Here is a 52,521-nt window from a genome sequence, read left to right on the forward strand (position 1 = left end):
GGCTCTCTCCTGCCCTGCCCCTCGCCTCACCTTTAGGCTGCCCCTAGCTCCCGAGATACTCTACCTTCTTTGCAAAGTGTGGTTATCTTGTGTGGTAAAGGAGCAGCACCGGCCTTATCAGCAAGCGTGCTGCAAAGGCAGAGTCTCTCCCACCCACGTCTCCAGACTCAGATACGGTGTAGTTCTTGTACACGGTCAGGTTCAAGGAGCCCTGCTCTGCGGCATCGGACCAGCCAGGCCCGCCTGATACTCTGCAGTGGCTTTTCCTCTTCCCTCCTCCTTGTCCCAAACGCTGGGAGGGCCCGAGCAACAGAGTTTCACTAATATCCTTTCTCCTGAAACTTCCCCACACACAGTCAATAACTTAAGGCCTCAGAAGAACTCCTCAGGCCAGCTCACTCCCCCTCATTTTCCCTTAAGGCCTTGACCTTGGGGTCCTGGCTCACTCTAGCAGGGAGTTCACTCAAGGAAGTTTCTTTACCAAAGGGCCCAAAGAACCCCTGGCCAAGGTGAGCTCTCTGGGAAGGCAAGAGCAGACCCCATTGCTACAAGCGGGGCCAAGAGAGTCAAATCTTTTTGGTATAATCAGAGAACCAATCTGACTTTTTTTCTTCGGCAGAAATAACAAAAGATACCTGGCAGCAAAGGGAGGGGGTGAGAGATGAAGAGAGGTGTCATCAACCCCCAGGCCAGAAGAGCCCAACCCATCAATTGGGATTTAGTTTTGTGAGAGGAAAAGAGAGAAGATAAATAACTCAGACAAAGTATTCTTTCACTTTCATGCTTTCTGTCTGTCTTCCCCACTCCCTAAAACTTTAAGAAACTTCTTTTTTTCAAGAGCACAAATCATCTCAGGGTCACCGATCCAGGAGCATTATAAGTTTAAAAATAAACAATGATTAAAAAAAAAAAAAGCTGACACAAAAGAATACTTGAAGGCTGCCTGATGAAATCAGTGAAAACAGAAACAAGTAAAACACCACGGTTCAGGTTTTAGGCTCAGCAAAGTCACGTTTTAGGTTTCAAAGGCCCAGCACTGTTCCTAGGGAGGGGAGGGACACCGTGGAGGGGGATGAGACTTTTCTCCTGTTCCTTTTAGCAGGAAACCCAGCTAAGGCACCAGGGAGGTGAGAGTACATCTTGCTCTTTGGAGTAAACCAGAAGGCCAACACGCTCAAACCAGCCACGATTTATGGTAAACCAGTTGGAAAGAATGTGGTATTTGTTGATTTCTAGCTCTATAGCCAGGATGGTGTCTCTGGAAGGAGGAACTCAAGTTCACATAACCAGAAAGCATGAATGTCAACTGGAAATCTATTTATGGTTTCCTGTGAGGCTGATAAAGCTTGAAAAATCTGCCCCATGTATAAACAAATTGGGGGTGAGGAGGGTGCATGCCTAGGTTTTCTTCTCGAAGAGTTCCTTTTAGTCTGACCCACGTGGCTCCTTGTCAGATCTTGGCAAGGTGGACCATAGAGGTTTCTCTTTAGCCGTCGCAAAAATTGAATTTAACCTCCCTGCTGGGTCACTGTGTCGGAGCTTGGGCAGAAAGAGCTAGAATCCCGCAGGAAGGAAGTCTCAGGATTTAGAATGCCAGTGTTTTGTGTTTTCCGGGCCAGTGTGTCTAATTTTAAGAAGAAAGTGTTTTCCTTAACATCAGAACCAATTTGTAGATTTGACTGAGTCTCAGCTCCTGGAAACGTCGTCACAATCTGCAGACGGTTGCACTTCAAGTTAAGAGTCCGTGCCACGGGTGGTGGCCACAGTGCGGGAATGCTGGTGTTTTCCACTGCTGTGGGCTTTGCTGTAGGCCCACTGCTCCTTGCTCTTCCTTCCTCCCCCAGGACACACGGGAAGAGTAAATACAGCTGCGTAGCCCCAGGCGTGGTCCCGAGCTTCGGGGGGAGGGCCAGGGCTCTGACCATGCCTTCCGTGTCACGCTCCAGTGTGTATGCTGAGTTCCGTCCCTGTGACGGGGTGGGGGTGAGAGGGAAGAATGTCGTTCAGAACCTTCAGCCCTACAGCTGCAAAAACTTCAGAAAGGGTTCTCCTCCTCACTCCCTGTTCCCTGCAGAACAGAGCAGTGGCTAGAAATGCGGGGTTGGGGGCTGGAGGGAGGAAGGCATCTGCCAAGGCTCACCTTCCACCTACGAGGGAGAGAAGGGCTGGCTACCTACACCTGATCCCCTCTAGTGCTTTAAACTGTCCCATGAGAGACTATGGACCTGAGAAACAAACAGGGTTCTAGAGGGGAGAGGGGTGGGGGGATGGGTTAGCCCGGTGATGGGTATTAAGGAGGGCACGTACTGCATGGAGCACTGGGTGTTATACGAAAACAATGGATCGTGGATCAGCACATCAAAAACTAATGATGTATTGTATGGTGACTAACATAACATAATAAAATTTAAAAAAAAATAAAAATAAACTGTTCCCTAACTCAAGAGATAAGAACCCCACGCGTAACCTGATTCTCACTCGGGGAAATATTTTATCTTTAGCAGGGATGTCCTTGAAGGCCTAGAGGCCAGGCTTCAGAGGTTCCCAACGGACAGCCTGCGGGTGGGGTCCAGGGCGTGCACCTGTTTGGCTTGGCGCACGCATTGGTCTTCTCTTTTCAAATTACTTTCCAAAATTAACAGAGCAGAAGGTATCACATAAATATCTGAACTGCTGCCATTTCTTGAAAAATTAGAAGATCTGGCTCCTCTGAGCCCCAAATTCCACACCACAGTGGTTGCTGTGACTGATTTTAGGTGGGGCTCGGGGTTGCAATTCACCACAGTCCCTACCATTCCCAACAGCCCTGATCTGATCTGTTCTATTTTTACTAAATCTGCCCATATCAGGAAATGGTTTGTCAGTGCTCCGTCACCCCCAATAAATCACAACCACCTGGCTGACACAATAGCACATTTGAATAACCAAGGTCTATCTGTCCCTTGGGTTTTAATCTCCGAATCTCTCCCATTGGGCTCCCAGCCTTGCAGGGCTCCCTTAAAGAGCTGCCTTACCTCCCGCTGGGATATTTGGGTGCCTCCTTATGGCAACAAAAATTAGAACCATGGAAGAATCTGGAAGAAAGTGGTTTTAAAAACCTGAGGCTATGAATGAAACTCTTTCCTTTGCCTTCTGTAAAGAATCAGCATCTCTGACAAAGATCTGTTGGTTGATTTCCTTTTAAAAAACTAAGAGCAGAAATCCTAATTTGAGTTGCTTAGAAGAGACTACTGCAACCTTTATTCTGTCACATTTTATAACAACAGCGGTGGGGTAGCCAATCACTTCACCGTCACTCTGAACCTGGGCAGGCATCTGCCTGTGGCGTGGAGAACTCTCTTTAAATCCTACTTACTGTAGTCCTCTGTGAATAATTTATAGCGAATCACATTTTAAAGTACTGTTCTTGAGGTGACATTCACATCATATACGATTAACCATTTTAGAAGTGGGCGGCTTGGGGGCATTGAGCCCATTCACAATATTGTGCAAGCCACCAGCTCCATCTGGCTCCGAAACATCTTCATCAGCCCAAAAGGAAACCCCCTACCGGTGGGTGAAGCGATTGATCCCATTCTCCCCTCCTCCCTGTCCCTGGTGGTCACCAGTCTTCGTTCTGTCTGTGTGGATTTCCCCATTGTGGGTATTTTATGTGCGCGGAATCAGACAGTGTGTGGCCTTTTGGGACTGGCTCCGTTCACTCAGCAGACTGTCTTTGATGTGTATCCACAGTGTACCCTGTAACAGCTCTTCATTCCTTTTTTTTCTGTGGCGGATTACTGTGAATACGTTCCCATTACTTAAAAAAAAACAATAGAGTACCTGTTTTTGATCCTGGTTTTTTGCTCATTGATTACTTGCATCCCAAGGGTGACCGAGACTTGAGATGCGAGAGGAAAGCAGGTGTTTTCAGCAGAGAAGGTAGGAAGGCACCGGAAGGCAGGGGCATGAATGCACACATCTCCAGGGGTGGAGCGAGAACGGAGCGATAGCAAACACTTAGCGAACTGTTGCCCTTTAAGTGAAGATAGAAGTCAAGTTTCCCTCGGGCTTGTGTCACAAATGGCCTTTCACAACTTTACTTTAGGTTTCTGTAAGAGAGTTTGGCCAAGAAGTCACCAATTGCCTTTCGGGTACCTGCAGAGGAGTGGTGGGAGGATTTGGAAACTGAGTCAAAGATGCAGAGATGTTATCTCCCCCGCTCCCCTGTGTCCTGCTACTAAGGTCCAGCCCACGGAATGGGCACAGCCGTGGGCACATCTGGAGCTCTTACTGGGTCTCCTGCTCTGGGATCTCAAAACAGCCCTCTTTGCCCTACTGCTCAGATGGGGAAGCTGAGGCACAGCAAGGTTAACTAATTCACTGGAGGCGACATGGCAGGTGGTAGGGCAGCCCATACGGAAGGGGTTGGATGCAGTAGGTGGGTAGGACACAGGAAGGTGATGTATTTGCAGGTCCCCAGGCAATTCTTACGTTATGTGGTCCTCAGACCACACTTTGAGAGATATCTGTCATCCTCACCCAAGATCCTTCACTGTCCCTTTTCTCCTTTGGGCATGTTGGAAAAGCAGCGGGTTGCGGAGGCTATTTTCGGCCGGTAAGCACCCGATGAAGGTCACGGGCTCGCAGGCCAAGTGAAACCAGTCCAGGACGGAACCTGCAAAGGGTCTCAGGGGACTGCAGGAGGAGACAGCCACTCAGGAAGGGTCTCCGTAGGGGATGGGGGCTCTGGGTTTGCCGTCCTAGAGGGGCCGAGCCCCGGCAGTGCATGCGCTCATTAATTTTTTAGTAGTCCAAACAACCAGCTTCAGCGTGGAGTCAGCTTCCCCCCCAAAACTGCTGAGTCACACCCCTCTGTCCTGTCTCTCACCTGCCCTGCAGCCCAGGGGTAAATGCAGACAAAGCCCTGGATATGTGCTGCTTAGATAAATCCCAGGAGCCTTGAAGATTCCTGGCTTCTCTTCCAGTAATACTAGGAATGTGCTATGAAGGAGGGAGAAGAAAATTCAAAATCCAAAGCCATTGAAATGCACACCCATCTGTTCTCCTCCCGTGTCACAGGCTAAATGTAAAGAATGATACAGTAAGCGAAAGATTCCCTCAAAAATGGTTTTATTGGGTTAGCAACTCATTAATTTCCGGATCTTTACCTTAAACTTTTTAGTCTAGAAATGTGCTTGAGGAGCATGGGCCAGAGATGGGGTTCTGACATTAAGTTCCTGTTGGATCGTGACCATGCTGGAATCAATTTATTGACTACCTTCCAAAGGGTGACAGTGTGGCAGATTCCAGGTGTCTTTCCAGGCTCAGGGCTGAGGGCCCCGAGCTCCCTGTCTGAGGCTCTTACAGGAACACCCAGCCCAGGCTAGACAGAGACACAAATGGATACAAAAGAAAAATACCACTCATGGGTGACTGGTGATGTTGCTGTGGGGTGTCTCCTTCCACACATTTAATATCCATTCAATATATTCTTTATTCATTTTGTATCTTTATTTCTTTTCTCTTTATATATTTTTCTCTTAATAATACGAGCACTTCTCCCACCTTGTTGAATAGACTTTGGTGACGTTGCCTTTAATGCTACGTGACGTCCCGCACTCTGGATGCGCTGGAATTTATTGGACTTTTCCTTTATTTTTTTTATGCTGAAGTAGTTTCCACAAATTTGATTTTTACAGATGGGCGTCCTTTTGCAATTTTTGAAAATTACATCTTTAGTGGATTACTACATCTGAAAATAGTGCATCAAAAGTTGTGAATTCTTTTAGGACTCTTGGCACATCTTGCCAAGTTGCTTTCTGGAAGGGCATTCTGGGGTGTCCCACCTGCATCATTTGCAGGTGCTCATCAATTAATCTTCTGTGAGCAATGCATATTTTAATTAAAACCAAGACAAAAAACTTTTTCAACTTGGTGAGTTGAAAATGGTTCCCATTTTTATATATGTTCTTTTGATACAAAGGATGAATGATTTACATATTTTTCTATTGAGGCATTGGTGTTTTTCTTACTGATTTTAATATATATGATTAAATAGATCTATTAAATTATAAGTTATATATATGTAATAGATTTAATTTTATATTTATATGTTATCAAGGCAGAATGAGTAGAAGTATATTAGTCCCTTGTTTTTAGAATTTGTTGAAAATAATGTTTCAGGTTTGTCATTTGACTTTTCATGTTTTTGGTGATTTTTTTTTAAAGAATTTATTTATTTGAGAGGGAGAGAGCACGAGCAGGGGCTAAGGGCAGAGGGAGACGGAGAAACAGACTCCCCGCTGAGCAGGGAGCCCAGTGCCAGGCTCTGGGATCATGACCTGAGCCAAAGGCAGAAGCTTAACCAACTGAGTCACCCAGGTGCCCAGTGATTGTTTTTGATATGAAGTTTTCAGTTTTGTGTAGTTAAATGGGATTTTTCCCTCTATGATTGCTTCTACTTTTTTTTTTTTTTTTTGGTTAAAGCGTCCTTGTCCATTTGGAGTCTTAATTCTTTAATCATGTTTACCTTCTCTCTTTTTCTTTTTAAGATTCATTTATTGGAGGGCCGAGGGACAGAGGGAGAGAGAGAGAAAGAATCCCAAGCAGACTCTGCTGAGTGGGGAGCCTGACATGGGGCTTGATCTCAGGACCTGAGCAGAAACCAAGAGTCAGACGCTGAACCGGCTGAGCCACTCAGGCGCCCCCTACCTTATTTCTTATCAGTTAAAAAATTTGTTTGATTCTGAATTTTACTTTATTTTTCTTTTTGGGTACGTAATATGGTGTGAGATTCCAATTTGATTTTTTTTTTTTTTTGTCCCCAAAAGAGCCAATTTTCTCAGCCCGTTTGTCTTCTGCAGCTGGTGTGGATTCTCTTCTCACCTCTTGGCTCAGGCCGTCCCCTGATTTTACTGTCACTGTAACATGAGGTCAAAGCCCTCCTCTCCCGGCCTCAGTCCTGGAGAACTTCCACCGGGTGCCCCCAGTAACGCCCCTTCCGAAGAAGGAGGCACATGGGCTACAGGGGGACCTCGGCGGGGGATAGGGACGGGCGTTTCCCCCGAATCCTGACAGCCCGCACGCCCTCTCACTCACTTGGCCGGCGTACTAGAAAATACCAAGAGGTAGCAAAACAGAAGGGACTTGGGACATCTCGGTGCCTGTAGGCTGGTCAGACTCTCACTCTGTCACTTGTCTGCCAGGCGGGATGAAGTGGGTCAACCTGTCATCCGTAGGTCAGCAGACAGAGCCTCCGGAGCCTTGCCCGTCTCGTCCCACCCCCGTCAGCAATTTGATCCGTGGGAACTGGAGTATGTATTGCGTGCACTGTGGCCTACTACCCACACAGATCAGTGGCTGCAAACACTTCAAAGGCCAGACACTAGCCAAGTCTCTGTTAGCCTCCCTGATCTAGGTGTGGTCAGGGTGTTGCTCTGCCTGGCACTGGGACTCTGAGCAGTATTACAACACAGAACTTAGCGCACGGCCGCCTCACGGCTCACAACCACCCCCGAGTCCTTGCTGTGACTCAGGAGGCCCTCCCCGCGCTCGCCCCTGCCTGCTTCTCCGACCTCCCCTCCATCACCGCCCCTCTTGCTCAGTCTGCTTTCAGCCACATGCCCTACTCAGCGTTGCTTCTGAACACCCCCCCGATTCATTTCCCTCTGCCTGGAACATTCTCTCCTCAGGCTCTTAAGGCCCCGTTCCTCACTTCATTCAGGTTACATGTCCTCTCAGAGAGATCTTCCTTGATCACCCAACTTTAAAAAACAACAACAACAAAAAAAAAACAGCCTGGATCACTCTCAATTCTCTGCTTTATTTTTCTTTATAGCACTTTGTGTGACATTTTACACACCCATAAATACACACCCTCTTGTTTATTGTCTCTCCCAACTAGAATGTATGCTCTGCAAAGGCAGAAACATTGAATTGTTCTTCTCTACGTTTCCTCACCTGGGTCGGTATCTGACAGAGTAGATATCCAATGGTTGGTAGCTTGAAAATTTCAAATGTGAATACCATAGTTGACATAAGTCCAGAGAAAAGCTGTCATCCAAGCACCCAGCTGTAATAATGTACGTTATCTAGGGCCCTATGATGATCACAATGGGAAAATGGCCTTTATTCCAATCTGCAAAAGACTGTATAAGAATGAACATTCCAGAAAATATTACTTAATGAGACTTATGCGTGAGGATCTTGCATAAGTATTAGCTGATTAATCCTCACTAAAGCCCTTTAAGGCAGACATTATCTCCATTATCACAGATAAGGATCCTGAGACTGTAACTTGCATGATGACATATTTATCGAAGGGATGCAATTCAAGATCTCGTATCTGACTCCAACAGCCAGGCTCTTTTCTGCTCTGGTGCACGCCTTCCACGGAATATCATCAGAGATGCTTAACATACATTATCCATTCGGAAAAAGAGCGCTCAGATGATGTAACCACTAGCACAGCTCCTGAGGGGTACAGCTTACCCCAGGTTTTCTGATACCCACCCAGCCCAGAAAGTGACAGCATAAAATACATAAAGCTTAAAAGACCATGGGACATGCATGCCCTTCCCCTAAGAATGAGTGAGCTCCACATCTTGTTACACTACAGTGGACAGAGTTGTTTCTGAGGTCTTATCTTCCAAAGGTGGTAAAGTTTTTGGAAAGAGAATAGCAAGAAAGCTGGTTCTTAGACAATATATATTCATTTGCTCATTCAATAAATATGTATGGAGTGCCAACCATGTGCTAGGCACAGAGATGAGCACTGGGGACACAGTGATGAATAAACAAGGGAGACACTGTCTTTGGTCTCACGGATCTCATAGGCCAAAAAGGATCTTTGTTAAAATGATGCTGCCACAAATTTCATTTTTAGGACTCAAGAAATATTTATGGACTACTTACCGCGTTTCATGGTTTAAGAGGAGGGCATAAAATAGTGAGCGAAGCCAGACACAATTCCTGCTTTCATGGAGCTTACAGTCTCATGAGAAAGATATTAAATAATAATGTGCACATGGTGATGTGAAATCCTACAAATAGTGGAAACTGGCTTCCTTAGATTAGGAGATTTCTGCTTGAGGAAGTGCCACTGGAGCTGAGATCTGGAGGACACATAGAGGGTAACTAGGCAATGAGTGGGGGTGGGGGGGGAAGAGAACCCTCCTGGCAACTTGAACAGCAGGTGAGAGGATCCTGCTGCAGAAGGAACGATGGCGAGCAGGAGGGACAGTGAGAGAGGACTGAGTGTCCGGAGAGCTGGGAATAAGGAGCGCCCTGGTTTCAGGTGGGCCTGAGCCTGGGCCAGGAGCAGCCCCGGGGGGAGGGGGAGGCTGGCGTATCTCCCCAGCCGGCCTCTGGGTTCACGGTCTTGGAACTGCAGCTCCTCCATGCCCGAGACACGGAGCCTGGAGGCAGGGAGGCTCAGGGCATCAGCAGGCAGGGGGAAACTAGATGATCCCTAGCGTCTGCAGTAAAACCAATGCTACGCGTCCAGGGACAGCTTCCCCGAACTCTCCAGAGTGCCCAGACTCAGCAGTGGACCAGAATGCTGTTTTTGGGGTCCCACTGAACTGGATTTAAGTTCTTCATCTGTTACCAGTTAAGTTTCTCAGTCGGTAGGAATAAAAATATTTCCTTTTCCGAGTTCTTGTGAGAATCAAATGAGATAAAGCATTAAAGCCCTGAGCACGGGGCCTGGCTCGGGGCGATATTCGGTGAGTAAGAGCTGCTGTTGTTCTTCATCTGTCGAACGGAGACAACGGGAGTGCTGGTTGCCGCACACGGTTCTGCAGATGCCCGTCTGGATTGCGTGGTGGGAACGTCAGGCCGGGCCTCCTCTGCGCAGTCCCGGTGCTCATTTTAAGAGCCAGGAGCCTACTTCTCCCGCTGTCGCCCGTAGGAAAGCGGGGCCATCGTGCTCAGAATCTGCCCGGTGCACCACGTGCATTCCTTTACAAAAGCGCCCTCTCCCTTTTCTCACGTTTCCAGTGTCTGGGGCCCCTGGCGTTTGGAAACCCCTGCCCACGCCGGGCCGGGCAGCCCCGCCGCAGCAGGCGCAGCCGTCACGCCCACCCCGGGGCCGGCCCTGCCGCGGTGCCCGCCGGCTCTGCCCGGGAGGCCGGGTGGCGGCGGGCCGGGCCAATCAGAAGAAGTTTGGCCCTCTGCAGGCGCCGTCCGCTCACTAGGAGGCGCTGCGGCCGCCGCGGCTGCTCCCGGGGCCGGCGCGGGCCGGAGCGCTGGGGCTGGCGGCCGAGGCTCGCGGCCATGGAGTGGGCTTCCGAGTCGGCGGCCGTGCGGCGGCACCGCGTCGGAGGGGAGCGCCGGGACGGCCCGGCGGCCGCGCCGCAGCCGGGGAGCGAGGCCCCGGCGCAGGAGCCCCCGGAGGACGCGTGCGGCGGCGGCGGCGGCGGCGCGAGGACGCGGAAGCGGAGCGCGGGGGGCGGCGGCGCGAGCCGGGGCGCGGGGACCGGGCTGTCCGAGGCGCGCGCCGCGCTGGGGCTGGCGCTCTACCTGCTCGCGCTGCGGGCGCTCGTGCAGCTCTCGCTGCAGCAGCTGGTGCTGCGCGGGCCCGCCGGCCGCCACGGGGAGTTCGACGCCCGCCAAGCCAGGTACCCGCCGCTCCCGCCCGGCCCGCGCGTCCGTCTGCGGCCGGGGCCCGGGGCTGCGGCACCTGCGGGCGCCCGCCCCCCTCCTCCCCCCGGGATCGCCCGGGCTCGCCGGCGCCCGCGGCCGCACGTGGGGCGGGGCGGCCCCGCGCGTCCCTGCCCCGGAGTCCCCGTTTACGGCTGGCGGAGCTTGCCTTGCCCCCCTGCGAAGCCGGGAGCGCAGCTGGGGTGGGGCGGGGGTGCCCGGGTCGGGGCGGGGGTCCGGGTTGCGCTGGCTGGGCCGCCTCCGTTCTGCCCCGCTTGCCCTTGGAGGGTTGGTAGTCGTCCCCCGTCTTCTGGAGCGACTTCCACTTTTTACTAGCCTCCCTGCTTTGGAAATGAACTGGGAAGCGGCATCTGTGCGCCTAGGCCGTTTTGTAAATCCGCTTTGGGGGGTAACGCAGTACTCGACTTCCTGAGGGTCACAGCCCCCACACCTGTAAGCCGTGGAGGCTTTTTCTGAAAGACGGCACGTTCAAAACCTTACACTTTCAGAGGTTCTGAGATGCCTGGAGTTTGTCCTTGGGCCCCTGGTGTGTGAGATTGGTTGTTTCTTTTGTGTTTTGTTTTAAAGAAGAAGAGAGACTTTTGAGCATGCTAGGGAAGGTGATCAAGGTCAAAGGTATCGAAACGCTAAGATATCAAAGCTCCTAAGGTCATAAGCTAGCAGAGTTTCCAACAGCCGCTGTGTTTTAAAAAACTTTTGACTACAAAGTGCTGGAAGCTTATTTTCTTAAGGACTTTCTGGAACACTCCTCCCCCACTCCCTTTTTGCCTGCTTGGAATGCAGTGAAAACACAACACGTTTTTTGTTGTTTGTTTTACGGGTAGGGTTGGCTTTGGCCTGAATTGAAGTTATTAGGCCTAGTGTGCATTGAGACGGCTGAGTCCATTCTCAGCGATCAAAAGTTTTCTTTTCTTATTCAACCTCTTGCCTTAATTGTCTCTGCTCATTGGCTTCTGCTACTTAGAATCAGTAACCCTCCAGAGTGTGGCACAATGAAGCTGGATTCTTCCCGTCCAGCCTTCAAGCAGCTGCATGTTTAGAATAGAATCCCTGGTCTTTGTGTTGATTTGATATGGGGATAGGGAGAATTTGGGAGTGGGGTGGGTGGAGAAAACTCTGCAGGGAGGAACTCCCGGGAGGCAAAATAAAATGATGGAACCTTACAAGTGATTTTCACAGGGTACCTGAAATAATAAAAGTCAGCCCCCCCCCTTTTTTTTGTAAGAAGTCGGAGAACCTGTTTGTGCAGTGGGGTTGGGAGGGCATGCAGGAAAAATCTGCCCTGTGTCAATGCCAGTTCTCTGCCTAGCGCTCCTTGTCACCGTCATCCTTTCGGTTGCTTCCAGGGATTATCTTGAACACATAACATCCATTGGCCCCAGGACCACAGGAAGTCCAGAAAATGAAATCGTGACGGTCCATTACCTTTTGGAACAGATTAAACTGATTGAGGATCAGAGGAACAGCCTTCACAGGATTTCAGTCGACGTGCAGCGACCCACGGGCTCCTTCAGCATTGACTTCCTGGGGGGTTTTACGAGCTACTACGACAACATCACCAACGTCGTGGTGAAGCTGGAGCCCAGGGACGGAGCCCAGCACGCGGTCCTGGCCAACTGTCATTTTGACTCTGTGGCAAACTCACCAGGTACGGACCTGGTCTTTAGTCCTGTCAGAGTTGCGCATCAGTAAGCCCAGAAAGCTTGTTAACTCCAAGCTGCTTGGGCAGTTGTTCAAGATAAAGATCCAGACCCTCACCATTCGCTCAAGTGCTTTCTTGCTCTATTTTTTGAATATCCGTGCCAGTAGCCCAGGGGCAGGACGTGGAATGTTTCTGGTAGGTCGCAGCTGCTTTATCAGCATTGCCAGTCCTGTGTCCCTGAGTCCCAGGGCTAGGTTCCGCCAGCACCCCTGGGCGGATTCACGAGGGAGATGTTTTCAGTAGCTAGATTTTAAGTAGGGACGAATAGAAAACAGTAGCTTTTTATAGTGGAATCCTAGCATCTTAGACTAGAAGAGCTGAGATGGCATCTGTTCAACCCTATCTTTTGTCACAGGAGTAAACTTAGCTGATCGCCACTGATCAGAGACAGGGGTGGCACCAGATGCTGGGGCTTCTAGCCCATCAGTTCTTTGAGCTACATTTGAAAGGAAGGAGAGTATTAGCGTGTAGTTAACGTTCTTTTTGGCCAACTACCTAATCTCTTCTTTGCTCAGTTCCTGGTCTGTAAAATGGAGATAGTAGTACTCTCATGGCATGGAAAATCTTTTTTTTTTTTCCCCCATTGTTATTTGATAATAATTCTGAGTTGCTTGAACTTACAGCACGCTCATATGAACATCTAGAGTTGTACAAAAGATTAAAAAAATTGCTTGATAAAGTGATTCGTACTAGGATGTCTTTAATCAGAAAGCTTGCCAATTGCATTTAGAATGTGGCATGCTTTTTCAAGTATCCGTGTACAAACATCTGTTTTATAAAGTCAGAAATACCTTTGTGCGTGCTTAGGGAAACCAGTAGTCTTTTATGCCTATTTCAACGAAGCTGTAAATTAAGTGTCTCCCTGGGCCCACTATTACAGTGCTTAAATTCTTGGATGGGACAGATTAACACCATGGTTATTTAAGAGCATTATAAAAGAAAGGTGTGTATGCAAGTATCAGAAACATAGTGCTGGTTATTACAAATCGCATACATGGCGTCCAGGAAGGAAACGATGGCGATTTTGTGGGTCATTGGAACCCATTTTTCATTAAAATTTTATAAGAATACCTAGCCAACAATTTCAAGGAAATTTCTGTCAATTATAAATTGTTCAAGTAGTTGAAAATAAATAAAAATAGCTAAAAAACACAGTATATCCTTTTAGTGGATGAACTAAGTGAAACACGGAGATACACATTTTTTTTTTAGTTCTTTTCAGCAGCGTATCTGGAACTTTAGGAACTGATATACCAGTTTGGAGTAATGTTACCCACAGAAAGGCCTTAAATGTCTTCTTGGGTTTGCTGCATGAGTCCAGGGTGTTGGTAGAAGAGAGTGAGTTATTTCAGTGGTGGTTTCAATTTCAGGGTTAATTCTGACTGGAAAGCGATGTTGGCATATCACCAGCCCTTAAAGATGCTGTCCTCTAACTTCCCTTTCTGAAAGGTATTTAATCCGGGGCCCCTGGGTGGCTCAGTCCGTTAAGCATCTGACTCTCGATTTCAACTCAGGTCATGATCTCAAGGTCGTGAGATCAAGCCCCATGTCAGGCTCAGCCCTGGGCGTGGAACTTACTTGGGATTCTCTCTCTTCCTCTTCCTCTGTCCCTCCCCACCTCTCTCGCTCCAAAAAAAAGGTATTTAATCTTCTCTAGTCCTGTTCTCAGTTGCCAGAACCATTAAAATAAAGGAAGATAAGTAGACAGATTAATTTTTTAAGCAACCCTAGATATATTTCTTTCAGTTTTCCTTTTTCTCACTTTGAATAAACATTTTATTGTTTGCTGTTTACATTAAAGTAACTCAGAGTCTCAAAGTTAAAAAAAAAAAAAAGTCATTTCCTTTGGTTGCCAGAAGGTGTTACTTTTTACTGATAACTGGGTAGACTTTCTGCTTGATAATAATTAGTTAATGATTACTTTGTTCACTTTGATTAAAATACAATTTAGTGATCACTACCAAGACAGGGATGGCTAAATAATTTCTTCTTGAGTAGGAAGGGGGTCTGGAATGTAACAGTGCCCAAGCTAGCATTTTAGCTGGTTGCAGAGCCTTTCTTAAATTTGTAAAGAGAAGGAACAATTTAACACTGGACGCGGACCACATTTTCTTGTAATCCTCATAACACACCCATGAGATAACTATCATTGGCCTTGCCCTCCAAACCAGGAAATTGTAGGGTAAATAACAGCTAGAATTTACTTCCAGGTCTTTCTTGCCCTGAAACCCACGCTAAATTCTGCAGCACCCTCCCTCCCAGTGCGTAAACGCAGAAATGCTCTTGCCTGGATTATTGCTGTGTCTTGTTTACCCACACTTGAAACTTTTTAGTATGTTAGATTTCAAATTGTACAAAAACAGAATTGGTTGACCTCAGCGTACCCATCACCCAACTTCAGAGACCCGATCTTGTTTCTTTTCCCCCACTCCTGCACCTCTTGGTTATGTTCAAGCAGATCTCAGCTGTACTGGTTTCTCTGTATTTCAGTCGGTATCATTGAAAGATAAGGAGTCTTTTTGGACATGCTCAAAATACCATGAATTACCTCACTAAAAAAACTTAATAATTCCTTAATATCATCAAATGTCCAGTTAGTTCCTTTACCTTTTATAGTGCCTTAAAAAAAATCAAGGTATTAAAGTCATCATTATAATCACCTTTAATAAATCTGTGAAGTTTCTGAATCAAGAAGTGAAGAGGTCTGCTGAGGGCCTCTGCTTTCTCGCTGCTGGGAGCGGGGATGCTGTTTAGGTCATTGGTCTCCGTCCTGTGTCTTATTAGATATGATGTCTTCTTTGTATTTGTTCATCACATAATCCCTTTCATCACATGAGCTTTAAAAAATGCGACACCACCCCATTGCCCCCCCCCCCGCCCAACCCTGTCAATGTGGAGGGATGTGCAGCTTTAGGACTGTGGCAGGAAAGGCCCGGTGGCGGCTGGAGATGATGGAGGAAGGCAGAGCACCAGACAGGAGACTATTACTGTGGACGTGGCATGAGGAGAGAACGGAGCACCTTGCCTCGGGGTGATGAGAATGCCGCTTGTCAGTATTAATTGAGGTCCCACCTGGCTGCTGATTCAACAGATGTGAGTTGAGTGACGGCTCAGGGCTAGGCACGGTTCCGCACCAGTCCGCAGGCGAACCAGGCCGAGGGTCCCAGCCCTCCTGGAGGGAGGCGGGGCCGGCGGCTGCCGTGGTCAACCATGGTGGCAGAACGGAGCTGTGCTTCTGGTCTTGCAGCCACGGTGGTGCTTTTTTTTAAAGTAGGCTCCACGCCCAACATGGAACCCAACGTGGGGCTAGAACTCCTGACCCCGAGATCAAGACCTGAGCCGAGATCAAGAGTTGGACGCTTAACCAACTGAGCCACACTGTGGTGCTTTCTTGATGAGAAAACCCTGTTCCTAGCCATGACAGTTCATCCTGTAAAAGGGTTTTTTTGTTTTTTTTAATTTCAAAGATTTTATTTACTTATTTGAGAGAGAGAATACCAGCGGCGGGGAGGAGCAGACTCCTCGCTGAGTGTGGAGCCCACCACGGGGCTCGATCCCAGGACCCCGGGATCATGACTTGAGCTGAAGGCAGACGCTTAACGACTGAGCCCCCCAGGCCCGCCCCTTCATCCTGTAAAAGTTTTAAAATCTGAGGAGCAATCTCTTTCTGATTTAAAGGTGCCAGTGACGATGCAGTTAGCTGTTCAGTGATGCTGGAAGTCCTTCGTGTCTTGTCAGCATCTTCAGACGCCTTACATCACGCTGTCATATTTCTCTTTAACGGTGCTGAGGAAAATGTCCTACAGGTGAGATTTTACCCTTTGAAATACTAATATTTGAGTAATAATAACGAGAATAGTAGTAATAGCTAACACGCATTTCGATTATTCATTTGTGTAGTACCCTACAACGACAGTATTGTACCTGGCAATACTGCAGAAACCCCCAGCCACGTGGACCCACGTGCAGTATTTGAGAACTCACAACAGGCCATCTTGTCAGCGTTTGATTCATAAAAGGGCTTCGTGAGGCCATGATTAACCACCTCGGGTTTTCTGGGACGCTGGAGTTTCAGAGACGTTTTGGGGCAGCATGAATACCCGAGCCCGAGGCTTGTCCTCTCTCTGTTCGCTGGCCGGGCCTCGCACTCACTGAGGATGCTGTTCGGCACCGCTCGGGGAATCAGGCTGCCGTCTGTGACGGTGACTTGCCACTCAGCGGACTGCACGCGGCCGTTGTGCGTGGAGAAACAGATACACGTCTTGAGATACTGCCTTTGAAAAAAATGAGAGTTGTCCCATTCTTCCCCTTATCAACACAGACCCTCTGTCTTTAAAATAAGCAAAATAGACTTGGATGATTTAAGGTTGTCTAACCTCTATTTGTTTCATTTCCTTCTCATTCAGGCCAGTCATGGTTTCATAACTCAGCACCCCTGGGCCGGCTTGATTCGTGCATTTATTAACCTGGAGGCAGCGGGCGTGGGAGGGAAAGAGCTTGTGTTCCAAACAGGTATGTGAGGCTGTATTTTACATTTTAATGCAGTTGCATCGTATACTTGAATGCGATTCTTATTTTTATAAAAATGGAAGCTTTTCGGACTTAAATAATCTCTCCGATGAAACGAACGTTCTTTGTAACGCATGCGATAGTTTTACTTCGTCGTTGTTGGCGTTTTTAACGAGATGGCAGTAACAGCACCTAACGTTTGCATAGCGCTTATTACGCGCTAGGTGTTGTTCAAAGCATCGTATATGTATTAAGTCGCTTAGTCCTCAGAGCAGCCTGAGGGCTGAGTGCTGTCACGACCGTCCTTTCGCACATGAGAAAACCGAGCCAGGAGAGTACAGCGTCCGTGAGTTTGCACAGTTGGTAAAAGGCACAGTGGGGTGGAACCTGGGCGGCCCAGGCTCGCAGCCCTCGTTCGTGACCGCAAACCAGATCGTCACGTAGGTGTGGACTTTGTTTTATCCGTTATGGGTGATCGTGATGTAAATATACTAAATGACAACCATTTCATGAATTAAAATGAGAAAATATGCCTCTGGTTAAAGGGCTTTAAATTGATCATTGAATTAATTTGAATGGTCATAGAATTCAGTAATACTTCATCAGCCAGAGGAATATTTTTAATTTTATGAGTAAGCCTTCCTAAGAATAACAAGATGATGGGGCATAAGGATAGCACCCATTAAGTTAGTGAGGATCGTTTGTCGCGTTTCTTAACAGAATTCGAGGTTCCGTGCTTCCTAAACTCTGACGTGGAGAGTCGCACACCATTTTCCCCAGGGTATTAGACATTTGGATAGCGCCTTTTTGCCAGACACACAGCGTTTGGTAGAAGTTCTGTAATGGGGGACCTGAGATGGGCCAGGAGGAGTGAGTAAGCTGATAGGGGAACTTTTTAGTGCCCTTTCCAGACTCGGTATTGGTGAAGATGTGCTAAGCATGCCATTATATATAACCTAAACAGTACCGTGTTTTAATATTCTCCATCCAACTTATTTTAGACGCTTACCCTTCAAAAATGGATGTATGTTTTATGTCAGCTGACCTCTGAGAACCTCAAGGTCATGACATGGGAGGGAGGTGCTGCTTTCCTTCCCACTCTCCAACCTTTCTGTTTGCTCTGACGCCTCACCTAACTAGCGGGCAGCCGGCGCTGACGTCTGTGGGGCTCAGGAGAGGCTGCGCTGTGCTCCGTGCCCCTCCTGCTCTGGGGTTCAATCAGGATAGGGGGCTTACGTGGTGGAACAACCTCCAGATCAAAAAGCAGCAAGAGGAGATTCTGTAAGCAAAGCTGACGTCTGTCCTCCGGTGAAAATGTCAGGGCTCCGCTCGGGCGGGAGTCTCTGTGGGCCTTCCCTCCTGGGAGCGTACTCTGTGTGCAGTGCTCGGCCGTTCGCGCTGTACGTCCGGACCCCTGGGGCCCAGATCAAAACCAGACCTGCGTGCAGTCGGTACCTCTCCTGAATTTATTCGGTGCGTATGTAGTAATATATTTTACACGTACGTAGTCCAGAGAAGTTAAAACACACTTCCCTAGGGCTAGTTAGATCCAGATCCAAGTTCATTTCATTGACAGTTACCGGGTACCCCCTCATGCTAGGTGTGACTAGCCTACGGCCTGTGCTCTTTTTACTAAATGTAGATAGTTTTCCATAAACATTGTACACTTGCACACATTTTAGATGTAATTGTATTATCTGGAAAGATTTAAACAAACTACAGTAACGGTCACTGCTGGCTGGTGCGTGTCACCGGGTGGAGTGGGGGTGGGTGTCCCTGGGGTGGAGGATGGGGCTAAATGTGAAAAGCCAGTGTGACTCTCCATCGCTTCATGAATTTAAAACCAGAATTGTCATTACTGCTTTACTTACACTCTTTATAGTTTTCTGTATTGTTTACATTTTTGCATTGCATTTGATTACTTTAATAATAAAAGCAAAGAATAGACTTGTTACTAATTAGCAATATATAGTTGGCCCTTGGACAATGCAGGGGTCAGGGGCACTGGTCCCCTGAATGGTTGAAGATCTGTGTGTAAGTCTGGACTCCCTAGAAACCTAACTGCTGGTCTGCCATACGCCGGAAGCCTGACTGGTAACGAGCAGTCGATCAACACACATTTTGTATCCTGTGTGTACTGTATATTGTAATCTTATAATAGAGTGAGCTAGAGAAAAAATATTATTAGGAAAATCATAAGAGAAAATACACTTCCCGTATTATACATATTTATTGAAAAAAATCCACATGTAAGTGGACCAGCACAGTTCAAACTCATGTTGTTCAAGGGTTAACTGTATATACAATTTAAATGTTTCACTCATTTGAAAATAAAATCCTCACACTTCAGAATTAATTTTTTTCTGGAGGGGTATCCTACAGAAGATTTGGAGGGAATGTTTCCCCCCCTTTCCGAGTTTTTACTCCATGTTTTCCCTGTAGGTTTTGGTAGCTTATTCTTGTGGCTGAGCCACGTACGGAACAGCCTCCCAGGCGCGTTCTGACATTCCAGCACCTTTCTCAGGCTCTCCCTTCCCCCTGCCACTGCCCGCCAAAGCCTGGCGTCCTTGCAGGGATGACTTTCCGAGGGCAAGTCAGCGTGGCTTCCACGTGTGACTAAGAGGATACAGCCTCCAGGATGTGGAGTCCTGCTAGGTTGCCCCGTCCTCAGCTTCGTAAACAGGCACTTGCCCTGTCCTGGAAACACCTTGGTTAAAACAGTTTGTAGTCGCGAGTGTGCGTTGTCCCTTCAGAGAGAGACATTCACTCGGGGAGTTTTTAGTGACTGGAGTAATCATTACCACCGAATTCTGAAAAGGGCCAGGGTCCATGAAAGAATGACTTACTTTATCAGACTAATGATAAGTAAGGCTGTTTGAATCATTTGAAGGTGTTATAAAATCCATTATTTTAAAATTTAATCAGATTAAACCAGTAATAAATGTCCCCTGTGAAAAATTCAGATACTACCAACCTCGAGTAGAAGCCCCAAAGCAAAGGGGTCACGGAATCCTTTTTTTCTCCTGTGAAAAATATTGTGCCCCATGTCCTGCCCCAGAGCAAACCAGTGTGATGGTTTAGTCCCTACTCTTCTGGACTTTTTTTCTACACACACATAGAAAGAGTAAGTTAATATAGATTACAAAAATGAAATCCTGCTCTATTTACTGTTTTATAACCTGCTTGAGATCGCATTCGTTTAAAACAGAATGGAGCTTTATTGAGGTGTAAGCCACATACCTTGTAATTCACCCATTTAAAGTAAAACTCAGTGGTTTTTAGATCTCTTCACAGAGTTGAGCGGCCATCACTGCAGTCAATTCTAGAATCTTCTCATCACCCCAGAGAGAAGCCGCACACTCACTAGTCTGGCTTTTTTCAATACATAGCATGTTTTCTAAGGTTTATGCATGTTGTAACACGTGTGAGTACTTCCTTGTCTTTATGACTGAATTATGTTCCATTGTATGGATAGAGTGCGTTTTGTTGATCCATTCGTCAGTCGATGGACATTTGGATTGATTGCGCTTTCAGGCTCTCAGGAATAATGCTGCTGTGAGCATTCGTGTGCAAGTGTGTTTTCCTTTCTTTTGGGTGGTTGCCTAGGTCATATGGTAAATTTATGTTTAACTTTTTAAGAAACTGCCAAACTAAGTAGTCAAGCTTAATTTCAGAAGAAATGTAAATTCAGATAACAGTAAATTTTTAAACTTTTATTTTTTTAATGAATTTTTTAAGCTTTAGGTTTGCAGAAAGTCAGCAGGATGGTAATGCCCGGCGCCGCTGGAGTAGGCCGTGTCGTACGGTGTTGGGGGAAGTGTAGATTGAGGCTTTTTGGGGGTGGTCTGGCAACAGGTCCACTTTAAAACACGTGCAGACCCTCCTGCCCAGCAAGGCCACTTGTAGGAATTTATCCCGTAGAAATAACTGCCCATGGACACGTCGATCCAAGTACTGCATAGTCGTCTCGGCTTTTTTATAAGACTGAAAAACTGAGAATGCCTTCTAGGTCCATGCACAGGAGACGGGTTATATTCAGGGAGACCTAAACATTTTTCCCCTCTTCCGACCACGGCTCATTTCTCTGTTCCCAGCGATTGCAACATTCTTCAGGAGTGGAATTCCTTGTCTAACTTGGTTCTCGGAGCACCCAGCACAGGCTCCAGCCAGACGCCCCAAGGTCAGATCCCAGATCACACACCCTCGGCGAGCAACCTTGAACCAGTCCCACGGCTGCTCGTGCTTTAGTTCCTCATCCATAACGTTGCACAGTGTTAGTACCCACCCCTTGAGATTAGTAACCACTGAGGAAAACCCTCAGTTCTGTAATTTCTGATCTAAGGGCTCCCTTCGCCTTGTTTGTATTATGGGGCATAGCTCACTCAGGAGCTGACTAACGTGCCCGTCCCAGTCTCCCCAGACTTCCTTTTTGTACCAGAACTTGACCTGTAGGCCTCAGTGGGCAATTAGGGAGAGGCTGGAGCCGGGCTGGAGCGCTGACACGCAGTAGTTGGATCTCCAAGGGCTTAAAGGCCAGTTAGCGGACATTTAAAACTGGACATTTCTTTCCTGCTGATGGGGGTCTTACCTTTTTCACAAGTATTAACACTTTAAGTGTCTTTATTTTATCTTTTATTGTAAAAGAAAAGCACGCAGCTCTGCGTCTTCAGCCTGATGAATTTTTACAAACAATATAATCGTGTAACCAGAACTCAGATCAAGATTGAGAGTATTGCCCGCACTCCAGGATCCTCCCCTGTGACCTTTCCCAGCCTTCCTCCCGCAAATGGTTACTGCTCTCCGGACTTGTGTCCTGACAGATTTAATTTTGCTTGTATTTAAACTTTCTATAACTTGACTCCCAGACTATATTTTCTTTTGTTTATGGCTGCTTTTTTACTCAGCGTCACGTCTGTAAGATTCATCTGTCTTGTGTTTAGCAGGACTTCATTCTTTTTCTTGCCGAATACTATTCCATTGACAAGAACAGCCATTCTACTGGTGATGTTAGACTGTTTGTAGGTGTTGGCTCTTATGAGGGGTGCTGTTAGGAACATTTGTTTTCTTTTATGTTTCACGTATAAGTGAGATCATATGGTATTTCCTTTTCTCTGTATGACTTATGTAGCATAATGCCCTCAAGGTCTATCCATGCTGTTGCAAATGGCAAGATTTCCTTCTTTTTTAATGGCTGAATGATAGTCCATTGTGTACATATGTACCACGTTGTCTTTATCCATTCACCTGTCAATGGACACTTCGGTTGTTTCCATATCCTGGCTATTGTGGGTAATGCTGCAGTGTGCGTGGGGGTGCGGCGTGCGTGGGGCCGCGGCGTGCGTGGGGCCGCGGCGTGCGTGGGGGTGCGGCGTGCGTGGGGCCGCGGCGTGCGTGGGGGTGCGGCGTGCGTGGGGCCGCGGCGTGCGTGGGGGTGCGGCGTGCGTGGGGGTGCGGCGTGCGTGCGTGGGGCCGCGGCGTGCGTGGGGGCCGCGGCGTGCGTGGGGCCGCGGCGTGCGTGGGGGCCGCGGCGTGCGTGGGGCCGCGGCGTGCGTGGGGGTGCGGCGTGCGTGGGGGCCGCGGCGTGCGTGGGGGTGCGGCGTGCGTGGGGCCGCGGCGTGCGTGGGGGTGCGGCGTGCGTGGGGGCCGCGGCGTGCGTGGGGGTGCGGCGTGCGTGGGGGTGCGGCGTGCGTGGGGCCGCGGCGTGCGTGGGGGTGCGGCGTGCGTGGGGGTGCGGCGTGCGTGGGGGCCGCGGCGTGCGTGGGGCCGCGGCGTGCGTGGGGGTGCGGCGTGCGTGGGGGCCGCGGCGTGCGTGGGGGTGCGGCGTGCGTGGGGGTGCGGCGTGCGTGGGGCCGCGGCGTGCGTGGGGGCCGCGGCGTGCGTGGGGGTGCGGCGTGCGTGGGGCCGCGGCGTGCGTGGGGGTGCATACCGTTTTCCACAGTGGCTGCTCCAGTTCACGTTCCCACCAGCAGTGCACGAGGGTTCCCTTTTACCCACATCTTCACCAACACTTTATTTCTTGTCTTTTTGGTAAAAGCTGCTCTAACAGGTGTGTGATGATACCTCCCTGTGGTTTTGATGTGCATTCCCCTGGAGATGAGTGAGGCTCAGCACCTTTTTGTGTACTCAGGGGCTATTTGAAGGTCTTATTTGGAAATACGTCTATTCAAATCTTCCATCCATTTTTTTAAACTTGGATTTTTTTTTTTTTTTTTTGCTATTGAGTCGTATGAGTTCTTTATATATTTTGAATATCAACCTTTTGTCATATACATGATTTGCAAATATTTTCTCCCATTCTGCAGGTTGCCTTTTCATTTTCTTGGTGGTTTCCTTTGCTGTGAAGAAGCTTTTTTAGCTTGATGTATTCCCACTTACTTGTTTTAACTTTTGTTGCCTTTGCTTTTGGCGTGAGGTCCAAAAAATCATTGTCAAGACTGATGTCAAGGAGCTTATTACTACCCACGTTTTCTTCTAGGAGTTTTATAGTTTCAGGTTTTATGTTTTCAGATCTTTAATCTATTTTGAGTTAACTTGTGTGTAATGTAAGAGCGTGGGCCAGTTTCATTCTTGTGCACGTGACTGTCCAGTGTTCCCAACACCATTTATTGAAGAGATTGTCCTTTCCCACTGTATATTCTCGGCTTCACATAAATTAACTGAACATGTATGTGTGGGTTTATTTCTGAGCTCTCTGTTCTGTTCCATTGATGTGTGTCTGTGTTTATGCTAGTACCGTACTATTGATTACAATAGCTTCGTAATGTGGCCTGAAATCAGGAAGTGTGGCGCCCCCCAGCTGTGTTCTTCTTTCTCAGGATTGCTTTGGCTGTTCCTGATCTTGTGTGCTTCCATACACATTTTAGAATTGTTTGTTCCGTTTCATGAAAAATGCCGTTGGAATTTTGATAGGGATTGCAATGAATCTGTATATTGTTCTGGGTAGTATGTACATTTTAACAATATTGGTTCTTCTAGTCCATGAACATGGAATATCTTTCCATGTATTTGTGTCTTCACTTTGTCTCATCAGTGTCTTGCAGTTTTCCAAGTAACAGGTCTTTGACGTCGTTGGTTGGTTGTTCCTAGGTATCTTAATTTCTCTTTCTGACAGTTCATTATTAATGTACAGAAATGTAACTGATTTTTTTTTATTAAAGTTTTATTTATTTATTTGACAGAGAGACACAAAGCGAGAGAGGGAACACAAGCAGGGGGAGTGGGAGAGGGAGAAGCAAGCTTCCCGCCGAGCAGGGAGCCCGATGCGGGGCTCGATCCCAGGACCCTGGGATCATGACCTGAGCTGAAGGCAGAAGCTTAATGACTGAGCCACCCAGGCGCCTCTGTAACTGATTTTTGTGTATGGATTTTATATCCTGTAACTTTATGAATGGTTAGATGAAGATGGTTTAATATTTGAAAATCAATCTATGTATTTTGCCACATTACCATAATAAAGGAGGAAAACCATTTCAGTTGATAATCTCAACATAATCATCTAAGTAGATGAAAAACAAGGATATGTTCCTTCATAACACTACATATATGGTGCTGTTATATATAATATATAATATTAATATGATTTTATTTTTTTATTTATTTTTTTTTTTTTAAAGATTTTATTTATTTATTTGAGAGAGAGAGAATGAGAGACAGAGAGCATGAGAGGGAGGAGGGTCAGAGGGAGAAGCAGACTCCCTGCCGAGCAGGGAGCCTGATGCGGGACTCGATCCCGGGACTCCAGGATCATGACCTGAGCCGAAGGCAGTCGCTTAACCAACTGAGCCACCCAGGCGTCCCAAATATGATTTTAATATAAAACTATTATCTAATAAATGTTTTTTGATTTTCCAGTTGTTCCAATAATGACATAGCTGTTTTTGTTTTTAATCAGAGTTCCAATCCGGGAACAAAGAGCACTTGATTGTCATGTTTTATTAGGCCGGTCACAGTGATTATATAACACACACATAAAAAGTGTAAGAGTGAAAAGCTTAATCATCGTAAGGTGAATACGTCTGCATCCCTGCGGATGGAAGGAGCTAGACGCAGGTCCCACCTCCCGCGGGCTCTCGCCGCCCCTTCTCAGATATAGCTCCCTCCCTCCCCAGAGTGGCCGTAATCATCCTGCTGTTTATGATGCTCTCCTTTCTAGTTTAGCTTTACCCATTTTTCAGTATGGTTTTCATAATATTTTAATAGGATAATTTTGGTTATTAATATCTAGTTGTCATAGTATTTTAATACTAGCATCTTGACATGATTCGGCTTGATAATCACCACCGTTCTCTCACATCTGTGTTCTCAGTGCGCATGTCGGGAGTCTCGGCCTATGTCTAAGCACCAGTGGTGATGGTAGCTTCTGGTCATTTGATGATGGTATTTGCCAGGTTTTTCTGCTTTGTGAAGTTACTCTTTTCCCTTTGTAATACGTACTCTGTCACTGAGTACACACACTGTTTCTCCTGAGACTTTGATCCTGGTTTTGGCAGATGTGGATGATACTGGATGCAAAGCATTTTTACTGTGACGTTAGCTAGCCCAGTGTTGAGTGTTCTGACTCCATCATTCTGTCCATAGCTAATAGCTGGAATTCTGCTCAGAGGAAAGCTTTCCATTCTCCCTTGTTCGTGTATTTCTTTCCACGTGTCGTGTTTTCTATACCGTGTTGCTGCCATGTTGATGCAGGATTGTCCGCAGTTAGGCCAGTGGCAGCCCCTTCACCTGGTGCTTGCATCCTGTGGATGTGTTTCTCCGCTCCCGGCCTGAGACGTTGCGAGTACGCTCGTACTGCCCTCGCCCCGGGTCTGGGATCAGCCATTCCCTAAGGAGACCTGGTCCTCCTAGTGGATGATGCGATTCCGAAGCAAGTTCTTAGTGCTAGGTATGTGTTCTCCTTTGTATTTATCCTCTTTGGGATTTGTAGAGCTTTTTGAATTCATAGCTCTATGTTTTCTGTGACTTTTGGAAAATTATTGGATGTTCTTTCTTCGAAACATTGCTTCTACTCCATTCCGTGTCCCCTTTCTCTGGGGCTACTGAGCCCCATACGTCTCTGACATGCATTTCTATATTTAACATCGCTTTTTCTTTCTGTGCTCCAATCTAGTTGCTCTATAATCTTTTCTTCTGCTGTGTTAAACCTTGGGGTAAACCATCCATTAAAGTTCTTACCCTCAGTTTTAAAAGGTTTCCATTGGACTCTCTGGTAAAATTCTTACTGTGTTCTTAAAATCCGTGTCTGGTGACTCTCATCTCTGGGTCACCTGGGTGTTTGGTTTTGTGGTGTCTCTCTGTCCCTTTTGCATCTTTTATGGTCATCGTTTCAGTAGGAAAGCAATTTGATTATTTGTTTATAAAGTTATGAAAATGTTAATATTCTTAGATTCCCTGAAATACAGTGACACGATCTGCCCACATCAGTCAACGTTTGGTGAAATTTTGTTGTAAGAAACAATCTCCGAATCTCAGTGGATTACACAGCAAAGGCTTATTTCTCACTCATGACATTTATGTTCCTGACTTGCCGCAGTTCGGTTCCATGGTGGTTTTGTTCTGTGTGTGTCATTCGTTCTGGGACCCAGGCTGAAGGAGAAGCCGCCGGTCAGAGATGGGGCGACGTCACGGCCAGAGTTAGCAGGACAGAGTCCGTCCGCCGAAGCAGTTCCCAGGCCACACCTGCAGTGAATGGGACGAGGCAGTGGACGTGCTCCTTCCACAGGGATGCACGACAAGTGAATAACTGGGGGCAGTTACACAGTTTATCTCACTGTCCCAAAGAAAGATCTCCCGCATTTGACAGGGCCATATGTGCATAAAGATGTTAGTGCAGAATTATTAATAATGATAAAAAATATATAAACAGTAATACAGAACTTCTGTATTATTTTCGGTGAAAAGTTTTACAGTTATTAAAATGATTATTGTAATATCTGGCGCCTTAGGAGGAAGGGGTTAATATGTTAAAGCACGATGTGGAGTCTGTATGCCCCATGGGTCCAGCCGTGTACACACAGCCGTGTGTTTATAGGACGACTGAAGACGTAAGGATGAAAATAGTTGTCTTAGGATGATCGACTTCTGGGTAGTTCTTCATCTTTAAACTTTTTATAGTGCTGTTATTTTGTAATTAAAAATAATATTGTTTTCTGTGATTTCTCATTCTTCAAGTTTTAATACACACTTATCAGGGAAATGTTAGAAAGAACAGAAAAAAAGATGAAAAAAACCGAACTTTGGACCTGCGTCCCCAGACCACCGCAGTGAGTGTTCCGTGTGTGTTAAGAACAGCGCCACGTTACCTTGTGCCGTGTGCTCGTGTTCCTTCTAGGTCCTGAGAACCCGTGGCTGGTCCAAGCATATGTTTCCGCCGCTAAACACCCGTTTGCTTCTGTGGTGGCTCAGGAGGTTTTTCAGAGTGGAATCATTCCTTCAGATACTGACTTCCGCATCTACAGGGATTTTGGGAACATTCCAGGTATTTTGTGGGTTATTGTGGGCCGTGGTGTGATAGTGATTAAGCAGAAGCAAGTTCTACTTGTTGGCAAGACTGTGAGCAAACAGCGGATCCTGAGAGCACGTTCTGTACGTGAGAGCTGTATATTCTGAGCCACTGAAACGGATTTCCGGATGTTTTCCTTTTCTTGTAAACTCTGGTCTAATTTTTTTTTTTTTAAAGATTTTATTTATTTATTTGAGAGAGAGAATGAGAAAGAGAGAGCACGAGAGGGGGGAAGGTCAGAGGGAGAAGCAGACTCCCCGCCGAGCAGGGAGCCCGATGTGGGACTTGATCCCGGGACTCCAGGATCATGACCTGAGCCGAAGGCAGTCGCTTAACCAACTGAGCCACCCAGGCGCCCCTAAACTCTGGTCTGATTTAAACGCTTGCCTTTCCTAGAACATGTCGTCTTGCCCCACACGGCAGCACAGGGACAGCTGGTTAGCACTTCATTCCCCCCCGCCGAAGGTGGCCGTAGACCCTGGAGGGGTCTTTGGCTTTGTTGTCGTCTTGCTTTGCCAGCTGCTGGGCGGCTTGTAGAGCTGACGAAGTTAGAGTTCGGCTCTGGCCCAGCAAGGGCGTAGACGGCGAAGTTCCCACGGCCTCCTAAGCTCTGTACGCCTGCCCCTTGCTGAGTGACTTGTGAGGGCTCCCTGATGTGTGGACTTCCTCATTCTGTACCACGGCTCTGGGTTCTGTTAGACATTCATAAACGTGACTAAGCAATCACGCCACCGCTTTGACGTTTTGTCTCTTAGGAATTTAATGTTAGACAAATAGGCTTGAAGAAAGGTGGTTCTTCAGAGCAGAATGACGTTTTGTTTTTTTCTGTGTTTCTAGGAATTGACTTAGCTTTTATTGAGAATGGATACATTTATCACACCAAGTATGACACAGCGGACAGAATTCTGACAGATTCCATTCAGAGAGCAGGTTGGTATTCAAATGTAGACCCTTGATCTATGTTAAGATGGAACATCAGGGCTGACCTACAGACCCGTAACTATCCTGTGGACGGCGCATTAGGGCCGCAGTGTGTGGTGTGCGCGAGCTGGGTGGGGCTTTGGAGTGAGAGAGATGAGGGGCTCGAATTTTAGCCTTGAAGTCCAGGTTGGCCATCAGGAATGTAAGACTCTTCATTGTGAGGCACTGGAAGGAGAGAGCAGGCCCAGGGTGCATGCGAGGGGGGGTGAGCGATGAGCACGTACCAGAATGGAAGCCAGGCTTGGAGGGGGCATCGGCGCGTGATAGGACAGCTTGCCCGGGTATAGAAAGTCACATCAGTCCAAGTTGGGTGGTGAGGGCAGGTGGGGGCGTTAGAGAACAGGGGTCAGGACAACACAGGGGCCAGAGGGTTAATGTGCTTTCCAGAGAAATCTGGAGTGGTCAGGGGAGGGGAGTCTGATGGGGAACCTTAACGAAAGAGTTGATAGGATTTGGCACCGTGCAGAAGAGAAGGATGCTCCAGGCAAAAGCAGAGTGTGGGTAGGGTGTGTGTGTGTGTGTGTGTGTGTGGACTGTTGGTGAGTAGTGTCAGACTACAATCTGGGTGGAACTTGTACAAGAGCTGACCAGTTGGAAGGAAGGGACAAACCAGGCGGCAGGGACGGCTGTGGAGTCTGAGGCCCAGCTGGCTGGGGAAAGATGGTGCCCTTGACCCTGATGGGGATGTGGGAAGGTGACCTCACCCAGAACAGTCGTGGAGAGGGGAAGGAGGCTGTCAGCTCTGTCACACATCGACGGAGGGGTCGCTGAACCGGCCGGATGGAAGTACCCACATGGTGTTAGAGCTCTTGGCAGAACTGGGAATACAGGTTTGGGAATCAGAGGCATCGAGAAAACCACAGAAGCCTGGGGGCTGGGAATGGGCTGGGGAAGAGTGAAGCAAAGGTAGAGGACTCAGCCGGAGCTTTTGGGGAAAACACATTTGCAGGCAGACGGAGAAGCCAGTGACCGAAACGGCACAGTAAGACACGTGGTGTCTCAGGGGAAGTGGCGCGAGTCCGGGCTGGGACGAGCGCGGGAGAACCGCCCCAGTCACTGACGGCTTCTTCCCGCTCCTGCGTGAGAGTTCCGTGGGCTCTGGTGTGCCCGGCTCCGTGGCTGGGGACTCCAGGGTCACACTTGTGTTGTGTTTGGAAAGTCCCCTCCGAGCTTTCACCTCCCGGCTCTGGTGGTGCGGCTCCCCTTCCTCGGCCCTGAGCAGCAAGCACACAGGTGCTTTTCTAGGAGCGTCTAGATAGAAATGCCTCCCCAACTTCTCAGACTCCATCGGCCGCCCGTGATGTGGCCCCGGGGGCCTCTCCTACCTGTCTGTATTCGTGTTTTAAATGAAATATAATTGACATTCCTCATTCCGAACACACGCGTAACCGCGTGTTTGGTGTGTGTGAGCTTCCTGAGGGGCTCGTGTCCCTTGGCTCGGCACTGGAATTCTGGCGTCTAGAGCAGTATTTACGGTAGATGTTAAATGAATAGACTAAGAAACAGTCTTTGGGTTTGTCAGCAGTGAGGAAAGAGTGGGTCAGAGAACGATTCTCATGGAAGGGAGAGGATGAAGGCAGCTGGCTGAGCGTCTCTGAGGAGACGAGACAGAGCGGGTGCCCGGGCCTCTCTGAGACGTCCTGGGAGAACGGTGGGGGGACGGGGGGGGCTCTCCCTGTCTGCACTCTGTCAGTTGTGTCCTTACTCAGGCTGCGTTTATGCACCTTCGTTCTCTTTCTCTTCTTTACTAATAGGCGACAACATTTTAGCGGTTCTTAAATACCTCGCTACGTCCGACATGTTGGCTGCTTCTTCTCAATATCGACACGGAAACATGGTCTTCTTTGACGTGCTCGGCCTGTTTGTGGTCGCCTACCCCTCCCGCGTCGGCTCGATAATTAACTCCGTGGTGGCCGTGGCTGGCGTGTTGTACCTGGGCAAGAAGCTGCTGCAGCCCAAACACAAGAGTAAGTACTTTCCTCTCAAACCGCAGTGCTGGCCTGGGTATAAGAATTTGCCGGAGGTTTTTCTAGTCTGTTTGCCTCTTTTCAAGAAGTCCCAAATCCTCAAGAAACCTAACTTCGGATGTATATTGTGAGACGTTCCGAAGCGTGCATCAGGTGGATGTGCTCATTACACTTGTGGTCTCGGTGAAGGGCTCTCTGTGCTTACGCCCGAGAAACGGTTTGTACAGATGACCGTTAGCGGACATGCCCATGAAAAGCTCGGTCCGCACCACAGACCAGCGGTCAGGGCTCTGTCCTGACGTCTGACCCAGTTGGTTTCCTTCTGCTCGGAACGTCTCATGGTCCGGGCTGGTGTGTGTGGTTCCCAGCCCGAAGGGGCAGGGGCAGACCACCCCGGTTACCTTGCCGCACTCTCTCTCCTCCTCCTGCGTCAGCTTCCCGGCTGGATGCCGGGTGGAGCGTGGCCTTCCGTTCTTGCCGGTGTTTCAATACACAGAACATCCGAAGGTGCTGAAGATTAAAGCTGAACTGCAGGACTTAGGTCCCTGAGTCTTTAGTGCCCACACTCTCAGCAGCTGTTACTTGAATGGTTTTCGTTGTTCAAGTTTTTGACAAACCTGACCCCTGGTACATTTCAGTACTTTTCAGTGACAATGGTGAATTTTTTGTTTTACCGTTTGCCCCTTTACTTCCACCGACTGTGGTTGATTTGGTAAAGTTGGTGACGTCTGCTTTGTGCTTTGTCTGCATTAGCTGATAACTACATGAAGGACTTCTTCTGCGCACTTGGCATCACTCTGATAAGCTGGTTCACGAGCCTGGTCACCGTGCTCATCCTGGCGGTGTTCGTCTCCCTGGTTGGACAGTCCCTGTCATGGTACAACCACTTCTATGTCTCCGTCTGTCTGTACGGAACTGCAGCTGTGGCCAAAATCGTACTCATACATACCCTCGCAAAAAAACTGTACTATGTGGTAAGTGTGAGGCATGTTTATTGATTTCTTTTTGCTGCCTTCAAGGATCGAAGACAGACTCAAGTGGGACTCGTCGTATGTGGCTTTCCAAGCGAGCAAACACGGTCTGGCACGATTGTAGGAAACTGGCTCCCAGAACCGTCTTCGGAGGGTTTTGGGGGGGGTTCCGGTGCCGCTGTAAAGCTGTCAGCGTTTGGGGGGTTTTCTCCTCCTCTGCCGAGTCTGCTGCGCTCCGTCACCCCCGGGGGCAGGGCTGGGGCACCCGCTGTCCCCCTGCGCTCCGTCCCCCGTGCTCGGGCAGCTGGGGCGCGGGGCACGGACACACAGGAGGCGTTTGCTGCCCTTTGAGCCTCACCTAGACTCTTCTCTCCAGTTCCCTGCCCTTTCTTTAGCCCGTGTGGTGGTGATGCAGAGGCTGACCGCATCAGCCGTGGCTTGGGGTGGAAGCACGGGGGGGGAGGGGAGAGAGGGTTCTGGAGTGATTGCTGCTGACGTAGGGTTTCCATTGTATACGTTTGTTTGGTAAACAGAAAAGTAGAAATTAGGGCAAACTACAGTGAGAGTGACCCGTGGCTTCCAAAGATTTTCTGTGAGTTAAAGGGAAACTCTTAGTTCCGTTACTTATTTTCAAGACCGCCAACGCACCTGTTTTTTGTTTGCCCTGCTAGGGGTTAGCATGGACACAGGGGATGGTGATCCAGATCTTTCCACGGGGATCTCTGGTGCCTGAATCTTGGTCTCCGTTTCAGTTCATGTCTGGATGTGCTCTGTGGAGTGCGTCCTGTTACCAGGCCCAGTGAAGGGAGGCTTTTGAAGTTAGCCGTCGGTTTATGGATGAGCTAATACTTGTACCTTAGTGGCTTCAGCTTCTAAAAAGAGGATGCGTAGGGCTCAGGTTCACATGCTTATTCGTAGGGCAGCGTGTGTTAGAGCGTGGGGGGGTGAGTGTGGCAGGGGCAGGAGACAGAAAGGCCATTAGTAAAGTTCCAGTTACTTTGACTGATTTGTCTGATCATAAAATTTGGGGCTGGACGCAGCACAGGAAGGATAATGTGTTTCATTTCACAACTACTCGGGGTGCCGGGTGGGCCAGGCACGGTGCTGAGGCTGCTGGCACGGAGATGCGTCAGCGCGTGGTCTCTTTCTTTGAGGGGCTCACAGCTTCATCTGGGGATGAGTGGGAAGAGCGGCGTGTTCCCAGCGCTGCGGGACCACGGGGTGTGGGAGTTGGGAAAGCTTTGTGAAGGAGGCGGGGACGCTGGAACTGGGTTTGTGAAGCGTGAGTGCGAGGGTGGCAGATAGAGAGCAGGATGATGGGCGGTCAGCGGTGGGAGAGCACAAGATGCAGTTAGTTGGGTCACAGCCAAGAAGAAGGTCCGTGTGGTGAAGACAAGGTTGATAACCGGACAGGTAGGCCAGCAGGAGGCTGCAGGGGGACTCAGAATCAGGGAGGCTGCCGTTAACCTGTTCCGAGCAGGACGGGGACTCCGGGGGGCGGTGTGGGGAATGGCCGTGCGCAGGCCTGGCGGGAGGCGGGGGGAGGGGAACCGGGTTCCAGGGGCATCTGTGCGACCTTGGGCCACAGTTTGGGGGTTTAAGGTATGGTCGGCACTGCTGAGACCTGTGTCTTTAAACATCTGCGTGGTACGTGGCTTCATATAGAGTCCTAAGAATTATTTTCCATTATTTTTAAAGACCGCGCATCCTCACGCTGTGATGAACATCGAGAGGTGTCACAGCGCTGGCCCTTCATGTCTGAGGGGGTTTGTCCGAGGAGCCTGGACGGGTTTTGGAAACACGCCACTGAAACTGTTTTGAGCTCTCGAAGTACCCCCCGGGGCCTGGGCTCTTCCGCTGTGGGGTCCCTGCGCTGAAATGATCACTTCGTGTTTGCGTGAACAGAGCCCCCACGCGGCGGTGTTGGGACGCGTCAGGTTCTTAGGCAGCTCTCCTCTGAAGGACTCCAGGGGTCTGCCGGAGCCCGCAGACCCCAAAGCCCAAAGTAGGGATCAGATTTATGAATGCGCAAGCCGCAGGAATCCGGGGCGGGGGCAGGGCTGCACCGCGGGGCCAGGGAGAGGTGGAGAAGCCTCGGAATCCGGCCGGACGCCGTGGCCGGGGCTCCAGAGGGGCTGCGGGTGGCTTCACAGCACCCGGGCCGCTCCGAGCAGGACCTTTCCCTCCTTGGCTTGAGGTTCTTTGGAAGTTGCGTAAACAGAAAAGCTCACAGGGGTGAATGTTTTTAGGAGATTTGAGAGAATTTCCAAAGGTTACCATGAGCCCGGCGGACGGGGAGCACATACTGCACACGAGTCGGGATGTTCTCCCTCCGTCTCACTAAATGCCCCTTCCCGGGGCAGCCGTCCTGACAGCAGGTAGCTTCGTGAGCGTTTCCTTGACGTTTAAGACCACGTGTAGCTCTTCTGAGCAGTGGAAGTGGTACTGCGACAGATCATGAGTGGCCCACGTGTGAGACTACGGCTGTGTTTTTCTGTCTTTCAGAACGCCAGTGACCAGTATCTGGGAGAAGTATTCTTTGACACCTCGCTGTGTGTGCACTGCGTCTCCCTCCTGGCTCTCACGTACCGGGGACTGTGCTCGGCGTTTATCAGTGCCGTCTGGGTGGCCTTTCCCTTGCTCACAAAGCTCTGCGTGCACAAAGACTTGAAGCAGCATGGTACGGTATTTCGGGTTTTGATGCAAATGGGAAAATACCTTAAAATGCTTACAACAAGACCTGCAGGGACTGTTTCCTTTTTTCTTTCCCTTTGGTCTTTGGGGGTAGGCTTTCAAGATCATTGCTGTTTGTTTTTTTAAATGTTTAGATCACAGAGATTTTCATCCTGTACCTCATGCCCCATGCCATGCTCGCGTTTACGAACACATTAGCTAATGATGTATTACGTTCTCTGTTGCATTATTATCTGTGTTTTCTTGTCCCTGAATGAAAGCATTCTGTCTCATGTACACTGGTATATAAAATCTGGATCTCACTGTAGAATTTCAGAGATGTGTGTTTTCTTTCTCGTTTTCCCTAGGTGCCCAAGGAAAATTTATTGCCTTTTATCTTTTGGGGATGTTTATTCCTTATCTTTATGCATTGTACCTCATCTGGGCAGTATTCGAGATGTTTACCCCCATCCTCGGGAGGAGTGGTTCGGAAATACCACCTGACGTCGTGTTGGCCTCCATTTTGGCTGGTTGTACCATGATCCTCTCTTCCTATTTTGTAAGGAAAAAACATTTAAATTTTTTTTCTTCTTCATTTTTTATATGTGTGTGACGAGTTTAGCTACAGTAGATTCTGTGAAATAGCGTTGCTTATACTTTATTGAGAAACACCTACACAAGAGAAATGGGGAATGTGTGTGTAGAATGTGGGTTTGGTGGTTAAAAAGATGTGAAATCGGGTGGTTTTGTTTTCTTTTGTTTTTAACCTCCTTGTCCTCCCAAGTCCTCTGGTTATATCTCTTCACAGCTCTCAAACTACCTGAATGTGAATTTGTAGAGTGCATACCAAGTAAGATCTGGTAGAAACTGCTTAGTAGTAGATTTTTATTTATTTTTGTTTGTTTATTTTAAGGATTTTATTTATTTGGGAGAGAGACAGCGAGTGAGCATGAGCTGGGGTGAAGGGGGCAGAGGGAGAAGCAGAGTCCCCGCTGAGCAGGGAGCCCAATGTGGGGCTCGATCCCAGGACCCTGAGATCATGAGCCAAAGGCAGACGCTTAACCGGCTGAGCCACCCAGGCGTGCCAGGTGGTGGATTTTTAGAATGACTCCTAATAGTGTGTTTTCAACTTCCCAATGAGAGGCAAATGTTAATAAATACACGGTAGTTTCATTAGTGCTCTTAGAGCTGGTGGAGGGAGGCTGAATCTGATGAGGCCTTTTCCGTTATCACTTAACTGACTTCCCGGCTGCTAACACTGCAGAGTTCACTGATGGGTCCTGTCTCCTTGGGTGACGGACACTTAGGATGCAGAGTGTCACAGGCCCTGTCATTCTGCTCTGTTGGTGCTCTGCCCTGGTAGGCAGAGTCCTACCTTTGCCATCCCTGTTTCTCCTCCCCGGGATTCTGCAAAGGGAAGACCAGCTCCAATGTTTGAGCACGTTCCAGGCAGAGTTCTGCCCTGGGCATGGTGTCCTCAGACCTGGCCCCTCTCGTGGAGGCCGGTCTCTGTGGTGTGGCTCTTTTCGTTGGAATTCCCGAGAATAAGAAGTGATTACTGCATACCCATAGGTACCAAGATTTGCAGTTAGGGGACTAGATAGAAAAGGCAATTGTGGGTTTACTCTAGTTCTTTCCTCCACAGAGATGATGCTGAGCCTTTCCACAGTGATACGGTGAAGGGCAGGTCATACGGGGTTGGGATTTAGAGACGGCACGTGAGGGTACCACGTGCGTGCTCAGCAGCACCATGCGAGTCCCTTAAACAGGCAGTGAGCGGCCGTGTGCCCTGGAGAGCAGTTCTTCTGCAGCTCTTGTTTGCGATCGTCTGAGCATTCCAGCCATCTGGCCTTTAATATAATGATTCAGTCCTTACTGCTATTTGCAGCGGTGGGTAGAGAATTCTGAAATGTTCTCTGATGCCTCCAGGGTTTACCTCTTTGGATTTTAATGTTAAGCCTTTAAATTCTCTGTGCAGGTCGCTAAAGGGTTTGGCTGCTGTGAGGGCTGAAGGGGTCCGGGGTTCATCACATGTATTTTAGGTTGTGATCCAGAGTCGGTGGAGTCATGAACTGAGTTCCCCCCCCCGTCGGTGGGTGAAAGCTGTTAGTGCTCAGCAGCGACGATCCAAATGTGGGGCTTTCAGTTCCGTCCCATGTGCAGCAGCACAAGTTAAACCCTGACAACTTCACCGTGAAGACGCAAAATGACCCCCGAGGAGGGGAATCCCGGAAACCATGGAGAGCGGATTGAGGCGTAGTGCCTTCTGAATTGTATTTTAGCAGGAAAGCTTCTGGAGAGGGCCTCTTGGAAGACTTCGGCAGCTCGTTTACTTTCCACCAGAAGCCGACGTGGCCGCTCCGTGCCTCGCCTCCGCGGGCGGCCTTGGGGCGGCGGCTGAGCAGAGGCAGCGGGTCTCCGCCGCTGGGGGAGCGGAGCCGAGCCGCCCGGCTCCAGAGTGGTTCTTCCAGTGCATGGGGACTGACTGAGTCGCTTGCTGGGAAGCAGTTAAGGGCCCGTCTGGTGGCGGGGCAGCCGGTGTCCTGGGGTTGTCCCGATGAAATGAGACTGCTGCTGATGACTGCGGGACACTCGGGAACAAGACCGCCAGCACCCAAGGACGCTGCAGAGACCCTTCTCGTGCTCTCTTCGTTTCATTTCACACGCATTTGGGAACCCAGTGATGGTGATGTCACACTTAGGGCAGAAAGGAGTGGAATCGAAGGTAGAAGCATCCAGACGCATCGTCACTCGGGCCTCCCCCTCCCCCTGTGCCGTGATTGCATCTCGTTCGCCCCGTTACCAGGCCTCCAGGAGACGCGCGGGAGGGGCGGCAGACGAGCCCCAGGGTTTGAGGAGGGAAAGGGGATGTGGGAGCGTGGCTTAACGCTGAGGCTTTAGGACCGCGTAACGGCCGGGCGTGGGTGGAAGGAACCACGGCCTAGGACAGGCGGGTCTTCTTTTGATATGAGAGACTCCACACTGAGCTGGGCAAGTACCGTTTTGCTGGAGCTGAGCCCGGCTCGGATGCTGGTGCACGGCCGCCTACGGTCCTTCAGTTCCGAGAGCGCAGCGTGTGGTGGGTTCTGAATGTTTGCCCGATTTCTCTTTTTCATCTCCATTAAAGTCTTCCACGTTCATGCTCTGCTTACCGACCCTGGAGGGTGGGTGATAAGGGGGAGGCGGCACCGGGGAGCTGGTCGTTGGGTCAGTGTGGCTCCTTCCGAAGCCCTGAGGGATCTGTGGGCGCACCCCGTGAGTCACGTGTGTCCCCCACAACTTTGATTTCTGTGATTTCATGGCCACTAAAAAGCTAGTAGAAGCAGGTCTAGGATGTGCTAGATGCCCCTGCCCGAGGGCACATGTGCTGATAGGCTGTGCTGGCCCTGGTTACTCAGCCCCGAGGGGCCGGCCCACACGTGGCGTCCTGACGGCGCATCCAAGTGCAAGTTCAGGGAAGCCAGCCCCGCGGCACGGTGCCAGAGCGTCAGGAGCGGAACCTGAGGCTCCTCGGGACCGGCTTGCTTACGCTTACACTCTGACCTCCGCTTCCTTAACAGAAGCCTCATGTCATGATGTTTGGCGGATAGATGGCGTCTACCGTACCGTGGTTAACGCGGGGCGTTGGCAGAATTGGAAGTAAAATAAGGTCATGGTTTGACTGGTGCTGGGTCTCCATCCTGGTGTCTCTGCCGACGGAACCGAGAGCCCGTCTCTGTGTCCTTTCCTGTCTCGCCGGCCGGCTGCCTGGCACCAGCAGGGCTCCCGCCCGGGCTGCCAAGACCCGAGGCGGCGCCGGTCCGCTGGGTGCGGTGTGTTCACACCTGCCGGCAGGCGCTCCTCTCCATTGCTCGGTGACGCCCGGTACAGAGCCCGCGGTCACTGGCCTGTTTCTGTGTTCTGTGCTTTAGATTAACTTCATCTACCTTGCCAAGAGCACAAAGAAAACCCTGCTGACTCTAACCTCGGTGTGCGCAGTCACGTTCCTTCTGGTCTGCGGTGGCGCGTTTTTCCCGTACAGCTCTCATCCCGCCAGCCCGAAGCCGAAGAGGGTGTTTCTTCAGGTAAGAGCAGCTTCGTGGGAGGGTCTGGAGGGCAGCGCCTCGTGCGTGCGAGCTTCCCCAGGCGCCAGGAAGGCCAGCGGGCCCGACCTGTCTATTCCCCTGTGCTCAGCTCTCGTGCGTGGGGCAGCGAGGAAAGGCCTGACCACCACGAGGCTTGCTGATCCGCGAGACACGCTTCTCCCAAGGGACTGAACTAGACACGTCAGCTTGTTTTGTCAACTGTTCAAGTTATAAAAATGCCCCTACCTAGAAAAACAAGAGCAAGTATGTGCTGTGGAGTAAAGAGCTTTTAGAAGGACAGACCGTAAAAACGTCTGCAGGCTGAGAAAAAATCTGAATTCCACTGGTAAAATAAAACCGATATTTTAAAATGCTAATAAAAGTGATCTTAGGTAGGGGCACCTGGGTGGCTCAGTCGGTTAAGCGTCTGCCTTCGGCTCGGGTCATGATCCTGGAGTCCTGGGGTCAAGCCCTGAGTCGGGCTCCCTGCTCGGTGGGAAGCCTGCTTCTCCCTCTGCCGCTCCCCCTGCTTGTGCTCTTTCTCTGTCAAATAAATGCAAAAAATCTTAAAAAAAAAGGGGGGGGGGATCTTAGGTAGCCTTTGAGGTAGGATGTCATAATGAAAATAATAGTAACTTAGGGACGAGTAACACAGGATTTAGAACTTCCGTGGATTTTAGGTTTTCAGCAAACTTTCTGAAGTTGGCGATATAACGCAGGAGAAAGAACTAAGCTGCCTTATTTCCAGTCATTCTCTTAGAGGCTGCGAAACAGAAAAGCCAACTTCATACGGGGGCGTCTGGTCAGCTCGATCAGTAGGGCACACGACTGTGCGTCTCGGGGTCGTGAGTTTGAGCCCCACACTGGGCGTGGAGCCTACTTTACAAAAAATCTTAAAGGAAAAGGAAGAAAAGCCAAGAGTCATAACTCAGGTAATTATTCGTGGACTTGAATAGTAGGAACACTGGGATGTAAGTTATCAGGGAGGAGATACTGACAAAGGGCCAACTATTCCTTGTTTATAGTCCTGGAGGACACAGCGATAGGCCTTATGTGACAAACTGGACAATTTACAAAACCTTGAGTGAAGAACAGCTCATTTTTAGGAGAGTCAATGTGTTTTCAGTGACTTACTAAATTTTTATAAATTACATTAGTAGTAATTATAAAAAAAGGAAAAACGACATTTTATTTTTAAAAACTCCTGTTCTGATTTGTTTGCGGTTCTCTTCTTCCCCAGTGCCGGGAGTTGGCACACTTTTCCTGAAAAGGGTCAGGTAATAAATATGTGGGGCTCTGCCAGCCACACGGCCTCTGTCACCGCCGTTTTGTGGAGCACGAGCGGCCGCAGCCGGCGTCTCCACAGGTGAGTGTGGCCTGTGCAAGCAGGGTGGTGGCCGTGTGGCCTGCGGGCCCCAGATCCCCGGCCCCTGCCCTGCGCAGTCCTCTCTTCCTGCTGCGCTGGCTGGAGCGTGGTGCCCACGTCTGTCGGCTGGGGGCGAGCGGGGCTGTCTGCCTGCTCGGGGCAGCTTCAGGCCGCCCTGAAAGGGAACAGTGTGTGTGTGTCTCTGTCGTAGATGTATTTGTTTTCAGCCTTCATCTAAACGGAGTTCTAATGTTTGTCTTTTAAATCTGAAATAGGTTTTCAGAAAAGTTTTAATAAAATATAAATACATATATTTGTAAGAAATAATAACACTTTGTGTATCCATCGTCGACTTTAAAGAACCTCAGCAGCGCCCGCTAAGAACCAGCGCCCCCTTCTTGGTCCCCCTTCTTCCCCCGCCCCTGCCCCCCCCCCCCCCGGGAAATACAGTCTGGAAGTTTAACTATTACCTTCTCTGGGCCGCGTACGTATGGATCCCTGAACAGGAAGATACGGTTTGCCTCTCTCTAAGCGTGTTACAAAGCCACACCTAACAGATACTCCTTTGTGACTGGCTGCGTGGGGCCCGCCAGCGTGGGAGAGGCCCCCACGTTGCCTCGCGTCACGGTGTTCAGTGATGGGGTTCACTTGAAGCCCCTCGTCCTGCTGGTGGACATTTGGGTTGTTTGCACCGTTTGCTACCACGGACGGAGCTGAGCCAGCGCTCCCGAACCTTGCCCACGTTTCTCTAAGGTCTCCCTGCAGGAGCGGGATGGCGGGCTTGACGGGTCTGTGCATGTGTAGGTGATGCTAAGCGGCTCCCTGAGGTGGCTGTGCCCGCCCCGCCCCTGCCAGCAGCGTGAGCGGTTCTCTTGCTCCGTAGCCACATCGGTTCCTGGTTTCGTCACATTTACCCACTTCTGTTAATCCGCAGTGGGGATGCAGCTGAAGGGATTCAAGCCGTAGCTTTCTCCTCGGTCTGTTCTTCGCAGCATATGACTAGAACATTTCATGACCTGCACGGACACGTGATGAAACGGGACTCCGGGATATGGATCAATGGGTTTGATTACACGGGCATGTCTCACGTAACGCCTCACATCCCCGAGATCAACGATACCATCCGAGCTCACTGTGAGGAGGACGCACCCCTGTGTGGCTTCCCGTGGTACCTCCCGGTGCACTTCCTGATCAGGTTGGTCCCCTCGTGAGCTGCTGTCGCCGGGGGTGCGTCTGTCTCGAGTCCTGTCACTGTGTGCCTGCCTCACTATTGACGCGGGTAACCCAGACGTCACGTGCCATGCGTGCTGTGTTCTCCATCACTGCCCGAGTGGGATAAAGCACTCAGAAGCTTACTGTTGCTTTTTCAAATTTAGGAAGTCTGTCCTCTAGAAGCCCGAGCAGTTAGAAGGGCTGGCCCGAGAGAGAGCAGCGAAGCTTTCGCTGCAGACCGTTTCATTTCTGGGACAATTTCGTGGTTTGGTGGGAAAGGGCTGGATAAGAAGGAATAGGATGGGTAGCGGAATCAAGATCACCTAGAATGTTCTTACTTTGGGCAAGGTTTTATTACACATTAACGGGCTTTTAGAGTCATTAGCATGGTTTATTCTGCCCAGCAGAGATTGTTTTCATACCCAGAATGTGAGTCGTATATTCGGACCACTTCCATGAGTCAGAGATAGCTGTCAACTAAAATTAAGCATCCTATATATTGAAGCTACCTTTCCAAATAGGAAAAATTGGTATCTTCCTGCCCCAGAAGTTTCTCCAGGAGATCCTGCTCATTTCAGACTCGTGTCCAAAGAACAGACACCCTGGGATTCTGTGAAGCTGACGTTTGAAGCCGCAGGTAAGTGACAGGACAGGGTTTTCTTCTTTCACTTCCTAACATTCTTAAGTATGTGTTGTTTTCCTTAAATGATAGTGACTAGCGACTTAGGAGGAACTTAGTGTTTCTAAGAGCACTTGAAGCTCATTAAGACTTTTTTAGAGTGGTTTTAGGTTTACAGAAAAATTGAACAGAAAGCAGAGCTCCCCCCCGCCCCACGCTTGCCTTATTATCATCTTGTCTTGGAGTGTGGTGTATTTCCTAAAACGGATGAGCCAGTGCTGATACATTATTAGTAATTGAAGTCCCTGGTTTACATTAAGGCTCAGTTCACTCTTGTGTTGCATAGTTTTGGGGGGTTTTTGGACAAATGTGTGATGTCGTGTCCCCACCGTATCACACACAGTAGATTCTCGGCCCTGAGCCTTCCCTGTGCTCCCCCAATTCATCCCTCCTTCCCACTCCCTCTGGCCAATGCTGACTTTGTTACTGTTTCTACTTTTCCAGAGTATCCTGTAGCTGCAATCATATGATTTGTAGCCCTTCCCACTTAGCATATGCATTTCAGAGCCTTCATGTCTTAGGGGCTCGAGAGCTCTCTTCTTTTTACTGCTCAGCAGCAATATGGACGTGCCTTCGGCCGTTCCCCTGCTGAAGGACAGGCTGCTTGGTTGCTTTTGGCAAAGCTGCTGGAAACATTTGTTTCCAGGTTTTTGTCTAGGCATGTTTTTAACTCACCTGGATAAAAACCTAGGCATACGGTTCTAGATTGTGTGGCTGGCCTGTATTTACCTTTGTCCGAAGCCGCCAGGCTCTGCGAGGGCGTCTGCCCCCTGTGCACTCCCGGCTGCACTTGGCGACTCCGGCCCTTCTGACAGCGGTAGGGGTGTCTCCCTTTCCGTGTGCGGTTCCCTCCTGACCCACAGTGTGCAGCATCTTCTCACGGGCTCCTGCCGTGTGTGTCACCCCCGGGGACGTGTCTGTGTATTAACTGGGTGGTGTGATTTCTGTTGTTGAAACTGAAGAGTTCTCTGTGCATGTGGATAGAAGTCCTTTCTATCAGATAAGTGATTTGCAAATATTTTCTCCCAATCTGGTGGTCTTTTCATTCTCTCAAGAGTGTTTTTAGATTTAATGAAGTCCAGTGTAATCAGTTTGTCTTCCATGAGTCATGATTTTGCTGTCGTGTCTAAAAGTCACTGCCAGACCCAGGGTCTCTGGATTTGCTCTGCTGTTACCTTCTACAGTGTAGTGTTTTCTGTTTAGGTCCACGAGAGATCCATTCTGAGTTAATTTTTGTGAAAGGTGTAAAGTCTGAGGGTTGGATTTTTTTTTTTTTGCATGTGGATTTCCAGTTGTCCCACTATCATTTGTTGAAGACTGTCCCGCCTCTGCTGAACAGCTCTGTTGCGTTGTCAGACATCAGTTGGCTGTATTTGTGAGGGTCTATTTCTGGGCTGTCTGTTCCGTTTACTTATTATCTGTTTCTCTGTTTTGTCATTACGGTGCACTCTTGATCGAGTCTTGAAGGTGGGCAGTATCTGTCCTCTCCAACTTTATTCTTCTTCAGAATATTGCGTGTCTTTTTCTTTCCATATATCAATTTGTCACGATCCACAGTAGAACTTCCTGGGATTCTGATTGGAATTTCATTGAAATCTACAGATCACATTGGGTAAATGACATCTTAATATTTTTTCCTATCCATGACATGGAATGTCTCTCCATTTATTTGTATCTTGTTTTCTTTCATCAGAACTATATTTTGTAGTTTTCCTCGTATAGATTCTGTACAACTTTTGTTAGATTTGTACCTAAGTATTTCATTTTGGGGGATGCTAATGTAAATAGTATTTTTCATTGATGGTATATAGGAAAACAACTGATTTTGTTTATTAACTTGATATCCTGCAACCTTGCCATAATGGTTTATTAGTTCCAGGAGGGTTTTTTTTGTTGATTCTTTGGGATTTCCTACATAGGTGATCATGTCACCTGCAAACAAAGACTTTATTTCTTCCTTCCCAATCTTTTTTATCTTTTATTATCTTTTCTTGTCTTACTGCATTACCTAGGACTTCCAGTACTGTGAAAAAGAGTGCTACAAGGAGTAATAAGAGTGGGGATCGTTGTCTTGTTCTTGGTCTTAGTGGGAAAGCGTCTACATTTTTACCGAGTATCACGTCAGCTGTAGGTTTTCTGTAGATGCTCTTTCTCAGGTTGAGGAAACTCCCCTCTATTTTTAGTTTGCTGAGCTTTGCCTCTGGATGTTGGATTTTGCTTTTCTCTTTCCTGATGTGACCAGGTGATCTTTCTTCATTAGCCTGTTGGTGTGATGGATTACATTAACTGATGTTCAAAGGCTGACCCAATCTTGCATACATGGAATAAATCCCCCCTGGTTGTAGTATATAATTCTTTTTACAGTGTTGGATTTGATTTGCTATGCTAATATTATGTTGAGGATTGGTTCTCTTTCTCTGGAGAACTCAACACAGGAAGTTCATTTTTAAGAAGTCCCTGCTACTGTTCACTTTGTACCATTCTTGAGCTTCATGTAAGTAGTCTTCCAGTACGTAATATTCTGGGTCATTAAGCATGTTGTTGGTTCCCCACAAGGAGTCCATGAGAATTCCAGCTTTTCCACATTCTCGCCACTGTTTGCTGTTCTTTTCCATTGAACCATTGCTGTGGGGCATTTAGCAGGAGCTCTTGCTGTTCTCTGGTAGCTAATGATGTGGAGCACTCTTCCAAGTGCTTATTGGAAGATACTCAGTTACCTTGCTTTGTTTCCTTTTCCCTTTTAAAAATTGGACTTACTGACTTGCAGGAGTGCGTATGTTCCAGATCACAGTCCTCTATCAGATATGTATGTATCAGATTCCGAGATTTTCTTGTCCATTCATTTCCTTAATGGGGTCATTTGATGTGCGTAAGTTTTAAATTTTTATGAATTCCAATTTATCAGGTTTTTCTTTAGAATTAGTACTTTGTGTGTCCTCTCTAAAAAAAAAACCTTGTCTACCCAGAGGTCACAAAGACAGACTCATGTTTCCTTCTAGAAGCTTCATAGCTTTAGCTGTTATGTTTAGGCCTATAATATACCTTGAATTAATTTTTGTGTATGGTGTGAGGTAGAGTCACGGTTCTTTTTTTTCTTTATGGATATCTGGTTGTTCTAGCATCATCTCTTGAAGAGATTTACCTTACCCTATTGAACTGCTTTGGCATCTTTGTCAAAATTATTTGATTGTATATACCTCAGCTTTGCGCACTTTTTTACCGAACTTTCTCTTTCACAAGTAGCTTGCTTGGTTTTTGTATTTTTTGGTGACTGTAGCCATCGTCATATTTACTGTAAAAAGTAAATAATTATATTTATTGTGCTAAGGCATAGCTCATTCAGTTGAACACAGAAGGGACTTCAAAATCTAGTATGGAAAACTGGAGGAGGACACAAGATGGTGGTAGTGAGATCATAAAATTTGGTAGTTAACCAAGGGAATGAAGCACTTACAGGGAATTAAGTGCCTCAGCTGATGCTTTCAAAGGCGGATACTTTTGTTTTCTCTAGGCTTTTAAAATTTAATTGGAAATAAATTTATTTTGCACCAGCCACTTTTCTTGTTCATGCCAATAATTATTTCTGATTTTTATTTAATCACCAGCTTATAAAAAGGGAGCACAGGAAAAGCCAAACCTTTCTCTATCCTTTATGCACAATTTGGAGAATTCCAGTAAAATTCAGGTTCCTGGCAGGCAAGTTACACATCTACTGCCCTGTGTTTTGTGATTATAAATGTCATGAAATCAGAAAAAAAAAATATTTGACCGTATACATGTGGGTCTGTTTGTGTACCTGTGCACCTGTTACCACATTTTATAATTTTTTTCAGGATTTTCCTTGCTATTTTTGCATCTTTGTTTTTCCATATGAACTTTAGTATTATAACTCTGACATAAAACTTATTTCTTGGTATTTTGGGGAGTGTCACAATTTATAAATTAAGGAGAGCTGACATAATATTGTCACCCTATCCAAGAACTGGGAATGTCGGCTTTTCATGTGTTCACATCTACTTTTGTGTCTTTCAGGAGTGTTAATAAGATTTTCCTAATCTAGTTTTTGTTGTTATTATAATTGGGGTTTTCTCTACTGTTACGTTTTCTTAACTGGTTATATTTTGTATGTGTACATTTTGTATGTCAATTTTGTATCTTGCTACCTCACTGAATCTTTTACTTTGTGAGTGAATCATTGCTTCTCTAGAGTTCCCCAGGTATACTAGGAATTGCCAATCCTTAAATGGCCAGAGATAGTAAATACTTTGGGCTTTGCTGTATGTCCCTATTGTGGATTTTTTATTAACTGCTTTTTTTTTTAAGATTTTATTTATTTGAGAGAGAATGAATGAGCAAGCACGACTGGGGGGAGGGGCAGAAGCGGACACAGGGCTCGATCCCAGGACCCTGGGATCATGACCTGAGCTGAAGGCAGACGCTTAACCAACTGAGTCACCCAGGCGCCCCTTAACTGCTTTTTAAACACGTAAAAACCATTCTTAGCCTGAGAGCCTTACAAAAACAGACCTCAAGTCTAGCTTGTTGACTATTGTGTATCGTCTGCAAATACAGTCTTTCTTCTTTACCCGTCCTTAGGCCTGTAATTGGTGTGTTAGTGGTTGGTGTTGCTCGTATGGTGTGGACGTGGTGAGTGGGCGTCCTTGCTTTACATAGAGCACAGATGTCTAGTGTTTCCAGCGTGTGAGAGGCGAGCCTTAGGCAAGCATTTATCAGCAGTCATGTCTTGAATGTTTTTATAAGGAATGGGTTTTAATTTTGGGAAAGTCTACTTTCAGCATCTGTAAAGATAATCCTAGGATTTTTCTTCCTTGGGTCTTTTGATACAGTGTTTTCCACTAGGCCATGGCTTGTTATTTTCTTTGCGTGATGTTGGATTTAATACTCACGAGTAATATTGGTCCATGTTTATTTTTTTTGGTACTCTTTAATCAGATTTAGGTATGTGTTACACATTATAAATGGATAAACATCATGAAAATGGTTAACTTGTCCTTCGTTTCGAATGCCTTGGAACAGTTTTGGAAGGATTTAATGATCTGGTTGAAAAGTTGGCTTACATTGCTCTCTGAAACCATCTGGTCATGGTCCTTTTTTTGCAGGGGTAGTTTAACTTGTTCTTGGGAAATTGGTCTGCTTAAGATTTGTATCTCTGTTTACAGTTTGAGTAATCTATTTTCCTTAAAAAGTATCCATTTCATCTGGTTTCCAAATTTAATAGTATAGAGGTCTGCAGAGTAGTCACGTGATTTTAAACATTTCTTCTGTTTACTTTTCTTATTCTTTTTGTATACTTGTGTTTTCTTTACTCCACTCCCCTTCCCCTGCCTCTTTCTTAGCCAGGTTAGCCAGTAGTTGTTAATTTTAAAAAAGAACAGATTTTTTCACTAAGTTACAGCAGTTTAGTTCTATTCTCATTCTTTTGTTGATTTCTGCTTTTTGCTTTATCTGTAACATTTCCTTGTTTTTTGTTCTCTTTGTTGTACTTCTTAAATTTTGATTTAAATTTCATTTAAATAGATGAAAAAACATTTATTACAATGGATTTTCCTCTTATCGCTGCTTTTACATGTACCCGATAGTTTAATATGTAATATTTTCATTGTTTACAAAAAATTTTTGTAATTTTTGTTCAGATTTCTTCTTTAACCCAAGTCTTTTATAAATTTATTTTTAAGGATTTATTTATTTGAGAGAGTATGCCCCAGGGGCGGGAGGGAGAGGCATAGAGAGAATCCCAAGCACACACCCTGCTGAGCAGGAAGCTCGAAACAGACTTGGTCCCACGACCCATGAGAGCACGACCTGAGCGGAAGCCAACAGTCAGACGCTGAACCGACTGAGCCACCCTGAGTCTTTTAAGTAGATTTTTAAATTTCTAGGTAGGAGGCCATTTTGTTTTATTGATAATTTTAAGTTTTACCAAATTACGATCAGTGTTACTTATATTTCAATTTTATAGAACCGGTATTTCCTTTAAAAGCTCATATTTTATGAATGTTTTGTGCCCACTGTACATGCCTGATAATGCAGAATTTGTCTTCTAAAGTTGGATATATATATCCATATGATCTACTTCACGGATCATTTGTTTTGGTCTTTTTATATCCTTTTTGTTCAACTGATGTTTTGTAGGACAGTGGACTGTCACAGTCTCCTACCTGTGTCTGGCTGCATGTGTATCTTTTTGCATCTCCCGTGGTTTTGCTTCATCAAGCACTTGCTGTCAGTCACCTGATGCAGAGAATTCACAATTTCATATCACTGTCAAAGCTTTTAGTATTAAAAAGTGTCTTTTTACATGTAATGCTTTTGTCTTGAATCCTGGGTTTTTTTTCCTGAGATCAAAGAGGTCTTTTTTTCTACAAGATTTTATTTGAGAGCAAGCATGTGCAGTGGGGAGGGGTAGAGAGAGGAGCAGGGAGCCCGATGTGGGACTCGATCCCAGGACCCTGGGATCATGACCTGAGCCGAAGGCAGACGCTTAACCCACTGAGCCACCCAGGTGCCCCAAAAGAGATCTTTTTAAAAACTGTGTCCACTTCATTCATACGGTTATTTTTACCCTTTCTGAATCTCTCTTAAGTATATTTCTTGAATACAGTAGATGATTGGATCTGGCTTTTTAAGCCAAGTTGAAATTTTTTCTCTTTCTAGTTGATTAGGTCTATTCACATTTATTTTTATTTTGGTCTCCACTTTGTGCTTTATTTGCTATATTCCTTTGTTAAAGAACAGGTTCTCTTTGCTCTTTAAACTAAAAAGAATATTTTCTGGCATTTAGGAAAGTTTTTTTGTTTTGACCACATTTCATGTAACCCTTTACTGTCTGTTTTTAGTGGCCTTAACCCTGTGAGTCTCTACAGCTCTCTTCCTCGCTGCCTCTCCGTGTTGACTGCATTATATCTTGGGCTTCCACCCTTACTGGACCACTGCCCTGGTAACGTGTTTGGGTCTATTAAAATCCTATCTATTCTTTTGCTACAGTTCTTGGAGTTACCCCTTGGCTAGATGAAGCTTATTCCCTAGATTTCTGAAGGATTCACGTGCGCTAGGTCCTTGTAGGTTTCAACGACAGGTTTCCTCATTGTAAATTCTGTGCCTTTTCTGCTGGAGCTCGTTACGTCCCCCGGCTGATGCCACGGGGTGGAGGTGCAAACCAGACCCTCTGGTAGGTCTGTAGTGAGTATGTGGAAGGCGACATGAGGCATGTCCTTCAGAGGCTGGTTTGGTGGCGCATTAACTGCTTAAAAGATGAGCTCCTCCTCTTACCTTACAGGACCGAGCCACATGTCCTTCTACGTTCGAGCCCACAAGGGGTCAACGCTCTCTCAGTGGTCTCTCGGCAGTGGCAGCCCGGTGACAAGTAAAGGAGGGGACTACTTCGTATTTTACTCCCGTGGGCTCCAGGCCTCTGCATGGCGGTTCTGGATAGAAGTGCAGGTGGGAATTGCCCCGCATTGCTGCTGTCACTGATCAGGCTCCCAGGTGGCGTTTGGGATCATCATTCTGCCTTCCTAGATCCGGAGAACTAAACTGATTTTCTCTGCCAGGTCTTGGAAGAACGGCCTGAAGGAATGGTCACTGTGGCCATTGCTGCCCACTACCTTTCTGGGGAAGATAAGAAATCCTCCCAGCTGGATGCTCTGAGAGAGAAGTTCCCAGCCTGGACGTTTCCTTCTGCCTGGGTGTGCACCTACAGTGTCTTTGTGTTTTAGTCTTCTGGAGGAGCGCAGAGTACATGCCCAGCGGGACACCCCCGTGACGCAGTTTCTCCCCACGTTACATGGATGTTTGTAAGTCAGTGATTTTGAATGAGCACCTGTTCAGAGAGCTTCGTGGGCTGACGCTCTTCAGGGTCCAGCATGATGATGGGGACGTGTGGCCTGACACTTGAAAGTGCCGGTTTCCTGGCCCCGAAGCACCGTGGGCACCACGACACCCGTCAGTCATTCTCTGGGACCTTAAGGATAAAAGCCAACAAACCACTTGAGTAGTAGTTACCCCTTAGGATCGTGACAGATGTACAAGGTACTGTGAGCTGTTCATGGGACAAAGGACATTTCCAGTTGAAGCCCAAGATTGGTTTGGTCAGAGGATGGTAGCTAAAATCCGTTTGCTGGAGTCAGGACTCCCCTGAGACGGAACCTTAGGGGTCAGAAGGCAGGCACAGCGAGGCCTGGGGGCGAGCTGGGGGCTCCTGGGGCCGCAGCCTAAGCCGAGGGCTCTGCTGCTTCAGGCAGCTGCTCAAATGTGCTTGGCTCCTCTGGAGCCTGTGCCGAGCTGGGGATGTGCATCCTTCTGACACGTGGTCCCTGAGAGCCATCGCTGTGATGCTTTTCGGAGTTGCTTTCAAGGCCCGATGTCCAACTTTTCCCTGTCCACCTTGCCAGTTTCAGCAGAGCGTTTGTTCAGCTGCCTTTCCTGCGGGGTTTTTCCAGGCGCTTCTGGCTCAGGCTGTCGTGGGTGCAAGCGCATGGGCTTGGTTCCATCCTGAGCCCAGGGTTGCCACAGTGGCTGCTCTGGGCTGGGAAGTGAGTGGGGTGACGAGTGGCTGGGCATTTTATAAATATTGATTCTCTTCATTTAGTAGGCATGTCCTATTATCCAAGGTTAATCCTTTAGGGCATAACTTTATCGATGCACTGAGTCCTTGGTTTTGTCGGTTTTCTCACCAGTCTCAATCATCCGTCCGTGTCCAGCAGAGCTGGCTTTGGCTGCAGTGAGGCCACCGGCCCTGCAGCCGCTGACGAGGGTCCTGCAGAAGGGCAGGCCGAGGACCTCAGGTGCTTTTCATTTAGAAGACGGCAGTGGGGCTTGGGAGGCGCGTCTCTGCTCCGGCAGTGGAAGGGTCTGGGGAGATGAGTGGTCAGTTCTCCTAGCTTGCTCTTTTCCATTAAGAAACTGGAAAGGTTGGACAAATTCTGAGTTTAGCCGGCATAGGCCAGAAAGGCATTTTAAAGAAAAGCCAGTAAAACAAAGTGGCACTAAGCGTGCATCGCCAGAGGACTTGTGACAGGCGGATGCAGTGTGCTTGCTCAGTCCCGCTCCTCCCGGGTGCCCTCGGACTTCCGACGACGACGTCAGGTGACGGGGAAGGGTTGCCGTGTTTGTAGCTTGTAGAGAATCAGAGTTGTGGACAAAAAGTGATCAATGAATTTCAAAATACAGCCTAGTTCTTTTGTCCCTGTGGTTGATCTGAAATAGATTTTATGGGGGGGGGGGAATCCCATGTTGAGGACGTGCATTGTATGAAAGTTCTTTTTTCCCCCTTTGGGAAGGATGTGATTCCCTTTCAGTAATAATCATGGTTTTCTTTCTGCCTTTGTTATTTTTCTTTGTAAACAGTCTCTTTTGGTTTTCAAGATGCTCACTGGTCTCAGGGCAGACTGCTTTAGCGCCAGAAATGGCTGAGTACTTCTACTTACCGTTCATGCCGCTGTTATAATAAGCACACCGTCAGATGAGTCAGCAGCCTGAGACTGGAGTAGCTCCTCATTCAAAACTCACTTCTGAGAGGGCCTTTTCAAACTCTAACAAATGCAGTTTTCCCTACAGAATTTCAGTGTAGGTAGCCCAGTACTGCACATGCATTGAAAGAGTCTGACCTTAGACTGCCGCATGAAGTACCTGTTTCCAGTTCAGCTGATGGACATGAGCCCCCACAGGGTTGCTAAGGTGTCTCCACGGAAGGGGCTGCAGTCAGCTGCTCACTCAGGAAGCCGTAGGAAGAACAGTGGTCTTTCTTTTCACTGGTTTGCTGACTTGCTGAGGATTAATTGTTGCCTTACATTACTGAAATAAACTTTTTAACCTCCTAGTTTTAGTATCTTTAACAGAAAAACCAGATCTTTATTGTTTGTTCTGTATCCCCACCTTTGAAGGGTTATTTCAAGTCTACAGAGCCTTTTTAAAAAGTCTTTTTAATTGCTTTTAAAAGATCTAGATGGCTCATGTGGGCAGAGCGGGTATGTGAGCAAAGAGCTCAATAAGGAAATACTGGAAACCTTTTTACTCTGGAATGAAATTGTGCATCATATTTTGTTAAATGTTGAGCTTTTTAAAATCCTCTCCATTGGCAAAGAAAATCACTGAAGGGCTAATCCAGAAGGATTGTGGGGGCAGGAGGAAGAAATGGTCTTTCAGCCAGTGGCCCACCACTCACTCTCCTCTCCTCCCAAGGAAGGGGAGCGCTGCCACCCCCCCAGAACAGGTCCCTGGGCAAGTTCCTATGCAAGTTATTTTGCTTTCTCAGTGAATTGCCTCGGAACAGTTCGGTACACCTCCTCATCATGCACCTTGCCGCCTTTTAGGGCCAATAAAGCCAAAATGCATTTAGGCCTCTTTATGTCTGGCTCTTTTTTATTCCTTATTTGATTTGTAAAAATACTAACATACTAATATATTTCTTCAAGTTCGGCTCTATACTGTGACCAAGTGGGATTTATTCAAGGAATGAAAAGTTGGTCTAATACCTGAAACATCAGTGGGTAATACACCACCTCAATACACAGAGTCCTTTATCCTGGTGAGGAAGTCCCCTCCTATGAAAAACTCACAGCTAACATCATCATCTATGATGAAAGCCTGAAAACTTCCCCCTAAGGTCAGAAAGACCAGCATGCCCACTGCGGCCACTTCTGCAGAATATTGTTTTGAGGTTCTAGCAGTTTGGCGAGACGCATCCAGATTAGAAAGGACAGATTTATATAGAAAATCCTAGGGAATCCACAAGAAAAACTGTTATAGGAACTGCTATCAATACACAGACAAGCAACTGTTTTTCTATAACAAGAAAACAATTCTATTTGTAATTGCATTAAGAATAAAATACTTAGGAATAAGCGTAACAAAAGTACAAGACTTTTACACTAGAACTAACACTGCTGAAAGAAATCCCATGTTTGTGGATTGGCTTAATTAAGATGGCAGTATTCTCCAAGTTGATCCACAAACTGAACACAATCCCAGCTTGTATGTGCAGAAACTGACAAGCTAATCCTAAAATTCATACGGAAATGCAAGGGACCCATAATAGCCCAGTCTTGAAAAAACAAACTTATGAGTCATATATTCAAAACTTCTTACAAAGTAGGGACAGTAATCAAAACAGTGTGGTACTGGCTTAGTAAGAACAGAGATCGATATACAATTGACAGTCCACAAATAAATCCATATGTTTACAGGCAAATGATTTTTGGCAATTCAGTGAGGAAAAAAAAAAATGAACCTTTTCA

General features: G+C 47.7%; 1 protein-coding gene and 1 long non-coding RNA gene across 2 annotated transcripts; one reads left to right on the forward strand and one right to left on the reverse strand.

The window, feature by feature from the left end:
- Positions 1-864: 864 nt before the first annotated feature.
- Positions 865-3,961, reverse strand: LOC144379981 (uncharacterized). Its single transcript, XR_013443599.1, has 2 exons — positions 3,823-3,961; positions 865-1,967 (listed from the first exon to the last, which is right to left on the reverse strand). It is a non-coding gene; the product is annotated as an uncharacterized LOC144379981 (long non-coding RNA).
- Positions 3,962-10,139: 6,178 nt separating this feature from the next.
- On the forward strand, positions 10,140-51,632 carry ERMP1 (endoplasmic reticulum metallopeptidase 1). Its single transcript, XM_036084166.2, has 15 exons — positions 10,140-10,601; positions 11,991-12,292; positions 16,025-16,152; positions 16,753-16,858; positions 27,183-27,329; positions 28,191-28,283; positions 30,089-30,301; positions 31,055-31,275; positions 33,778-33,952; positions 34,314-34,504; positions 37,857-38,009; positions 40,368-40,570; positions 41,109-41,224; positions 48,564-48,727; positions 48,838-51,632. Exons 1-15 carry the CDS (start codon positions 10,258-10,260, stop codon positions 49,000-49,002), a joined length of 2,721 nt encoding a protein of 906 aa, XP_035940059.2. The 5' UTR covers positions 10,140-10,257; the 3' UTR covers positions 49,003-51,632.
- Positions 51,633-52,521: the final 889 nt, after the last annotated feature.

The sequence above is a fragment of the Halichoerus grypus genome, chromosome 14, assembly GCF_964656455.1.
Source record: "Halichoerus grypus chromosome 14, mHalGry1.hap1.1, whole genome shotgun sequence".
Classification (NCBI taxonomy): Eukaryota; Metazoa; Chordata; class Mammalia; order Carnivora; family Phocidae; genus Halichoerus; species Halichoerus grypus.

What these genes read in the sequence shown, in the direction of transcription:
- ERMP1 (XM_036084166.2), top strand. Translation starts at nt 10,258, where the DNA reads ATGGAGTGGGCTTCCGAGTCGGCGGCCGTGCGGCGGCACCGCGTCGGA. An exon ending in CCGGTGCACTTCCTGATCAG is followed by an intron (nt 40,571 to 41,108) that starts GTTGGTCCCCTC and finishes CTTTCCAAATAG; the next exon opens with GAAAAATTGGTATCTTCCTG. An exon ending in GGTTCTGGATAGAAGTGCAG is followed by an intron (nt 48,728 to 48,837) that starts GTGGGAATTGCC and finishes TTTCTCTGCCAG; the next exon opens with GTCTTGGAAGAACGGCCTGA.